This window comes from Cupressus sempervirens, chromosome 5, assembly GCF_028749045.1.
Source record: "Cupressus sempervirens isolate cs-2001-9-10 chromosome 5, ASM2874904v1, whole genome shotgun sequence".
In the NCBI taxonomy this organism is placed as follows: domain Eukaryota; kingdom Viridiplantae; phylum Streptophyta; class Pinopsida; order Cupressales; family Cupressaceae; genus Cupressus; species Cupressus sempervirens.
Window position 1 is genome coordinate 456,808,365 of NC_143122.1, and position 72,089 is coordinate 456,880,453.

The following is a 72,089-nucleotide window of genomic DNA, read 5'->3' on the forward strand; positions in this document are numbered from 1 at the left end:
CAGATTCAATCCGAGATTTGTTTCCTTTATATTTATGCTTTCTTCTTCTCTTTTGTAAGGGTTGGAAAATTAGGAAAGTTTTCTCGAGAATGAAGCTTTAGTAGAACTGGCCCTGGAATTGATGAACTCTGAATGGAAGATCTGGGATATGCTGGTTCCAGACCATGAAGTTGTTGCTTTGGCTGTGACACCCCTTCCCATCCCATCAACTTCTCATTCGCGCCATTTCTCTCTTGTATGACAGCATTTGTTCATTGAATAGTCTGGTTTATTAGGTTCTTTGTGGGTTCATGTCATGCATTTTTATGTATTATTTCAATGAAATCAATACAAGGAACACCAAGTGTTTAGTTTCAGTTTAAATCGTGTCTCCTTTCTTGGTTGAGCTGTGATGTTTTATGGTCTTTGACAGAGAACCTAGATCATAGTTGCAGTCCCTTAAGGTTGTATGTTGCTTCATTGTTGCTTGTAATTCAATGAATTATGTAAATCCTTCAGAGATTCAACAGGGTTGCAAGTTTATTGAGGAGGATATCAGGTAAGAATGAGATTTAGATTGAACATTAATATCCAATTTACAAGGTAAATGGATAGATCTGGAGTCTTGGCATGAGAATTGTGTTCTAGATATCCAAAGTGCATGAGGGAGATTCATGAATTGCCCAATGGATGAGGCATTGATTTGTCATAGGATCATAAGTTTGTTGTTCATGCCTGATTTTCGTCCACTTTCCCCACCCACATAAAACCAAATCAAATTCAAATCATCTTTACAATTTTATCTTGAAGAGTTAGAACAATTTAACCCTCACTCAGCTTATGAGATTCATAGATTTGCATTTAGCTACTATAGATCTATGTCATTTCATGAGTCATTAGGAGATATAAGGGGTTTGCATCTGCAGTAAATAGATTCAGGTATATGTTTTGCACTGGTACCATACATCAGAATCTTAAGGTTAACCCGCCTAAGTCTTGCAGAGCCTGAAGTGAAGAAGGGTCATGCCTTATAGTTGGCCCGGTGTCTGAAATGATGTGTTGAAGATGGGAGTTAGCTCCCCCTAGATATGTTTTGTTCTCAATGGGATAATTTAAAACCCTCCAGCGTTTTAAAACACCAACATGTGGATGTGTGAAATACTTTGGCAACGTGATTACATCCCATCACCCTTCACCCATACACTGTACATGTCCATCTACTTGCAACCATATGGATCCATCTTCTTGCACCACATGAAGTGTGACAACATGACCGTATGGCTCCCATGAACCACCATACAAAATAGTCTCTCCAAGCCAACATCACTGTAGACATCTAGGTCGTATGACCTCCAAGCCAACATCACTGTATGGTATCCAAAAAGTAGAAACTATTTCTTCACCCTCTAAGTTGTCCTTTTGTCTACTGTATGAACTTCTAGTGTCCACTGCACTGGCTTTACAAACTAAATTTTAACTGAGGGATTTGTCAAATACAAAACCTTTTCCTACAAAAGGGATCGAAGCGTTACAGTGCAATTTCCTTCGGATCGAGACCCCCTTTCAATCAAGTTCCCTCTCGAAACTAGGTCCCCTTCGAATCAAGTTCCCCTTCAGATCAAGTTTCCATTTGGACCAAGTTCCCCTTCAAATTGAGATCCCCTTCGAATCAAGATTCCCTTCAAACTGAGTTCCTCTTTGAATCAATTTCCCCTTTGGACTGAGATTCCCTTCGGATCAAGATCCCCTTCAGATTGAAATTTCCTCTAGACAGAGATTGCCTTTGGGTCGAGACTACTTTCAAGCTAAGTTTTCCTTCAGGACATTATAGTGGTATCAGAGCTAGTGATTCTGCTAGCCTATTGGGAGAATGGAGAGCTTTGACTTGGATTACACTATGGCTCAATTTCAAGTTGATTTGAGGGCACATCTATTAGTTGAATACTCCAAGAATACTTTTGTGTGCTAGCTATTGAATGGTCAAGTATAGGATGAAAAATACAAGGTGGTTGGCAAAATCATTTACTACAAAGACATAATCTACTTGGTACCTAAGACCAAGATGAAAGAAATGATTCAAGAAGAAGGTACTTGCACAAATATCATTGAACCAACACCCAACGATCAACTTTATGGAAATTTGGGTTCTACCAGTGACCCTTCGAATAAGCAAGTTCTATTGGTAGTTGTTCAACCTCTTGGTGATGCAGATTTGATCAAGGATTATTTGTAGGACCAATCTTTACAATTGGTTGATTATGAAGTTTATTCCCTAGTGGAAATCATGATGGATTACACATATGAATTTCAAATTTGGGATCTTGGAGACTCAAGATGAGACAATATTTATATTAGAGTGGCACATCAGATTCTTAATGACAGTGTGGTGCATGGGAGGTTTGATGATAATTCACTCTTTTCACCTGCATGTTTGGTTTGGGATCCTGGTGACTCGAGACATGACTATTTATATCAGAGTGGCACAGTGAAAGTTTGACAATAATGTTGTGTTGAGAAGGATTGATATCATTTCACTTGCCTCACCCACACATTTGAATTGAGACCTTGGAGCTATTGGTGTTTTGTCTGATGACGGATTGCTTGAGGGCAAGCAATCTTTGGGTAGTGAGGATTTGTAATGTCCCCAAATTTGAATGTAATAATTATATTAAATTAAGTAATTAACTGGTCCCAGAATTTAAATAATATAACAAAAGGACCTTTAATTAGTTAATATGGGGCCCAAGTTAATAATATTTGTATTTGTGGTTCTAATTGATTTAGTATATCTCAGACCCATTTTTATTTTTATTTTTATGTAGGTGTTGCCATTGTTTGTCTTTGTAAACCCTCGGGAGTTCCATTGAAGGGTATTTAAGCATGACACGTAGGTAGTATTTGTTATGCGATTTTGGATTATTTCTTTCTACTGCGAATTCTTGTTGGAGTTCTGGATTGTTTGCCATTTTGAAAGTGAAAGATCTTCCCTACTTAGATTTCCACTTTCGATGGGATTTAACCCTCACCTTATTTTGTTGTGTTCTACTTTTCTTTGGGTTTGGCACATCTAGAGCACAATCTTCTACAAACATACATGCTGTGTGTAATTATCTATACTGGCATTTTATCTATAATTTGGATCTGGAAAATTTGAAGTGCTTTTGTTATTTCTCTATGTACAGTCACCTACAATATAATTGTTACTGGTAGCAATTTATCTTTCTTCCATGGATGCATGAAATACTCTGACAAAGTGATTACATCCCATCACCCTTCACCCATACACTATATAGGTCCATCTACTTACAACCATACAGATCCATCTACTTGCATCGCATGGAGTTTGATAACATCACCGTACGGCTCCCACCAACCACTGTATGGAATAGTCTCTCTACCGTATGGCTAAGTCAAATCACTATATGATATCCAGGTCATACAACCTCTAGGCCAACATCATCGTATGGTATCCAAAATGTATAGACTATTTCTTCACCCTCTAATTTTCCCTTTTGTCTATTGTACAAACTTCTAGTGTCCACTGTGTAGGCTTTAAAAATTGACATTTAACTAATGGATTTGTTGAATCCAAAATCTTCACCTACAAACAAGATCAGAACATTATAGTACAATTACCTTAGGATTGAGATCCCCTTCCAATCAAGTTCCCTCTCAGAACTAGATCTCCTTCGGATCGAGTTTCCCTTCGGATTGAGTTCTCCTTCGGATTGAGTTTCCCTTTGGATTGAATTCCCCTTCGGATCAAGATCCCCTTCGGGTTGAGATTCCCTTCAGACCGAGTTTCCCTTTGGATCAATTTCCCTTTCAGACCAAGATTCCCTTCAGATCAACATCCCCTTCGGATGGAGGTCCCCTTTAGATTGATATTGCCTTTAGGTTGAGATCACTTTCAGGCTAAGTTCGCCTGTGGGACATTACAATCTCTTTGGTCAATATACATTCTGAGAAATGCAATCAAATTTGTGTATAATCTATATTCTTCTCAGTCTCTTTTTGATATCTTTCTTCTAATCTCTTAGGGTGTTCTATCACTCTAACTAATTACTTCAACCCATGAGTGAAATTTTCTCCTTGAGATTTGTAAAGATTTCTTGAGTTTGTAAGGACATGATTGTTTGTATGTAGGAGGTATGATTGCCTTGGTTTGGAGTCTACAAAGGATGTGCTTCTTTTTCCCTTCCCTAAATGTAATTATTTGTTTGTGTCTTGCTTGAATGGTCCTATGTTTTTCCTCCATGGTATTCCTAATATGATATTAATATTTCTTAATTCCAAGATGTGGAATTGAGCCAAGTAGGTGTAGTCTTCATGGTGTAATTTGAGGGGGAGCATTGTGGTATTACAAATCAAAATTTCTTGATTGGCCAACTTAATCTTAATGTTGTTGCATAAGAGTTTTGGTAGGTCATACTTTTGGATCCAAACTTGATTGATTAAGTTGTGAATACAACCTCTCTCCATTCTTACCTATATGCTTCTTCCCTTGATTTGTCCTTGTATTTGAAAAGTGTCTGGTGTAGTGCCCTCTATGGGTTAGTTAAAGTTCCTTCTTCATTTTGTCCCTTGGGTGGTTTACCTTCATAATCATTATCACTAGTTTAGTTTCCTCTTCTTCCCAAGGCCTTACCTCAATTTAATAGATATTCCCTTCCCCTTTGCATCAATTTCCTAGAACCCATAGTGCATTACAAGTTAGACATAGTTTCTACCTCCTAAGCTCTTGGATTTGCTTCTTCTTTTTTAAAGGAGTGGGGTTTTCTTTAGCAATTTGGGGATCTTAATGAGAAGTTTTCTTTTTAGTATACTTGAAGCCCATCTCCGTAGCCTTTTTTATAGATATTGTGGTCCCACAACACACACCCCATTTTAAGTCACAAAATGGGGACCCCCTAGTTTCAAAATCCTCTACAAGGCACCTAGTCCAACACTTTAGTCATTTAGGACCTTCTCTAGGTCTAGGTCAAGCCCCAGTCTTTGATTGGGCATGGTCGAGAAGATGACAAGGGAAAAAATATCAGTTTTGGGGGAGATTTTGCATGAGGTGTAAGTGTGCAGTTGTGCACCATTAGAGGTCCACACTTGCGCGCACTCTAGGGGTGCACACTTGGGCTAAGGTCTACAAATAGGCCCCCTCTCCCCTCCCCTCCACTCTTCATTTGTCTTCTACCTCCCTCTCTTTTGCACACCCTTACACCCTATTAGGTCCACAACTCTACTTGTTGAGGACCTTTGCACTCCAACCTCCAAGGTAAAACACTCTTGAAGGTGCACACATGTGTACACCAAAAATATAAACACCCCCTTTAGAAAGATTAAAAACTAAAACCCTTTAAGTGAAACTTGCACATGCACACGTGTGCAAGTGTGCTATGTGTGCAACTGCACACATTATCTTATAGTGCAAAAATGTAAGCACACTAGCACACATGCACAGGTGTGCTAGTGCACATTTCAGGTACTAAAGGGGGGTTTTTGTCAGTTTTAGTTAGTTTTTACTTAGTTTTTTTTTAGTCTAATTCTTGCCTAAGTCCCTTTGGGGTTTTTTGACATCTAAATACTAATATTTTTCTCCTTTGTGTAGATACAATGGCACCATCCTCTTTGTTCATGGAAGCAAAGATGACACCAAAACTAGTAGCATTCAAATACTAGGGAGCTCCTAAGAAATCTTGATTCCAAGACAAACACATAGAGATCCAGGACATAGAACTAGAACACATTGACTAGAATGCTTTCCTGACACAATGCAACAAATCGAAGGAAAGATCAATGATGGTATTGACTCTGATCTGGAGTGGGTTAGTGAATTTTGCTTCACACCCTACATTAGTTCACTAGTAGAAAAGTAGGTTAGTAGTTGATTTGCAAGTTTTAGTAGTAAATTTAGTCACATACTACCTATAGTTGATTTGCAGTTTTTAGTAGTATATTTAGTCACATATTACCTACTTTTCTACTAGTGGTTCAATCCTCCAAACTAATCATGACACTAGCTCAACACTCCATGCTAGATGAGAAGGACGTAAAGAGCATGACTAGAGGAATAGTCCTTGATCTTAGGCCAAGAAACATTGAGAAGGTTTTCCACCTCCCAAGGGCAAACCAATACCTCCAGATATCCTATGAAGGTGCTGACAAATGGTATAGAGAAAATGAGAAAGAGGCAAAGGTTATTATCACTACAGGCCTCAAGGAAGTGTTCAAACATATGGATCAAGAGGAATTCGAGCTAATAATGTTGCAAAAGAAGAACAAGCTATTGAGAGGATACTTGAATGATGTGGTGGTACCTATAGATACTTGGATAATCCTCAGATTGATCTTGGAGCCACATTGGAAAAGAAATAGGGAGGGCCACAAATGGATTCATTTTTGGATGCATGTCAGCAATGACATCACAATTTTGAGAAGAGAGTGAAAATAATATAGGGCAATTTGAACCTATTACACAACATCTAGACTAATGCTAACAATTTGGTTTCCATTATAAACCAAGATTTTGGGCTAATGGATGAAGTGTTTACCTGGGCTAATGATCTGCAAGCACTCAGATCTATAAAGGAGCAAAGGTATTGGATGTTGATGGCGATATACTCAGCAGAGGAGCTAGATAAACTAGATGATTGGATAGAAAAGATATCATTAGGAAATAAGGTCATGGAGGGATTGCATGAAGGAATCCAATAGATAAAGAATAAAGCTCAAGAGAAATTTTTGAAAGTGGATAAGTTCCATAACGTCGCTAGCTTTGAGATTTTTGAAGATGAATTGAAGACCAATATTTACACAATGCAAATAGTGGTTCAACAATTCAGAGATATACTTGAGAATGCTTCATTGGAAGATGATGTATGACAAGCATTTAAAACTAAAGAAGCATTGTTAGAACTAGACACCAAGCTTGAGGATTTTGTGGATATAAGAATAGAAGTAAACAATTACTGGCAAGTAGTTAAGAATAAGTATGATTCATTAGATTTACCAGAGGCTAGAGAAGTAGCATAGATAATAGAGAAGTTTAAAAACAAGCATCCAAACATCATTTTGGTATTAAGGGGAAGAAAACCCAAATGCTAGAAATTTAGTTTTGACACTTAGAAGATACTTTGGATTTTTGGATCCTATCACCAAGGTGCATAGATGCATAGGTGCACTTTTCTTAGAGGTGCATAGATGTACAGGTACACTCTTCTCAAAGGTGCACCGATAGTTTTGAAGAGAAGCAATTCATTGATAGTTAACCACTAGTTGTTATTTTGGAGCATTTCACACATTGGAAACACATTTTGACAGCAGTTCAACTCCCAGAAACACGTAGAGAAAGCGAAGCTTCCACTTTTAGAGCTCCAGAGGCTCCCATATCATCTTATGGCTTCTGTCTTCTTATCTTCTCATTCATTTATTCTTTTAAGTCATGTAAAGGCTCATGCACCCATTAATTGACATAAACAAAGGTGGAGAACTACTTAGCACCATTTAGAGAGTCAATTTGTATATAATTAGCTTTGTTTTATTAGTTTTTAGCATAAGTTTGCACTAAAAGAGCTCTCACTCCTAACACAAAGGGAGGAGATGATTTCTTTTAAATACATGGATGTGATATGTACTCTAATCCATTATTTTGATGCAATAATATATGTTATTGGTGCTCTCATTCTGAGTGTAGTTATTTTTGTTGGAGTGTGTTATTTTTGTGAATGCATGTTCATGAATAATAATGGATCCAATGGTTTTATTGTGTTGTTATGATTGTTTGATCTTTTAGTTCTGGTGTTTTCCTTGTGTTAACGAAATTCATTGTTGTGACGAATTGGAGAAAGGGTCATCTTTGTTCTTGCATAGCATTTTGTCTCATGTGAGCACACTTTCTATGGCCTCATGTGAAATGTGAAATATCTTTGAGTTATTATTGAAGTTTCAATCGATCATTGCATTAGTGGAGTTGAGGAAGTGTTGCTTCTAATTTCATTGGTTTCCTACCAAGATCATTTTGATAATTTAATTTGTAGATGTCTTGTTACTTTGGCTTATGTTCATTAGAAATTTTAGTAATTTTCTTAAATCTCTTGTTACTCTATCTTTGTTATTTTCTTTTTAAACACTTGGTTAAAGTAGGAATTTATATAGTTGCATTAATAAATTGTATTAATCATAAAATAGTGAATACACAAACATATCTCTCTTGTGGTTACATTTCAATGACAAGTGTGTAGATTGGTCAGTACCAACAAAAGCCTCCTTGTGAACATACACATTTATCTTCAATTGAGTTACCCAGCAGGTTGAAAAACAACCATCCAGAACCTTGGAGTTGGCTATTGATCAACTTTTGAAGAGAGAGATTTGGAAGTATTTATGTCATTCAACATCGTGCAAAATGACCACTCAACAATAGCCTCTTGTAGGGAGAGAAAATTTAATGCCTTCACCCATCCTCTTAAAGTATCTTGTAGCTCATCCTTCAAAAGTACATTGAATATTCTTTTGGAGATATCTATTAGTAGAATTTATATTCTTTGGAATTCGGTGATATAGTCCTCTATATTCCCTTGCTATTTGAAGTGGGTGAGTTCCTTGAAATTTCACTCAAGATCCTTATTATCAAATATTTCAATAAGCCTCTTGGCGAATTCAAGGTAGGAAGTGATCCTGGAGTGCCCAATTGTTATCATTTCATAGTGCCACTATTCATGTGTCACTCCATCTAAATGTAAGCATGTATATTTTATAGTTTCTTCCTTTTCCATAAGGTTTACTTGGAAATAAATGTCAAGCTTTTTCACCCATGCTCTTGCAGACATCTTTGTGGTCACATCAATATTTGGTATACTTAGCTTTCTCACTATCCTCTTCAATTTTGAAAACCCATCCTTACTTCCTCTCTGAGGCATGTATTTCATCCTTAACTCAAGATACTCCTTAAAGGACATCTTGTTATGCATGTCACCCACTCCCCAATCCTACTTGATTTGGTCTTGAATTAGGAAAAAAGATGTTTCTCCTCCTACTTGACCTTCTAGTGGTGTGAAGTTGGGTAACCCTAGTCTAGAACCTTGTCTTTTGCGAGTATTATTTTGTGATTGCTCCTCTTATGTGGTGCAATTTCTATGATTCTTAGGGGTGTGCATTAATGTGGACCGATTGAGAACATCAATTAGCTGTGTCAACTTGTTCTATAGTTCCCTTTCTTCATGAATCACTTGGTGTACTTTGTTTCTCATGTTCCCTTCTACCATGATTGCCTCTTTTTGTCCTTTCTTTCTTTTGCTATATAATTATAAAGGTTTCCTCATTCAGTGCTAGTTAGGATATTGAGTGACTTTGATACCAATTGCAATGTCCCCTTTCTAGATTATTTGGACACTACATGAATTAATAATTTGATCTTTATGTAATGTGTCATTGTATGAGTTTTTGAACGTAATGATAGTGAATTATAAACAGAAGTTAATGAATTATTAATGTGACTAGTAGCTCCAAATACTACAAAATGGAAATGCACTAATGAATAATAATGTGTTGGTAAATGGATTATGACAAAATGTATATATGATTAATGATTCCAAATGCCAAAAAGGAATATGATTAATAGTTCCAAATACTATTTTATAACTTCTTCTACTGCCATATGGTTTAGTTAGAAATAAGTGTCAATTTTTTGCACCCATGCTCTTGTAAACATCTTTGTAGTCCCATCAAAATATGGTATACTTAGCTTTCTCGCTTTCCTCTTTGATTTTGAAAATCCTACCTTACTTCCTCTTCAAATCTTCGAGGCATTTATGTCATCCTTATGTCGAGATACTCCTTAAAGAACATCTAGTTATGCATATCACCCACTTCCCAATCCTACTTGATTTGGTCTTGAATTAAGGAAATAGATGTTTCTCCTCCTACTTGACATTTTAGTGGTATAAAGTTGGGTAACCTTGGTCTAGAACCTTGTCTTTTAGAAGTGTTATTTTGTGATTTCTCGTCATGTGCGCTATAGTTTCTATGATTCTCAGCGGCATGGATTGGTGTGGACGAGTTTAGAACATCAATTAGTTGTGTCAACTTGTTCCACAATTCCATTTTTTCATGAGTCACTTGGTCTACTTTGTTTGTCATGTTCCCTTCTCCCATGATTGTCTCTTTTTGTCATTTCTTTCTTCTGCTATATGTTTATAAGGGTTTGCTCATTCACTATTGGTTAGGATACCTGGTGGCTTTGATACCAATTTTAATGTCTCCTTTCTAGATTATTTCAAAACTACATGAATTATTATTATTTTCTTTATACAATGTGCTTTTATGTGAGTTTACGAATGCAATGAGAGTGAATTATAAACACAAGTTAATGAATTATACATATGACTAGTAGCTCCAAATGCGAGAAAATGGAAATGAACTAATGAATAATAATGCACTGGTAAATGGATTATGAAGAAATGTATATATGATTAGTAAATCCAAATGCCAACAAGAAATATGGCTAATAGTTCCAAATACTATTTTTGTGCTTCTTCTTTTTCCATAGGGTTTAGTTGGAAATAAGTGTCAAGTTTTTGTGCCCATGCTCTTGTAAACATCTTTGTGGTCAAATATGGCATACTTAGCTTTCCCTCTTTCCTCTTTTTTTTTGAAAATATTTCCTCGCCTCCTCTTCAAATCTTTGAGGCATGTATTTCATCCTCAACTCGAGATACTCCATAAAGGACATCTTTTTATGCATATCACCAACTTTGCAATCCTACTTGATTTGGTCTTGAATTAGAGAAAAACATGGTTCTCCTCCTACTTGACATTCTAGTGTGTGAAGTTGGGTAACTCTGGTCTAGAACCATGTATTTTAGGAGTGGCATTTTGTGGTTGCTCCTCATGTGTGGTACAATCTCTATGATTCTTAGGGGTGTGGATTGAATTCCACCGATATAGAACATCAATTAGTTGTGTCAACTTGTTCTACAGTTTCCTTTCTTCATCAATCACTTAGTCTACTTTGTTTATCATGTTCCCTTTTCCCATGATTGTCTCTTTTTGTCCTTTCTTTCTTCTACTATATGTTTATAAGGGTTTTCTCATTCACTATTGGTTAGGATACCTTATGGCTTTGATACCAACTGTAATGTCCCCTTCTAGATGATTTTGACACTACATTAACTATTATTTTTTTCTTTATGCAATGTGTCACTATATAGTTTATGAATGCAATGATAGTGAATTATAAAGACAAGTAATTGAATTATAAATATGACTAGTAGCTCCAAATGTGAGAAAATGGAAATACACTAATGAATAATAATCTACTGGTAAATGGATTATGAAGGAATGTGTATATGATTGGTAATTCTAAATGCCAACAAGGAACATGGCTAATAGTTCCAAATACTATTTTACAACTTCTTCTTTTGCAATAGGGTTTAGTTGGAAATAAGTGTCGAGTTATGTGCCCATGCTCTTATAGACATCTTTGTGGTCCCATCAAAATATGTCATACTTAGCTTTCCCTCTTTCCTCTTTAATTATGAAAATCCTTCCCTACTTCCTCTTTGAATCTTCAAGGCATATATTGCATCCTTAAATCGAGAAGCTCCTTAAAGGACATCTCATTATGCATATCAACCACTTCCCAATCCTACTTGATTTGGTCTTTGAATTAGGGGAAAAGATAGTTCTCCTCCTACTTGACCTTTTGGTGGTGTGAAGTTGGGTAAGCATGGTCTAGAACGTTGTCTTTGGAGTAGTTTCTATGACTCTTAGGGGTGTGGATTAATTTGGAACATCAATTAGTTGTGTCAACTTGTTCTACAGTTCCCTTTCTTCCTGAATCACAAGGTCTACGTTGTTTCTCATGTTTCCTTCTCCCATGATTCTCTTTTTTACCTTTCTTTCTCTTGTTATATGTTTATAAGGTTTTCCTCATTCAGTGTTGGTTAGGATACCAAGTGGCTTTGATACCAATTGTAATCTCCCCTTTCTAGATCAATTGGACACTACATGAATTATTAATTTTTTCTTTATGCAATGTGCCACTAAATGAGTTTATGAATGCTATGATAGTGAATTATAAATATGACTAGTAGCTCCAAATACTACAAAATGGAAATGCACTAATGGATAATAGTGCACTAGTAAATGGATTATGAAGGAATGTATAAATGATTGGTAATTTCAATGCCAACAAGGAATGTGGCTAACAGTTCCAAATACTATTTTATAGCTTCTTCTTCTGCCATAGGGTTTAGTTGGAAATAAGTGTAAAGTTTTTGCGACAATGTTCTTGCAAACATCTTTGTGGTCCCATCAAAATATGGAATACTTAGCTTTTCCACTTTCCTCTTTAATTCTAAAAATCCTTCTGTACTTTCTCTTAGAATCTTCGAGGCATGTATTTCATCCTTAACTCAAGATACTCCTTAAAGGACATCTCATCATGCATATCATCCACTTCGCAATCCTACTTGATTTGGTCTTGAATTAGGGAAATAGATGGTTCTCCTCCTACTTGACATTTTGGTGGTATGAAGTTGGGTAACCTTGGTCTAGAACCTTGTCTTTTAGGAGTATTACTTTGTGATTGCTCCTCATGTGTGGTACAATTTCTATGATTCTTAGGGGTTTGGATTAATCTGGACCTATTAAGAACATCAACTAGTTGTGTCACCTTGTTCTACAATTCCCTTTCTTAATGAATCACTTGGTCTACTTTGTTTCTCATGTTCCCTTTTCCCATGATTGTCTCTTTTTGTCCTTTTTTTCTTCGACTTTATTTTTATAAGGGTTTGCTCATTTACTGTTGGTTGGGATACTTGTTAGTTTTGATACCAATTGTAATTTCCCCTTTTTAGATTATTTGAATACTACATGAATTATTAATTCGTTCTTAATGCAATGTGCCACTATATGAGTTTATGAATGCAAAATGATAGTGAATTATAAACACTAGTTAATGAATTATAAATATGACTAGTAGCTTCAAATACTACAAAATGAAAATGCACTAATGAATAATGAATAATAATGCAGTGGTAAAAGGACTATGAAGAAATGTATATATGATTGGTAATTCCAAATTGCAACAAGGAATATGGTTAATAGTTCCAAATACTATTACAATGCAATGATAATGTGATCATAATTATATCAACAGTACCAATGACTGGTATTCCAAATGCAATAATTACAGTTCAAAAATAATAATTTATTTCAGATATATATAATGGTTGTTTCTAATTTACCAATGTATATTATGCTCATTATCTTGTGAGCCATCTCTAATCTTCGAAGTAATATGTATTGCAAATTACAGGATAAACAATATCTGGAAGAGGTATGTCGTTTCAGATATTTTGATAGTAATATGCAATTAACTCTATACAGGAGCCATCTCTGCTATATCACTTTTATTATATGCTTTCTAGTGACAGTGTCTCCGCTTTACGATTATAAGCTTGCACCAGATCGGTTGTGATAGCAACCAACTATGCTCTTATTATCGAGCGGATTCCACAAAGGGAAATAAGTTTATAAAAACAATTCTTCTTCACATGCTTTCGAAAGTCGACCAACTTGGTATAAATATGTTCTGAAGAGGCACGATGGAAAGATGCCAATCTTCATTACCGGTAATTGCCATTACTAACTGATAACCAATACAATTATTATGAGTTATCGTATGTAATTTATTATTAAACATAATAATTGACATATGGCAATATTGATGGAAAATGGATAAAGCCATTGCTGGGAACAGAATTGTTATTTACCTATAATAATTACTTGCGATTATTCTGCATAATCAATTGATTTTATTCATAATAATCATGAAGTCATTATTTCTTATGACCAGCTCGGAGTTCCGTTGGCTGTATAATCAAAAAGTCCATGAGTCGGCAGTGACACCTGACCATGGAGAACAGTGATCTGGATCATGTCTTTCTCATCAATCTTATGATGCCGAGATATATATGAACATTATGATCTAGAGTGCCATGATACTTACTGCTGAATGCCATGGTCCTGAATGCTATGATGCTGAATTCTGTGGTGTTAATGCAGGATGGTATGAGTGCATGAATATGGTGACACACCTATATGGATGATTAGGCAGAATATGGTGGTGATCTACTAACTTATTTGAAATGAATCTAGCTATTATGCAATTGCAGGAAGAGTATATAGTATACAAGAAAAGGTATGTTTACTTTTCCTTGCCACTATTTACGTGTTAGTTATTTTTATCAAAATATTGGGATATCACATGTGTCGACCCTTAAAGAAATCTCCAAGTCCTTCAATTGCCCAAGAAAGTCGGACTAACACTTTGATTCTCTCCAAGCAAGTTCTGTCTGTGGCTACAGGAACCTACACAGTTAGCCATCATCAGTTAGCATTCCACACATCATATATAACATTTAGCCATTCAAATTCTTAACACTTGTCGTGTAATTCAAGCCTACACATATATTTATCAATGTCCATTAATAAACATGCCATAGTGCGTCATATGCATCTTTGGATTATAAAAAGAATTAAGTCTAGATCAAGTCTGCAGCATACTAAACAAAAAGAGTTTAACTAAAGATTGATAAAAGAAAAATCCTCTGCACATCATTCTCTTCCCCAATCTCACCCCCGCAAACTTAGTTCCTTGCTTGTCCCCAAGCAAACATATCTGGTTGGTTACTCATTAGTGCTAGTTCCCTGAAGTCACTATGTACTGTCATGCTTAAATTTGGGTTCTACCAGCGACCCTCTGAATAAGCAAGCTCTACCGGTAGTTGTTTCTGATGCAGCTCCAAATTTTAGCAAAATTTTAGTCCTAAGCACCATGGAAAAGACCGAATTTTTCAGATCTTACCCACCACTTATATTCAACCAGTATGTTTCACCAAAAGTAGTCAGGAGAATGTGGAAAAGGAAGGCTCATTTGTTCATGCAAACCATTGTGGAGATTGAAATTATTCACATGCACATATACAATGAAGATGGAGTGTCAATTGTTTTCAATTTACCCAAATGAATTGAAGAACACCATATGGCAGTAATGTACACCTTTTGTTGAAGGAATAAGGAGGATGTATATGGCAAGAGTGATACCCAGTGAACTTACAGTTGTTCTGAGATTTTTTTATTTTTTTAAATTCACTTACCTGTAAACTGGTGGTTGGAAACTGATTGATATAGTGTTGAAGATATGTAGGAGACATCTTTCAGCAAGTGTTGAGATAGTGACAGTTGTACATATAAAATGATCAATGCACAAATTTTCTGTTAATATATATGGTTATATGTCATTAGTCCTGTATACAATCTCAGAATTTCCACTCAGCAATAAGAAAGGGAGGGTAATAGTCAGAACACACCTGTAATGATTCTTGTAGGAGTTTACATCAGGCAATAGGAACTGGCAACGTCTAAGTACATGGTTGTAGCTACAATAACACAAAAACAGTACCGTTGGTGATAGCCAAGGATATGACACCTCTAATCAAGTATGAAGTGTATATGATAAAAGGTAGTGAGCTCTGAGTTTGATGTAATTATATGAAGTAGCCACTGAAGTAATTGATTAGCGATATTTGATGGTGGGCATATTTTCGATATCAGAAGTAGTATCAATTTATTCAGGAAGAATATTCATGCAATCTCCCAATGATTTTTTCAGATAATAGTAAAGACAGAAGCATTTATCATCATAACTGTTTCAATCGCCTTGTTTTATTCACAAATAACACAGATAACAACAGAATTGCCAAGCTATGTGGAGCAAAAGTTGTAAATAGATCAGAAGGATGAAACATTTCTAGAGGAGACATCAGAATGCTCATCAAATTATACAAGTACTGCAGCATTCCATCATGAGGGGGATACAAAAGATTTTCTATTCAGAAACATATATGAAAGACTCTTTCATCACATGGTATGCTCAAAATGTGGAGACGACACATTATGTTCTCACGTCACAGGATAACCAGCAAGCAGATGAGTAATATTAATAATATCCACACCCAACAAATATATCAGTGTATGCATTGAAGATGGTCATATAAACAGAAATTAAAAACCAATTCATATGAGTTGATATATACAGCCATGTATATGTATCCAGTGATTAAACAGGAGACTATATCGCATATGAAGAATCATTCATACGAAATGTACAGGTAGCAGTATTTGAGGAACAAAGGAATGCCAAAAACTCTGAAAATCAGCATCAGGGTGCAAGGATGGCTTGCTTGACTGATTCAGTAAACTCACCCATGAGTGGTATCACTGAAAACTCTGGGAGGATTGAAGTAGCACCAGAAACTGATGTAAAAGACGGTCAGGACAATTGTAATTATCTCAAGCCGGGCTCTATTAAAAGTACACCAAACTTGGGAATTTCTGCAGGAGCACTTGATACAGATTTTGGGCACTCAAACGAAAATTTGAAAACAAGTGAAGGGAACTCCTTTGAGATGAAATCATCTGGAGGGAAATCTGAAGGAACTTGTTGCTTGCCTAGTGAAGCAAAACCGATTGCTTGAGATGATATTGGGCATCAAAATTTTGAAAATGGACTCCATATAATCAAGTGCTTGGATTGGTCTCCTCATTGCAGTAGGAATGTTTTACATCATGCAAAGATGACAAATGAATAAGAAAGCCATTAACTGAAGCATATTTGCTCTCCTTAGCATTGGCGATTTCCACAGGCCCTTTTGGTAGTATTTCCCATCAATTTGACTTACAACGCTCTGAATATTTGTGGCAGGTGTTTGAACGGATGTGGAACCTACACAGAAGGAAAGGGCCAAGCGTCCAGGTCTCTACGAGTTTCACTATGCCAAAGAAATACTTCACCTTAGGAAAAACAATTTATTTTCTCGAGACTATGGTCTTGGCTGGAAATTTCACGACAAATTTGTGCATCGAGAGTTTAATAGTTCAGAAAATTAAACTATACAAAAACAATTGATTAATCTTCTTAAGAGCCCGGTAAAACACAAGGCATTTGAAAAGTTTAAAAGTAATTTGTTAAATATTCGAAGAGGTGCAAGGTTTAGAAAGGTAATTGATACCTTTTGATCAACTATAAATATGACATGTAAAATCAAACAAAGAACAATTTTCATATTGATATTCTAAACTTTTATGATGCACTATGATAGATTGTTGGAGTTGATGAAAGCCAACTCCGAAGACGCCCAAGATCACCTGCATGCGAGAACCTGTCAAAGAGAAGCCAAGGAGAGAAAGAGCATGGAGCAAAGGAAAAACCCTAAACGGACATGAAAGCAAATATGCAAACACAATAAGAAAATGTATTTACAATATGCACAATGGAGAGAGCCCGCTTATTAAGAGCTCATGGAAGCTTGTAGAACAAGCTGGAAGGTGGTAGAAGATAAGCTTGACAACTCAACACACATCCACAAAAAGTGGAAAAGCTAGAAGGGAACAAACTCTTGTGTTGTCAACAACTAACCACTACATGCATTAAATTCAAAATATTAAATAAATGCATTAACCTAAGTAAGCTTAAGTAATAGAATAAATAATTAATAAATAATTAATTATTTACTCTAACACCCCCCTTAAGTGCAACTTAGGGAAATGTCTTAAGCTCACAAAACTAAGATGAATGCAGAATGGGTCCCGGCAACGAGGCCATGTTAGGTACCCATGAATAATGCAACAAAATGCAACCTCTGTAAACGGGGAAAGAGAGAAAACCACATGGGAAAAACCCTCCCCCAAAAAGAGGTAACCTAGTGAAGATCTGAAGAAGCCTCCAACTAGAGAAATGTCCCCTAAAACAGGAACAAGGAGTAATCATGAAGAAGCATCACTAAAGCATGAAGAAGCCGCAAATCTGTTAAACTACCGATCTGAAGAACCTCCATGGAAGAAGAAGGCACGAACCAAGCATGTCTATATGGTAGATGATCCATCTCACCGAAATGCATAGGTAGCCAGCCACTGCAATCGCCTTGTACATAGGATCAACCACTGAATACATAATTCACACTATTGAACCATCGAACCACGGATGCATTAGAACAACAGCATAACCCCCCCTTAATGCGAACGGGGTGTGATGACAGGCAACTGAGAAGGTGGGCCAAAGTCTCCTGTAGACGAACCAAGAACAACGAAAGAGGGAAAGAGGTACAAAACACCCATAAAGACACGGTCAAACTGACTCTACATGGGGCTAATGTCGTGGAAGGGACACTCACTTGACAAAGGGAGAATGCCTAAAACATCAAACAACAATCCCCCCCATGGTGTTTTATAAAAATAGTGCAGGTACAACTGACTCAAAAACAACGTTCATGACCCCCAGAATGCAAGAGTGGCACTTTCATAGTTTACATACTCGGCGAGTACTCCCCGAGTCTCTGAGTACTCGCATTTTTTTCGCCCTGCGAGCAACTCGCGTGTTAACTCACGCGTCATTGTCGGCTGTTAACTCGCAGTGAAATCGCAAGCAACACTGGTTTTAACTCGCCGAAAACGCGGCTAAAACGCAGTTACCATTTTCGTCGTTTTTAAACAGGGAAACAAGTGAAAAAATTGCAATTTTTTTGATGTTTCCGTGTCTGCATTCTTTCCATTTTTTGTTGTTTCGCGGCTTTAAAAACCCTACGTGTGCAGTGTAAAACATCGAACTTCTAAAAACGTCTTTGTTACCAACAAACCAGGTTTGCAGTAGATTTCTTCTTAGCGGAATTTTTATGCTCTGTCCTATTACGTTCGCGTCGTCTGCTTCTCGCATTTTCATTGTTTCAGATAAACGCTTCAATATATTTTTAAATGTTGAATCGTATGAGCGTTTCAGATTAAATGAATATATTATAGGGTTTTACAGTAACGCTTTTCAATCGTATGATGCGTTTCATTTTTAGGTTTTATAATATGTCATTTCAGATAAAGACATCAATAGTTGCGTGTCAGATTTGATAATGTTCAATTCGGTATAGTTTTAATAGGTTTTATAATATTTCATTTCAGATAAAGACTTCTGTAGTGCGTTTCAGATTTTTTAATTTTCAATTTGGTTTAGTTTTTAATTTAAAACTTATACGTTGATATTGTCGTGCTCTTTAATCAATAGTTTAGAATTTAATATAGTTTATATTTAAATGTTTTTAATATAGTTTACAATTGGAATATGATAATGTTCGTATTATCACAATTCATTATTATTTTAATGTTATCATTCAGATTTTATTGTTATTAACGTATTGATATTATTTTTTTTAACATTATTGTTCAAATCCCATTGTAAATAGTTTAAAATTGCTTATATTATTTTAAATATTTTAATATTTAAATTTAAAGTATGAATAGTATCAAATTTCAATTATTTATTTATTTTCTTGAATAGTTTTAAAACAATTATTATTGTTATTATATTTAATGTAATTAAATAATAATTATTATAATTTTTTTTGCTACATTAACAATTTTAAAGTTCAAGAATCTAGATTCTAAATAATATAAATTTCTAATTATTATTTTTATTTATAAATTGTCAAAATTTTAATATATAATTTTTTTAATAATTATAATATTTAGAAATTAATGTTGGAGAAATTTAAAATAGTTAATATATAATTTAAGAGTTTATAAACTTATAATATGTATATATTATTAATTTATTATTTTAAAATCAATACAATAACATGTCTTTTAATTATTGAGAAAATATTTTATATATTTATTAGTGAAAATTTAAATTTCACTCATTCATTAGATTTTCATTTAATAAAGTTTTACTTTTTGATAAGTATTAATTATGAATTTTTTTATTAATTTGGGTTTTATACTAATAAATAGAATCTAGATATTATAATTTATAAATGTACTAAAAAAGTATTTATAGTTTTAGCTCAATACTAACGTAATATTTTTTTGTCTCTATTAATGTTGTAGGTTGATTTATAATTTTAATGGCATCTGGCTCTGCATCTACTTCAAACTCAGTTGGTGCAAGTCAACCTGCTAGAAGGACACCCCCTGGTAGTCGTGATGCCACATGGAAACATGGCATAATGGGGCCTGTAGGGGGGACTGTTATTTGTACCTGGTGTATGAAGAAGCATAGTGGAGGCATCAATCGCCTCAAATACCATCTTGCAGGCATTCCTTGTCGTGATGCAAAGCCATGTAAGAAGTGTCCCGAGGAGGTCAAACGAGAGATGATAGCCCTCCTTGCAGCACTAGATGAAAAGAAATTGGAGAGGGCAAGGCAACAGGCAGCTATACAAGAAGCAATTGCTCCTAATTTGTCACATTCAACAATAACTGAGGTGGATGTGCAACACATTGTTGGCTCTACTCGTGGTCCATGCACGCGTGGCCAATCATCCTCCTCCATTCCAAGCAAATTCAATTTTGTGCCTAGAAATGAACCAGGATCAGAACCTTCATTGGAAGCTACTGGTGGAATAGGGAGGTGCACAAGGAAGCAGAGAAGGCTTGTGCAAACTTTTGGTATTAAAACAACATTCCCTTCAATGTGGCAAGGAGTCCATATTGGGAGAGTTTGGTGACAGCATTGACAATTGCGGGCAAAGGGTTCAAAGCCCCTACTCCAAGAGATTTAAGTGGTAGGTTGCTCCAAGATGCTATTGTAGATGCAAAAGAAATTGTTGTTGCTGAAAAGAAGCAATGGCAAAAATATGGATGCTCAATTCTCTCAGATGGTTGGACGGATGGGAGAAACTGCACTCTTATCAATTTTATAGTGGTTTCAAATGGAGTGATGGTTTTTCTAAAGTCAATTGATGCCTCTAACATAATAAAGAATGCAGAAAATTTGAGCTTGATGTTGGAGGAGGTTGTTTTAGAGGTGGGGATAGAAAATGTTGTCCAAGTTGTTACTGACAATGCAGCAGCATATGTGGCAGCTGGAAGGTTGCTTCAAGAGAGACATACAACACTTTTTTGGACCCCTTGTGCAGCTCATTGCCTTGACCTTCTTTTGGAGGACATAGGCAAAATTGATTGGGTGAAACCAACTGTCGAAGAAGCACGAGATATAACAAAATATATATATAATCACCCATGGGTTCTTCAATTGATGCGAGAGCACACCAAGGGAAAAGAACTTGTGCGATCAGGAGCTACAAGGTTTGCAACAAATTTCTTAACATTGCAAAGCATTACTAGTTTATTAAGTCCCTTGAAGCAAATGTTTGTGAGTCAGTCATGGGTGGAGTCAACTTACTCAAAGAAAGCTAATGGAGAAAAGATTGTAAAAATCATTTTTGATGTTGATTTTGCAACTAGAGCATTGGAGATTGTCAAGGTAACTTCAACTTAATTTATTTTACAAATTGAATCCTTTATTTTTTATTTTAAATTTTAGATGTTGCTTATGTCATTACAAGTTGTAATTTGATTTATTTTTCTACTGTATACTTTGTAGGTCACTGAGCCAGTGGTGAGGGTCTTGCGCTTGGTGGATGGTGAGAAAAATGTGATGGGATATCTTTATGAGGCAATGGATAGGGCCAAAGAGGCCATCCAACACTATTACAAGGGAGACGCAAATAGGTTTGCCCCTATTTGGGACATCATTGATCGCAGGTGGAATAACCAACTCCACCAACCCATTCATGCAGCGGGGTACTTTCTCAACCCCAAGTTCTACTTCTTTGAGTCTAATAGCTTCATAGATGCTAATGGCGAGGTTATGGAGGGTTTGTTCACATGTATTGAGAGGATGGCACCTACAAGTGCAAGAAGAGACCTCATCCTTTTAGAGTTGCAGAATTATAAGGTAGCTAGAGGGCAATTGTTTTCTTCCAAAATGTGTATACGAGGAAGAGAAATCCAAACACCAAGTGAGAAAAAATGAGGTCCCATATCTTGCAATTTATGAATTACAATTATCAGTAGAATATTGTTTAATTACACACAAAAATTAATATATCTTTTGTGCAGGTTCTTGGTGGGAAGATTTTGGTGGAAATACGCCAAATTTGCAAAGATTAGCTCTCCAAATTTTGTCTCAACCTTGTAGCGCTTCTGGCTGTGAGCGTAATTGGAGCCTGTTTGATGCCATTCACACAAAGAAGCGTAATAAGTTGACACAAAAATGCCTCAATGATCTTATTTTTGTGCAATATAACCTTCGGCTCCGCACAAGAAAAGTGAGGAAGCAGCCAGATGAACTCATTGATTTGGATGACATTGATCCCTATAGTGATTGGACAATCCAAGATGAGGCCTCCTTATTTACAGAGGATGAGATTGCTGATTTTGAGAGGCAAGCTATGGAGGATTTGCCTGCAGCAGAAGTAGGGGAGTTTGGACTAGATGAGATTGATCTGGTGGAGGAGGAGCCACTACCGTCTACCAACATGGTGGAGCTGCATGCACAATCTTCTACACCAAGAAGGGAACCAGATTTGACTGCGAGGACCATGCCTCTACCTCTCATTTTTTCTCTAGGGCAAGGAAGAGAAAGATGTAATAATTTTTAATCTCTTAAGTTTCCTAAATATGAAATTTATGATGGTGATTTTCAAATACAACAATCATCATAAATTCATAATGATAATAGTTAACTTATAGTTAGTAGCTTGTTGTATTCATTTTTCCACTATTTGGCTTAGTATGATAAAGCCGTTTTGTAATCCATATGCTTTGGAGTCTTGGACAATCAAATCTAATAAAAAAACACTCCCTTATGGTTTTCAGACTTGTTTGATACATTTTGCAATCAGATTTTGCAAAAAAAAGAAGTGATTTTATAAAAAAATTTAGTACTTTTATAGTTGCCGAGTTTTTGCCGAGTCACAAATAATGGGCTTGTCGAGTACTCTTCGAGTCCGAGTATGCGATCTATGGGCACTTTATCTCAGTGCCATACATAAAAGTGCTTCAAAATGATAGCTACAATGATCAAAACTAAAACAAACTGCAACAAAACAAAGTACAGCTCAAAACAAAGGAAACCATGCCAGGAAAACGATCCTCGGGCTTAAAACACTCAATATATCCACCATATAGCAAAAATGTCAAAACTATGATAGAAAGAGCATGAGCCAAAAACTCAAGAAAAGGACCACATTTCTAAAAAGTACACAGAACCAACTTTTCAAAAGTATAAAATTTTCAAAAAACTGACATGGGACGCAAAAGATATGCTTGCCGGAGTCAAAAATAGGACTTCGGACTTCAACTAAAAAAAAGGCAATAGAAATGCATCAAAACTTAAAAATACCTGCACCAATGTCTCCATTTCGGAACCAGCTTTCCGGCGCTTCTTTCGGATCGAAAAAATACCTCCGTATGCTCAAGTTATGGCCAAAAAACCAACAGTAGCTCCAAAACAGAATCAGGAGATGTGCAAGCAAGGCTAATGTAGGATGAGGTCATGCTGACGTCAGTAATCCCTTGGAAAAAATTTGACAACCATGTCAGCCGTCATGCAAAAAAGGAGGCCACGTGGCTACCACGTGGCAATGCCATGTGGACGCCACGTGACAAGATGCTAATGTGGTAGGGGCCACGTGGCAAAGCGCCATGTGGCAGCCCTTCCATGTGTCACGTGAACGGCAGGGTTGAGTTGGCAGTGAAAAATCCACTCAGCACGTTGACAGGATAGGCGGAGCTGAGCTACCCACGGGCTGAGTGGAGGCTATAGATCCGGGCGGAGCGGCGAACGGAAGTGGCACCGCCGGTGGAGGATTCAGGTTGCACCACCGAAGAAGAGGCGCTGCTGGGGACAGGCGGAGCGTAGGAGGAGGTTGCCCCGTGGCGAGGCGCCGGTGGTGTGCGGGCGGCCCCGCGGTGGCGTGCAAGTGCTGCTGCGGTGGCGCGGCCTGAATTAAAATTTTATTTTTTTTTTAAAGCGCGAATCGTCCATATGACCATATGGAAGGGCTTGCGAGCAAAAAAAATTTGCCTCCCGAAGCTCTGTCTCCAAAAACAAAAAGTTTTATATGAATCCTAACTGTAAACGGCCTTTCGGATCCAATGGTGATGTCCATTTGGGTTGAAAGTGCTCCGAAAAATTGCTGATTCCCTGATTTGAAGAAAAAATGCACAAACAAACTAGGGTTTGTGACTTCAAATCACGGCTTAAAAAATCCTTCAACCAAGCAGTAGCAGGAAGGCTCTGATACCATGTTGGAGTTGATGAAAGCCAACTCCGAAAACGCCCAAGATCACCTGCATGCGAGAATCTGTCAAAGAGAAGCCAAAGAGAGGAAGAGCATGGAGCAAAGGAAAAACCCTAAACGGACATGAAAGCAAATATGCAAACACAATAAGAAAATGTATTTACAATATGCACAATGCCTTATGAAAATACAATGAGAGAGCCCGCTTATAAAGAGCTCATGGAAGCTTGTAGAAGATAAGCTTGACAACTCAGCACACATCCACAAAAAGTGGAAAAGCTAGAAGGGAACAAACTCCCGTGCTGTCAACAACTAACCACTACATGCATTAAATACAAAATATTAAATAAATGCATTAACCTAAGTAAGCTTAAGTAATAGAATAAATAATTAATTATTTACTCTAACATAGATTATATTCTTTTATTGGCAGAGAAATGAAGTTTTGATCAAAGCTCGTGGATTGAATTATGGAGCAAATTTGTATGTGATTCTGGAATTGAAATGGAGTAAATAGATCATCAGTAAGGAGTGTCTTTATTGTGATTTTATTTTCAGCATAATTATTTATTTTAAATTTTGGAGTTATAAATAATTATTAAGTTGTGTCCTTTATAAATGTTTAAAAAAAAAAAATTATTTCTATAAATATTTTAATATTCAGATAAGTGGACTGGGTCATTATTGCATTTTAAATTTGATAAACATAAATATTGTAAAATATTTAATTATTTTCGTATTTATGTCTAGGTTGTCTCTGCAAGAGTTAAAGTGCATCTTAGACTGGTTTAAAATTGCGTTTGTATAATTGAACCGTTGCGTCTGGATTATTAATCTGTTTATAGTTTAAATATATTGAACTTTATAAAGTTATATGTTTCAACTTATAATATTGACTCTGATTGCCCATTTAATCAAGCACTGGTCTTTATATTGCTCTTAATTCATAGTTCATATGCTGGCAATTGTTTCATTTCTTTCCATTGAGGAATTAATATATTCAATTGTTGCATTTATTCTTTATTTAAAAAATTATCACATTTATACAGTCATTTACTTTTAATTCATAATTTTCAAGTTAAAATTTTTTTATAATTCTTTCCATTACGAAGACTTCCATTGCATTCACATTCTAATTGATTTGCTATAAGCATCTTGGATATAAGGTTGTTGTCCAAGATCAGGTACACCCACCTTGGTTTTGCAGAGCAGGAAGCGCAGGGGATTTGGATTGCATTGATCGATCTTGTCAAGTTGGCCTTGACCGGTTGGATATCCCAGCATCAAGCAGGCAAGGATCATAGGATTCCAATCTGCAGTTTTGGAAACCAACAGATGGGCGACTCTACTGGGGAGAGTTGTAAAATAAACCCTAAGAGTTTCTTATTACGAACTAGTAAGAGTTAGATTCTATTTAATTTCTTAAAACACTTTGATAAGTTTTTTACAGTGCATTTATTTTTCTTGAAGATTTCAAACTCTCGTAATTATTTTATAAATCTTGAATTGCTTTATAAGGATTTGATCTTGTAGAAGCATTCTATATTTTTCTTTAAGCTTTTTCTATAGATTTGATCTTTGGTGAGTTATACTCTATTGGAAGGAAGAACTCAGATTCTTGAAGATTATTAATTCCCTCCATTTGGAGGTGGCGCTCTATTGTATTTTGATTGGTACTTTAACAAAAGGAGTGCCCAAATCATCAGTGACTCTGCTGAGGGAGAGATCTCAAAAAGAATTGGTAGATGGTCTTTCAAATGCATCAATCATTTGAAAGAAAGCCTTTTGTTCCAGATGGCATCAGGCAATTGGATTTCAGCAAGTTTGATTATGAACCTAGCAAGTTATCTCCAAACCTTTCACAATTGGTACTAAGGTTCCATGGAGAATGGGATGAATCAGCAATTCGACATTCGGGTGCATTCTACACATTTATAGAAGATTATGAGATTTATGCAGAAGATCAAGTGATAAAGTTGTTTGTCAGAACATTGAAGGACAATGCAAAACAAGCATATGAACCATTACCCACACAATGCATCTCATCTTGGAAACAATTTGAATGATGGTTCCTATTTGAATTCGATGATGCACACCATGAAGAAGAGATGTGTTATGAACAATATGAAGACCAAAGCTACAACATGGAAGAGAATCTTGACATGTCTCTACTTGATGCCTTTTTCAATATAGAAAGATATGAAGGGGAGACTTCAGCACAATTGTTTTTGAGGGTGATGAACACTTATCATGAGATTCCGTCGAACTTCAAACTTCCTTACATGGAATTTCTAAAAAAAATTGTTAGGTTGAGAATCTCGCCAAAGGATCTTGACGTAAAGATTCTTCTTCAGATATGGGATCAAGCTATTAAAGATGAAGCAAAGGATGCCAAAGTAATACAAGAACATAATAATGTTTCAGATTCAAATGTAGAAGAAATTGAAGAAGAATCTGATCATGATGAGACCGGTAAGGAATTATATTGTGAAGCAAATGGAAATGATGAAGAGGATTCTCTTAGTGTGGATGAGATTTCGATCTTGTTAGATATGGAATATCAAAAGTATGTTGAAAAGGGCGGCAAAAATTTTCTTCTTGTACACAAAGAAAATCAAATGAAGGAGAAACAAATTGATGTGTCCTATGAAACATTTAATGAACAAGAAAATCTATTCATCTCAACAAATCCATATCACTTTCATGAGGAGGAAAGCAATGAACCAGAAGGATCATAAACTCCTTAGAAAGATGATATATTTGTTGAAGATGTGCATTGTGGTCTAAGTGTAGAAACAGATCAATTTGGACACAATTTCAAAGAATTTTCAGATCCCATATATGGTGAATTAACACAAGAGAATGAAGAAATTAGTTCTTATATAGATTTCAAAGAAAACGTGAACATCTGTGAAGAAGAAAATGCATCCAAGAATGATCTCAAAATCATCTTAGACACCCTATGCAATGAAATAATGGGGAATCCAAACATAATATTTTGTGAAAGTGAAGTAGGACAGCATGAAGAAGTTTCAGATGAAGGTTCTCATGAGGATATTCCTAAGCTTGCCTTCTTGAGTCCATTGTTTAAAGAAGAGTTTTTAGATCAAATATATCAGCACTATGATAATATGCCTAAGGATGATTCTGAAAATAATGAAAATCATAGCATATGTGGAGCAATATATTCAGAGGAAGAGCCATTTTCCAACCCATTTTATGATCAATATTTGCATTTAGAATGTGAGGATGAGATGCAATCAAATAAGGAGGACGTGTTGCAAGTTAGTCCTGAAAATTTTTCAAGTATCTCAATTAATCAGATTCTTGACAAAACGGAAGTAATAATGTTTGAATGCGGGTTATATTCAAAATCTTCTTGTGAAAAGAATTGTTCGGTATGTGGGGCAGATTGTGTGCATAAGGAAAATCAGACAAAGGTGACTTATTCTAATGAAAGTATGACTGATTACATACTTATGAACCTTCCATTCAGCAAGGGTCACAACACACTTAATGACTTCTCAACAGCAAAACAAAAGTCAAATACCAAGGATTGCATTCATGAAGCAAGGATAGTAAGTATTTGATCTAGGTGGATCCAAAAACGCCTAAAATTTTCACAGTCCTAGAATCTCTTAAATTTAGCATCACTATGAAGCAAAGAAACGTGAATCGGAATCGGATCGGAATCGGCAAGGCCGAATCGAATCGTGAATCGGCAATGAATCGGCAATGAATCGGCGATGAATCAGCAAATTTGAAAAAACCCTTTAAATTTAAAGATTTTAACAATTTAAAACTTATTTCATGCACCCTTTATTGAATATAACTTAAGCACACTATAACATCATCAAATAGAAGTTAAAACTTAACATACATAAACATGAAACATAAAATCCATCACATACATAACTATGTTATCTAAAATGTAAATTGTAGGCTAGCTGAAGTAAATAGAAATCAAATGATCATAATGATTTAAATCATAGAATGTATGTAAGATGATCCATAAGACATCAAATCATAAATTTATGTAAGAATCTAAGATGAAGATCCATGAAAGTTTGAAACTTTGAAACATATGTCTATCAATGATTCAGTATCAATATCTGTAAACAAAATATAATAACAAGGCTCCAGCTCAAGCCTCAGGCTCATAGTCATCATTATCCTCAACATCATCCTCAAGCTTGGCTACAGCCTCAGCCTCAGCCTCTGAGTATCCAGTTTGCCTAGTAGCAAGGCGTCTAATGTAGGTCCTAGAGGACTGTCGAGCCATATCTCCCGCATATAAGATGGGCTCACGAATGTCGCTAGGGCCTGTGTCTGTGCGTGCACGTGTGCGTCTACCAATGCCTGAAGAACGTGCTCTAGCTGCCTCAGCCTCTATATCCACCTGGTCAATCCACGCATGGTCTTCCTCAGTGAAGACTGGATCTACAACCTCTGTGAGCCACTCTGATTCTGGATCAATCTCCTCCAGAATGATCGGAGAGGAGTCAGTGCCCAAAATCTGTCTGATCCTAAGACGGAGGTTGTAATGAACGAAGACAAGATCATTCAACCTCTGCACTGTCAACCTGTTTCTCCTCTTCGAGTGGATGTGCTCGAACATGGACCAACTGCGCTCACATCCAGAAGCGCTGCTTGGCTGACTTAGAATACGAATGGCAATTTTTTGAAGTTTTGGGGTTGTGGCCCCAAACATTTGCCACCATCTATCTGAAATAAGGGAAAATAAAAATAATTAGTCTCATTTACAAATTACAAATTACAAGTTAACTCTAAAATTACATAATCAACTTTAAGTTTAGAATCTAGATTCATGAACATTGAATATATTATTTAATTTTTACCTAGCTGTATTGTTTCCCGAGCATCTATGGCTACCCTGCTAGAGAAAAGTGGCCCTTCTTTATTATTGAACTTATCAAGCTCAATAATTGCAGCACTGCTATCCTCATCAGTACTCAACCTCTGGATCACTGTATATAATCCGGTGAGAACCTCCTCATCTGCCTTGAAGTCAGGACGGAAACGAAATGCCGAATTCAAAAAGTAAGCTGGTGCATGGATGGGTCTGTGGAGCTGATTCTGCCATCTCCTATCAATGATGTCCCAAATAGGGGCATACTTCTCCTGCACTCCTGCATACTGAGCTCTAATGGCCTCCTTGGCCCTATCCATGCCCTCATATATGTAGTCCATAGAGGGTTTCTCCCCATCAGCAGTTCGTAGGAGAGATACAAGAGGCTCAGTGGCCTACATATAAAGTAAAACAAAAATTTGAGTCAAAACTTAAACATAGAATAATTCAATAATATAAGGTAAACTAAATCATTAAACAATTAGCATAGTAAACTGTAAAATATTAAATGTTAAATTGCAATAAAATTACCTTAAGTATTTCTCTAGCAGGTTTCCAAAAACCATCATCATCAAATATGCAATCCACCACATCTATCCCTGCAGTGGTCGTAGCATAGGAAGATGAAATCCACTCCCGCCCAACAAACATGCTCCTCAAATCATCCCTTGATGTCAACAAGGACTGCAAGGTGATGAAATTCGAGGCAAACCTCGTGATCCCTGGACGAGCTAACTCTTTGTCTCCTGTGTACTTCCTCATTGTGCTAAGGACAAATGAATGATTATAAATAAACTTACATATGTTTTTTGCCCTTTCCACACATGACTTGACCCACTCAAGTTTGCCAATTTCCTCCAACATGAGGTCAAGGCAGTGTGCTGCACAAGGGGACCAAAATATGGTGGGGTGCCTCTCCATCAAAAGTTTGCCTACAACAATTTTAAGATAATTAGAAATTCAAATTTCAAACATGTTAGAACTTAGGAAACTTAGAAATTCTAAGTTAGAATTAGAAAAAGTTCAAAATTCAAATAAATTTATTTTCAAAACTTAAAAAGTTAAAAGTTTACCTGCAGCAACATAACTTGCTGCATTATCCGTCACCACTTGCACCACATGTTGTTCCCCCACCTCTGCTATAACTTCCTCAATAACCTCAAATAAGTATGTGGCATTTTTTACATGAGCAGAAGCATCAATGGATTTGAGGAACATGGTATATCCTACAAGTAACAAAACAACGAATTATAATTACTATTAGCAATCAACAAATCAAAATTTGAAATAGTCAATCACGATTCAAAATTATGTATGTAGGAAAGTAGAATGATCAATCACCTCCACAGGATACAAGAAAATTGAGGAGTGTTCTTCCCCTCCTATCTGTCCAACCATCAGTCATGATGGTGCAACCCTTTTCGATCCACTCCTTTCGGTTGTCCTCAAGCTCATGCCTCATATCCTCAACCATTTCCTCCAGGAGGTATCCACTCAACTCAGCCTCAGTTGGGGCTTTAAACCCCAGACCACAAATGGTAACTGCATCTATCATGTTCTGCCAATAAGGAGTCCTGTCACAAATAGATAATGATATTGATTAGAAATTTAGATGTCAAAAACTAAAATCATAAAACAAGTAGATATAATTAAAGTTTTACTTTTACTTTTAACTTTAACTTTGAAGATAACAAAGAAAAAAGAATCAATTACCTGGCTGCAATAAATGGAATGTTGCAAAAGTACCAGAATTTGCAAATCTCTTTTCTGGCAGCATCATGAATCTCCTTGTTCAAACCCATGCCCTCAAGCGTGGGTTGGGAGCCAGGAGTAGTGCGGGGCACAAAGTAACTATCCATTCTGCTTTTCCGCACTCTAGGCCGCAATAGGTTGGTGTTGGACTCTGTCTCAGTATGAGACTGACTACCACTAACACTCACATGAGCACTAGCACTAGGATGAAAAGGAGGCCTAGAAGAACCCTCTCCAACACAACCTACGAATGCGGAAGCTGATGCAGATGCACTTGCAGATGTAGATGTGGTTGCGGATGTGGGAGCATGGGAGCCAATACCTCTTAACCCTTCAAGTTGCATTTTCTTAGTCAACTTGTCTTGTTCAATTTTTTCTAATGCCACTAAACAAGAGCGTTTTGCCTCAGCGGTTTGTTGAGTGCAAACTGTGACATCATGGCCAAGTATGCCAGCAATGTGGTATTTCAATCTATAGATACCTCCCGAATTTATTTTTTCTTTGCAAAATATACATTTTGTTTGATATTTGGTTCTCCCAGGAAACTCTTCATTATATTTCCAGCATTCATCTTTTTTACCCATTGTGGAAATTGGAAAATGAAAGCAAAGGGCTGCTGCAATAAAAAAATTCATGTAAAAAATCAAAGTTTGCAACTAATAAACAAAAATTACAAAACAACAAACCCTAGTTTGCAATTTAGTAAAACTAAAAATAAAAAACATTCAAGATTTGCAAATGAACACTAAAAAAATTTAACAAAAAATGCATACTACACTAACATGCAAAAAAAAACCAACACTTAACTCTTGCAAATGAGTTGAGGAGTGTTGATATTGACTCCTTAATGCTCCCAATGCAATTTATGGCCTCCCCAAATGGACGTCTGATCTCTTTGGTGCTCTTCCTTCTTGCCGGTTGGAAACCTATGGATTCTCTTTTCTCTTCTTCTCTCTCACTCTTCCTCTCTTCTACTCATACTAAGCAAATAGAAGGCTCTTTAGGGTTATAACAAAGAGGAAAGTCAACTTAGAAAGAAAATAAAACATGTGTTTTTTTTAAAAAATTGAACTTTCTATCCTTGCTGCCGCGACCGATTTCTGGAGATTCACGATGGCGATTTTGGCGATTTTTGCCATGAATCGCCGATTTTGGCGATTCAGGCGATTCACAAGAAAAAATCGCCACCAGCGATTTCCGATTCCAAAAAAATCGGGAGCCATGAATCTTATCGCGATTTCGGCGATTTCATGGCGATTTTTGGAACTATGCTATGAAGAGCTAAAAAAAAAGGCGGTCAAAATTCAAAGTCATCAAAAGTGGTCAAAGAAAGAGCTTGTCGAGAGCTTTCTAACGCATTTTGAATAGACCAAATCCAAGTCCGTATGTGGAAGTTATGACCAATCAAAGTTTTGGTCAAAATGATGATGTGGCATCACCAAAATGTGGCACTTGGTAGAACACATGGCACATGACATGGCAAGATTATTGAGTTAGCATAAATATGGATTAAACCATAACTAGTAAAGGAAAAAAAAAATGGTTTAAAATAATAAATTAAGGAGAATTTAGTGGGATTTAATTCCTTAACCCATGCCTTAAAATCCTCTTGCCTTACCATTCCTTATGATAAAAGGAAAATCCCTCCATATACATAAAGCTTCAAACAAGATTTTATTCCCCTAAACATAAAGTTTTATAAGCCCATTTTATTAGGAGAATATTAAGGGCTATTAAATCTCCTTCCCCTATTAATAAAGGGACAAAAACCCTTATTTAATACAAAGATAAATTCTCAAATGTAAAAGCACGGATAACCTCCATAAAAGGCTAAATAAAATATTGTTTTCAAAAAAAAATTGGGAGGTTCACGTTAAATGAGATTTATTGTATTTGTAAAGGGGAGATTTTTTCAGGATTTTATATGTAAAAATGGAGAGATAAGGTGATTTTGTAAAGTCAATCGGTTTTATACCAATTTGAGCAATTTTCTTGTATAAAAGGGGTAGTGTAGGATGGGAAATTCATTGACATGGAAGTAATTTTTTTTGGAGATCTTTGTATACACCAAAAATTGTAAAGGAGAGAGACTGTGAGAGAAATCTTGTGAAGGCTTGGAGCTTGGAATTTGTAACAAGGCAATTTTGCTTGGCAAGTTTAATAAAGCGGTCCCCAGATTGGGAAGTGGACCCAGAGACGTAGTCCTAATTAGACGAACTCCGATATCAAATTGTTTGTGTCTCTTGCGTCTCTTCTATCTCTTTCTTATTTCTCTCATTTATTTTTTTGGTTATGTTCTTTATTTTATGTTATTAAACAAATTGTTAATTTTAAGTGTTTAAAGCATAAATCTTCTTGTAATTTCAACAGTTTAAGATACATAACCACGCATTTACTACAAGGATCGGGAATTAAATCTGTAATTTGGATTAAGTTAAAAAATTGTAAATCCTTGTTTACAGATCAAGTTTGGTATCAGAGCCTGTTTTTGCAGAGAAATTGCAGGTGGTGAATGTTAACCAAGTTGAAGTTGAAACAAGGAGAAGGTGAACTTGAAGAGTTCAATATAGAAATTGGTAAAAGAAGGACTTTTCCTTGATCAGAAATGGAATCTGAACAACATGTTCTTGAGTTTGATGCAAAAGCGTTCCAAAGATCTTTTGTGGAATTAAAGACTTTGGTCAACATTCTTCTCCAAGAGAGACATGAACGACAGTTGAGGAAAGCGAATAAAGCTAAGAAGAAGGAGGAAGCAAAATCCTCATCAGAAGATGCGAAAGGTAAAGGAGTAGGAGGTGGTAGTGACCCCCCTAAACCTCCATCCCCATCTTCATCATCTTCTTTGTCTTCTTCATCTTTTTTGTTTACTTATTCTTCAAAGAAACCTGACAAAGTTAATGTGCCTTTGTTAAAACTAGATGTTAAGTTTGATTTGCTTGTATATAGTGGTGAATTTGATGCAGAGAAATTGGATAATTGGCTTAAGCAGATTGAAGTGTATTGCAGGGTTCAGAAGATTTTGGATGATTCTTCCATAATCCAGCTAGCTACTCTCAGAATGGGAGGTACCGCATTAGTCTAGTGGGAGAGTAAAATCCAAGATGATCTTGCTACACATGGTAAAATCATTTCATCTTGGTATGAATTTACTTCTACTTTGAAGAAATAGTTTTATCTATTGGGTTATATGCAACAAGCCATTATGGATTGGCAAAATCTAAGGCAAGGTAAAGGACAGTCAGTACAAGAGTATACACAAGTGTTTAGGAAGAAGGCATTAACTCTTGGAATTCCTCTTTACACGCAAGATACTTTATTAAAGTATATAGGTGGAATGCATTCGTATTTGAAGCATACGATATTGATGTTTAGTCTTTCTAACTTTGATGAAGTATATATTCAAGCAACTCATATTGAAGCAGGTGGAGGAAACACAAGTTTCAATTCAAAGAAGGAATTTGTTCCTTCAGAAGGACACAAGAAGGGCTACTCACTATTTGAAAAGGAAATCCTTTATCAAAGTTAAATATTTGATAATGAAATAATATGTTTGAGGGGCATAGATTGAAATATATAAATAGAAGGTCTATTATATATGTCAAAGTATACATTTAATATATATTGTATTTGAAGGATCTATTTTTTATGTTAAATTATATTGAGTAAGATGGGTGGATAATACTATTGACAATTCATGGTTGAATATATAAGAACTATTGTGTTATCCTTGGAGTTGGATAGGGAGTGTGCGCAGGAGGAGTAAATCGGTCGCGTTGGGGTGCGAAAATCCCAATATGGATTAAAAGATTTGAGGGAGCCCCAAGCTGAGCATGTCCAAACTTAGAGCTGCAATAAATCTTCCATCCATGTTAAAATTAAACATGTTCCTAGTGGGTAGGGTGTGTGCACAAGGGGAGGAATAAATCGGTCGCGTTGGGGCGCAAAAATCCCAATATGAATTAAAAGATCTAAGGGAGCCCCAAGCTGAGCGTGTCCAAACTCAAAACCACAGTAAATCTTCCATCCACGTCAAAAATTAAGTATGTTCCTAGTGGGTAGGGAGTGTGCATAGGGGGAGGAGTAAATCGGTCGTGTTGGGGCATGAGAATCCCAATATGGATTAAAAATCTGAGGGAGCCCCAAGCTGAGCGTGTCCAAACTCAAAGCCACAGTAAATCTTCCATCCACTATGGAATGATATACCCTATTATAAGTTATAAAGTTTGGAGTAATTGGATGTGTGAGGCATATTGGGGAACCTTGTCCTAAGTGCGCATAAAGTTTGGAGTAATTGTGTTGGAGTTAAAGCCATTTTGGTGGCTGCTAGTAACATGTTCCTGATTTACTGATAGGTTTTGGAGATTGTATTCCTGAGCTTTGATTCGAGGGAGTTGGCATGTACGCTCTTAGGTTTGAATCATTAGATGGCACGTGGACCTATGCCTAAGGCCGCATTATGTTATGTTGTCATATGAGTTAGTTATGCATTGTAAACTTGGGGCTTGTCCTAAGTATGTATTTAATTTAGTCTATCGGGCCGACTTGTGGCTTGAGTGTTTATTTAATGTGAGTATTTATTTAATGTAACTTGCTACGATGACCTGTGGCTTGATTTAGTATAAGTAGAGGATCTTGTGATGTCTAGAGTCATTCAATGGGAGCATGGAGAAGATGGATTAGTTGAGAGGAGCGAACTTTAGCAGAGCTAATAGCTAAGGGTGAGCTTGGAAAAACAAGAAGATTGCTTGGTGGCTTGCAAGCACAAGTTTAGATTCTTCTTGAGGATTCTACTAGATTGTGGGTCTAGGATAGCTAGGAGTTGGATCTCATGAGGTCTTACAGAACTGCTATTGTAATTGCTGATTTATTTGGCCATAATCCGGAAGGCCTTACAACCGGGCATGTTGGATGTAAATCTTATGATTCTATTATGAGAATTGACATTGTTTTCAATCAAAATCTCTATGTTAACGTTATTTTCCACTGTGTGGTTATTTGCTAGGGACTGAGACATCTCTTTTGGGGATTCTCCTGCCTTGTACTACATTAGGGACGCTATCATGAGATTGATCAAGGGATGATTTCTTGGATCTTTCTGCCTATTTGAAATAATCAATACCCTAGTCTCAATCCATGAATCCTTTATGGGCTTCAATTGATCATCAATCCCCTTGACCTCTTTATCCAACAAGGTGGTTCACACTCTCTCATAACCGTGGCTCTTATACCCTCTTTGAGCTTCATTGACAATTTTCAACATCTTTTTCAATATTGAGAGCGAACAACACTAAAAGGTAGCCATTTGCAAACAAGCATCTTGCCACATCAATGTTAGCAATTTCCTAACTCTCATTTTGAAAAGCAGTATCCAATGGTCCTTTTCTTTTGTGTGTAAGGGGTGCTTCACTTTTAGTATCAAGGCTAGTTGAGGTGGTATAGAAGGGGTGATCTTCTATCACAACATTTGTAGAGGTGTTGCATTCCCTTTGCTTTTTTTTATTACTTTTACTGCCAATGGTTGTGTTGCATCATGCTCTACAATATATTTTAATACTAATGCATTTGCTATATGTGCAATTTTTTCTAGGGCATTTCATGACTCCTCTTTCAAGTATTCCACACAAATGGCCTACCACACAATAATATGAACTATTTCTTTCTACATCACAAGCCCAACATTCCCAATGGAATGCCACCTTCTGAAAGGAGTCTTAACAATATCAACATGTTTCTAGAAAGGAGAATCAGAAAGGGGTTATATTCTTTGTTCAGTATTTCCTATGGAAGAAGAGGTAGATGTCATTGTAGTTCCTTTTTCTGTGGCAAGAAATTGTATAAATATTCAATCTAAAAGTAAAAGAATGAAAAATTCAAAAGAAAATAACTAGATTCTATGGACAATGAAAGACAAATGAAAAATAAAATAATAACTTTAATAAAAACCAAAGCAAATGGAACAAAAACTTAACTTTTCCACTCATTGTAAGCTTGCAAAGGTGTAGGAACAAGGCACAAACACTTGAAGAAGATCCACAAATCAATCTTCCAACTCCTTGCACAACTAAACTCTTGCTCAACCACCTATTTCGTCTAGCTCAAGACAAAATAGCCTATTTGCACACTACAAATGGGAGGTAGAAGTCAACATAAACCTTTCAAATTCACTTTTTAGGGTTGTGGATGTCAAAAAATTATTAAATTTGCAACAAAAATAAAAAATTGCCACCATCCATAGGCCCCAGTTTGTGTGAGTTCCATGTCTGTTCGCTAGATTTGGAGGTGGTCCAACCAGTCTGTGGTCTGGTTCAAACCAAACCTGTGTGGCATGGACCTTGCCGAAACCCATAGACTGACTGGACCAGTACAACAGACCAGTTTGAACCATGGCTGGTCCGACGTCCAGTTTGGATGAACTTGACATCATAGGATTTAGCCTCTGGTGGAATTGCTTGAAAAAGAGACGAGGAAAGTTAGTTGCCTCGGAGTCATTCAAAGAAAAGTGAAGGCAAAAGGTATTTTGGTTGTCTCTTAGACGAGGTAGGTTACACCTATTGCCAACTACCTAGAAATCTATATGAGACCCTGATAATGTGGGTGCCACCACTTCAAAGTAAGGAAAAATTGCCTGATTTAAGAATTTTTTTTAACACGATTAGCAGATAGCCGTTTTTAGGTGGTGCTGATATTTTTGGTAGGTATATCAACATTTGTTGCCTAGCAGATAATAATCCCTTTCTAATTGCACTCATGATTATGAGATTGATGCAGATTTAGCAGTATATTCTGCAGCTCTAAGTAGACATGCCAACTTACTGAACAAGGAAGGAGAAAACAGACAAGAAAAATGAATGACCGTTTGAAGAAGTGAGGGGATGATTAGAGCATCTACTATGAATATTAACAGACTACAGGAACAATTAAACTGTTTGAATGGAGGTGGTCTGCAAATCTTTATCCAATCTAACTCGCTTCTGTACAAAAACAAAAATTCCAAGCATGGGTTACTTGGCTAACAACACTAATATTTATCTAAATCCACAATTAGATGAAAATTTCCAATCCATATTCATATAATATTATGAATCAGGTTTAAATAAATTATAAAGATATAAGTTGAATATTAACAGACTGCAGGAACAATTAAACTGTCTGAATGGAGGTGGTCTGCAAATCTTTGTCCAATCTAACTCACTACTGTACAAAAACAAAAATTCCAAGCCATGGGTTACTTGGCTAACAACACTAATAATTATCTAAATCCACAATTAGATGAAATTTTCCAATCCATATTCATATAATATTACGAATCAGGCTTAAATAAATTATAAAGATAGAAGTTAAAGCCCAGTGAGCTTGTTACTGCTCATCTCTCAAATGAATTGTAATGGGCACCCTGGAAATGCCCAAGAACTGAACCAACAGCTGATAAAGATTCTGATGTTTTTGCATTGATTTTAAAACCATCTAACATGAACAAGAAGGAATTTATGCAAACTGAAGATTGAACCACTGCTGAAATAATATTAGTTCTCAAACTTATAAAATTAAATACATAGCAAACTCACTAATTACTCCGGCATCATAAAATCAAATACATAACAAACTCTTCAACTCACTAATTACACCCAATCTGCCTGTAGCTGGAAATGCGTCCAAGCTGCCTGTTAATGAGTTGATAGCAATGAATTCCAATGGCCAAACCCCAAGGGAATGCCGTTTAGAATGTCACAAGAGAGGATAGATGTCCTCTCATGCCAAGACCAGATCTGTAATTCACACATCCAAGTTCTTATCAAATGCAATTTAGAATAATCGGATGCTAAACAATGAAGCTTCCACCTCTATTTATACTTTTCCTTCACCCTTCTAGAAGGAAATAAAATATTTAATTAATTGCATTCTCTAGAAGATTCCCCCTTTCCAATAATGCACTCTCTAGAAGATTCTCCCTTGGAATATAATAATTAATTGTGTTTCTAGAAAATTAAATTACTAGAGGCTTCCCCCTTTCCAATAATTAATGCACTTTCTAGAAGCTTCTCCCTTGCAATACAATAATTAATTGTGCTTCTAAAAAATTAAATTAATTAAATATAAAGTCATCTTTTAATTTTAATTTATTTAATGACTTTATAATAAATTAATTTAATCAATTTCTTATTTCTCCACTTAGCCTTTGGAGAACGTAAAGGCTAAGAACTCCACCGAGTTGCTAAAAAGATGGGGACATTACATGAATGATCTGAATTACCATAATTGAACACCAGAATTTAGCTGTTAATGCACAAAAGATCTGTTTAGATGCCCATAAACAATACAAATCCACCTCAATGAAATATATTATTTGCATATATGATTTCCTACATAAAATTCAGGCCTAAATAGTCTAGCTAACAAAGGAACAAGAGAAATGAACAAATCTAGACAAAAAATCCATATAAAAGAGCAACTGTAAGAGGACATACTGATCAATACATTCTCACCCCATTGTACCCAAGCAAACATTTGTTTGATCCCACTTTTAGTCCCTTCTCACACATTGTCTCATGGCTTAGCAGCTTTCCATATCGTACTATTACTTATTGTTTCTCTATTTGCTCTGCCTCCTTGTCCAAGTTGTCAGTTCATTTCACATGAACTTCCTGAAATACTGTTCAATGACATGATCCTGTAGCACTATAAAACCTTTAATAAAATAGTAAAAACCCATAATTTATTTCAGAAGTGATGCATATTATACAATATCATTTCATCAAGGCAAAAGTCTGATCTAGATATCGTAATACACAAACGAAACTTCAAAAACAGAGAACAACCTGATTCCTTTATGCTGTTGCTTATCTGACACCATGTGCTTCACCGGAAGGAAAATCCTGGGCTATAACTTGCTTCACTTATCATCACCAATAATCTCCACAGGAGCATAGCCCAAGTTTGTAATGATGGAAACGGTTTGCATCTCTCACAATAATTTCCCGTCCAGCAACTTTGGAGATAAATTTGATTGCAGTGTGGCAGTCATTACAAACTCTAAGGTTCTTGACAATTCTAATAGTTGTTCCAGGGAATGTGTTTAACAAACCGAATGCAATTGCCAATTTCTCACTGTGGTGACAAAGGAGTAATTCCTTTTCCTCCTCCTCCACATCATTTAATGCATACCCCATATCTGTATTATACCCTGCAGCTTTCATTTCCCAAGACAATTTCTCCAGCTTTGCATAGACCTCCTCTGTTTGCGGGTGTGATCTGTCTCCCACACAAAAAACATGTACCATTTTATGGACTTCAATCCAACTACAACCAGGGTTCTTTTTAATACCTCTATCTTTCATTAAATTCCTTACCTTTCGAAAGGAACCCCAGCTTCCCAATTCTGCATAAATGTTTGACAGAAGCACATAAGGCGCATCATTTTCAGCATCCAACTCAAACAAGAGTGTTGCCACAAATTCTCCTAGCTTGATATTCTTATGTGATCTACATGCACCAAGCAAACACTTCCATGCAACTGTATCATGTCTTATTGGCATTTTAATAATGAAGTTAAGGGCTTCCTCAAGGTAGCCAGCACGGCCCAGAAGGTCAATCACGCATACATAATGATCAATTGTAGGCACAATGCAATAAGAGTGACTCATCAAATTGAAGTATCTACAGCCTTCATTGATTATACCTGCATGACTGCATGCAAATAAGACACTAACAAAGCTTACATGGTTGGGACGGGATCCAGAAAGCTCCATTAGTTCAAAGAGTTTAAGGGCATCCTTGCCATAGCCATGCATTGCATATCCTGCAATCATTGCATTCCATGAGACTTTGCCTGGGTGATCCATTTTGCCAAACAATTCCCGTGCCTTTTGTATGCTCCCACATTTTGCATACATGCCTATAAGGGCATTCACAACCATATCTGCCAAAAATCCACTTTTGATTATTTTTTGATGTATCTCCATACCCTGTTCCAAAGTTCCAAGTTTGGCACAAGATGGCAGGATGCTGGTAAATGTTGAAGAGTCTGGAGTTAGACTTGCCAATTGCAATTTCTTATAGCTCTCCAAGGCTTTATCAGTAAGCCCATTTTGTGCAAATCCAGTAATAATTGCATTCCACGAGACCACATCTTGCTGAGACATCTTGTCAAACAAATTGCAGGCTTTTTGTATGCTTCCACATTTTGCATACATGCCTATCAAAGCATTTGAGACTACATCTGACAAAATACCACTTTCAATTATTTTTTGATGGATCTCCATACCGTAACCTAAGGCTTCCAGTTTGACACAAGTTGGGAGGATACTTGCATAAGTTGAAGAGTCTGACTTTACGCCTGCCAATTGCATTTGCTTAAAAGTCTCCAACGCTTTTTCCACAAGCCCATTTTGTGTATATCCAGCAATGATTGCAGTCCAAGAGACCACATTTTGTTGAGCCATTTCTTTGAAAAGCTTTAAAGCCTTGTCAAGAAAGTTATTTTGTGCATATCCTGCTGTCTTCACGTTGCTAAAGACTACATCTTCTTGTTGTTCCTCCCGAATACTCCCACATTTTGCGTACATATCTACCAGAGCAGTTACAACAATAACATCTGACAAATATCCCATTTCGATTACTTTTCTATGGATTTCCATACCGAGTTCCAAGTCTCCAAATTTAGCACAAGCTGGAAGGATGCTGGCAAAGGTTGATGAATTTGGCTTTATACCGGCTAATTGCATTTGTTTAAAAGTCTCGAAGGATTTTACATCAAGCCCATTTTGTGCGTATCCAGCAATGATTGCAGTCCATGAGATCACATTTCGTTGAGGCATTTCATCAAAAAGCGATAAAGCCTCATCCAAAATACCAAGTTGTAAATATCCAGCGATGATAGCATTCCATGAGACGACATCTCGTTTAAGCATTGAGTTAAACAAATCGCGGGCCTTCCGTATGCTTCCACATTTTGCATACATGTCTATAAGAGCAGTGGCAACTTTAAGATCGGACCAAAATCCAAATTCTATTATTTTTTGATGGCTTTCCATACCTTGTTTCACAGCTCCATTTTTGGCACACACTGGGAGGATGCTGAGAAAGGTTGATGAATTTGGCTTTACACCTGCCGATTGCATTTGATTAAAAATCTCCAGTGCATCTTCCACAAATCCATATCGTGCACATCCAGCAATAATTGCAGTCCATGAGACAATATTTTGTTGGGGCATTTCTTTGAGAAGTCTTAAAGCTTCGTCCAGAACACCATTTTGGGAATATCCCGCAATCATTGTATTCCAGGAGACCTCATTTTTGTGAGGCACTTTGTCAAACAATTCCCGTGCTTTCTGAATTTCCCCGCATTTTGCATGCATGTCTATCAGAGAATTCATCACAGTAATTTCCGACTGAAACCCGCATCTTACGGTTTTTCCATGAACCTGCAAACCATGTTTTATGGATAACACGCTGGCACATAATGGGAGAATTGTGGAGAAGGTGAACTGATTAGGTTGGACACCTGTATGTTGCATTTGTTGCAACAGTGTGAATGCCTGCACTGGAAGTTTATGCCTATGGTAAGCTGCAATTATCATATTCCATGAGCAAACGTCTGTTTCAGTCATTTGGTAGAAAATGCTACAAGCATCCAGCAAACTCCCGCACTTATCGTACATGTTGAGAAGAGTATTTTGTAGGAACGTACGTGTGGCAAATGTAAATCCGCCATCGTTATCATCGATGTGAGATTGGATCTGCTTAGCTTCTGAAGGTGAATTCTTCGCAATGCAGGTGTGCAATAGGTGCGTAATGGATTCTGTGGGAGGGCTGCTTGTGTTTGTAGTTAGCAGAATGTTTAGCGTCCTCAAATTGAGCTTGAGATTGGCCAGGGATGGCATTGTATTGCCATTCATTCTCAAGCAAAGTGGAACAGAATCATGATCTTTCTCTGTTTCTGGTTTCTTAAAGATACGTAGACTGTTCTTTATGTTCAAAGAGAAGTTAAAATAGCGTCATGTATCTTATAGATAAAATCTATAAAGAATATGTGGACAGAAATCTTAAGTATTATTTTTATATAAATTATTAGGAAAAATAAATTAGTTGGCATATGTTATTTAATAAGTAGGAGATAATTTCTACAGCAGTTCATATTGTCATATTGCTATCAGGATTTTAACTGTGTGATTTTGAGTCAAACTCATTGACCTATATTTTATGAGTAGTGATTCAACATGAATCCATCTCGCATGAGAATAAATGGAACACTTAGCACTCATTAGATCTAGGTGATGCTCACAGGGGTGAAGCACTGGGACTTTCCGGGAGGTTAAGGTCACCCATCCCAGTACTACTCCAGCCTGAGCGCACTTAACTACGGAGTTTCCTCCATGGTTAAACTCAAAGCTTGCAACCCCATTTGCAAAACCTTCACCAAGTGTTGTGTCTTATGAACCATTCATTAGAAAGCCCCTTAAACTCATCAATTGATAAGTAGGAGATAATTTCCACAACAGGTCATATTGTGATATTGCTATCAGGATTTAACTGTGTGATTTTGAGTCAAACTCATTGACCCATGTTTTATGAGTAGTGATTCAACATGAATCCATCTCTCATGAGAATAAATGGAACACTTAACACTCATTGGATCTAGGTGATGCTCACAGGGGTGAAGCACGCTCAGGCTGGAGTAGTATTGGGATGGGTGACCTCTCGGGAAGTCTCGGTGCTTCACCCCAGTGAGCATCACCTAGATCCAATGAGTGCTAAGTGTTCCATTTATTCTCATGAAAGATGAATTCATGTTGAATCACTACTCATAAAACATGGGTCAATGGGTTTGACTCAAAATCACACAGTTAAATCCTGATAGCAATATCACAATATGACCTGCTGTGGAAATTATCTCCTACTTATCAATTGATGAGCTTAAGGGGCTTTCTAATGAATGGTTCATAAGGCACAACACTTGGTGAAGGTTTTGCAAATGGGGTTGCAAGCTTTGAGTTTAACCATGGAGGAAACTCCATAGTTAAGTGCGCTCAGGCTGGAGTAGTACTAGGATGGGTGACCTCTCGGGAAGTCTTGGTGCTTCACCCTTGTGAGCATCACCTATATCGAATGAGTGCTAAGTGTTCCATTTATTCTCATGAGAGATGGATTTATGTTGAATCACTACTCATAAAACATGGGTCAATGATTTTGACTCAAAATCACATAGTTAAATCCTGATAGTAATATCACAATATGTTATTTATTCTATTGGTTTGGTATAATTTATTAATGGAAATATATTAATGGTTATATTATTTATTTTTTATACATTAAAGTAATATTTTAAAATTCAAAAAATATATATAAATTGAATGGGCATGGGTTTAAAGAAATTGTTGTATTTGAGTTTCTATGTATACAGATAGGTGAGGTGTATAGGAGTGGTTGTGATTAGTTTATACTTCTTAATATAATAAATTCTGATGGTGATTGGTCATTGTAATGGCTTAAATTTGCACACTTGTGTAAATTATCATTTAGCATTACCCTCACCATGGTTTAAGACTCAAAATCCATGTCATCTACTTGCACTCACTCATTGTGCCTTCTTAACATTTGCTTCAAAATCTTGGCCATGTGGTCTGTCAAGTACCAAATGTGTGTACATTGTAAAGACATTTGCACAGCACACGCTTATCTATGAATCTATAGATGTGCAGAGTGACATTGAGGTGTTACACATTGCCACCTATGGAATGTAACACCTGAATCCACTTCCCACTAATGCAGGGATTTGAATTTGGCCATTATAATCTCATTTTGGGCCTTCATTGGGTCTCTCTCAACAATAAGGGCATTCTTATCAACACATACAACTTTTTCACTTCATTTTTGGAGGCTTTCCATTGTGTTCTTAAGTTCTTTATTGCATTACCAATAATTGGCCTCATCATCTTTGTCACTAGACCTCCATCTCTTCAAGGGTAGTCTCTCCACTCCATATCATTTCTATTCTTGAAAGTATATGATTCTTTTAATCTCTTTTCTAGCATATCCACTATTGATTTATGTTATCAAATATGGTTATCTATCGTCATTTATGTCGTGTCTATCTGACTATTGTGGAGGTGGAAACACCAAAGTAAGGATCTGACTAAGGTTGGTCTCCAAACAAACAACCCCAATATTTCCCTTTATTTTTGTGTTTGTAGGTTCATGGAGGTGCAAGTATGAAATGTCAACTTTATTGACTCCCAATTATTCTTGTGAGATCATACCTTTCTTTCCTTGTGATTTTCATAGCATAAATCATACTTTGTTGTCATATGTAATCAACAACATAGCAATATATAGCATCTTCCCCCACTCAACCCTCTCACGAGGCTCAATGTGCTTTGACTTCTTTCTCTTTTTCATCAGGAGCTCAAAGCAAGTGCATACCACATAGGAAGCCTCCTCACCAACCTTGGGCCACATAACCTATAGAAGTGTCTTTTGTTCGTGCATCCACATCCACTATGGATAGAGGAAAGACATACATGCTTCCAAAGCTTAATGTGTAACTACCTTTTCCCATTCCCATTATTGCAAACATATTTTCCCCTATTATTTATGGAAAGGGAAAGAGGTCTCCTAAGACCGTGACATCTCCTTTGACACCTTCTCCATAGCCTTTGAGTGCATCCTTTATTCCTCCCACTTCTTGTAGGGAAAAAAGAGATGAAGATTGCCCATGATTGAACCTACATTGCCTACATTAGCTCCACCTCCTACTTCATTGACATGGTTATATCCTTTGTCGATGATGATATCGATGACCATCCCCATGTTAGAGTAATAAAATATTTTCTTATTAATTAAATCATATTGATTTAATTATTAAGTCATTATTACCTTTAGTTTACTTAAGCTAAACTTTGGACATATAATAATTAATTCTTTTATTAATTATTATCATGCAACCTAGGTTTTACATGTTAGGGTTTTGATCTTCATTTATAAGGATTGATCTCTTTGTAATTTATTCATTCAATGTTGATAATAACAATTTCTCTTTTTGCTCATCAAGAATGTTTCATCTATGGATCTAGGAATTCCGGCCTCTATAATTTTTGCTCCTCTCTTTCTATGGCAGGTGTTTGCATGTAGGTGATTCTTCAGAGCTGTGAGGTTGATCTTTCATCAACTTTAACATGGTATCAGAGCTCTAGATCTTCATGCCCCTATCCTATTTATGAGAAGTTTGGCTTGGCTTTCACATCTATGTTTTTTTCTTTTAGAGGGTTTCATTTATCATAATGGTTTTTTTTTGGATTTGGGGGTCACTAATTTTCAGGTCATTTTGAGCCCAAACGGACATCACCATTGAGCTCAAAATGCCCCAAAACCCCTATTTTTTATATAAAATTTGTCCAATTTTGAAACACATGGAATCTAAGACAAAAATATTGCTCCTGGATTGGGCACATTTCCTAAGGTGGTGATCTGATGATTTTTTGGCATGAAAATTGGGATTTTTGTCACACAAATCAAGGTTTTCTAGCACAAAATTTGATTTTTTTTTCATGAAAATCAAGATTTTTGGCACAAAAATTGAGGCACTTTAGTATGGAAATTAATGTGGTTTTGGACAAATCATAAGGTGATTTTTGGTACTTGTTGCCATGCTTCCCGAGGCATTTTGACATAGATCTTGAGGCAGTATTTTTTTGCCCTTCTAGTGCTTTTTTGACCTACCTATGGTTTTTTGGTTGTAACTTGCTCATTTGGACTCCGCTTTTTGCAAATAAGATATTGCCAAAAAGATGGTGCTAAGCCTGATCTAGTGGTGCTAGTTATTTTCATTTTTGGTGCTCTTTTAACAATTGTTTTGGCTATCAAAGCCAAGAGTTCTATTTTGCACTCAGGGAGACATATCTTAAGACATTCTATTTTCCAAATTCTACTCTAGGCACATCCCATTCCTTTTTTTGCTATTTTGCAGTCTAGTGGATATCTTGGTTGTTTTAGGTCCAAAGATCAATTTTGTTGCTTCAAATGTTTTTTCATGGGTTGTACTATCTTCTGTATTAGCCTTATGTCTCTTTTGATCTTTGTTGGCATCCTTTTGTAGTATTTCACAAACACATTGAGATAAAGTGCCACTCTATTACATTTCGAGATCTTTTACATCTTTGTATTTTTTTGTACTTGCACTACATTATAAAGTGCCTTGGGGGGTTTTCATGTTGGCCATATTTGTCATCTTCATTTGTCAAGTGAGTATTCCTTCCATGACATTAACCTCATGATGTGCCGATGACACGTGCCATTATAGGTGTTTATAATTCTTTTGCACTCTTGATGTTCCTGGTTCTTCTTTCTGTAGGAGATATTGCATTTAGTTCCAGTGTTCATGTCTTATCTCTTAGCATTATAGAGGGATTATGTTGGTTCTATTCCTTTCTTGGTTTGATGGAGTGAGCTATGTATTCAATATTTCATCCTATGTACTAGGCGATTATAGTGGTTGGATACCTATGCATTTTGGTGAGATGGATCATTTACCATATATACATTATTTCATTCCTATTTTTGGAGGCCATGAAGATACCTTCCATCTTTGATTGATCAGCTCTTCAAACTTAGTCTTCTCTACCTAGTCATAATCTATATAGTGGAGGTTCTTCAGATCAACAGTTTGACAATGTTTGTAGCTTCATGTTTCAACGGTGTTCTTCATGATCATCCTTTTGTTCCTATCTTCTGGAACATTCTTTCTACCTCTTTTTTGAGTAGGGTTTTTCCCATGTGGTTTTCTCTATTTCTTTTCTTTTTAGAGATTTGGTTGTGCTTGGGTACTTCATCAAGCCTTGTTATCAGGACCCAATTCTTCTTTTAGTAGTAGTTTCTAGGTTTTTGGTTGCTCCCTAAGTTTAGCTTAAGGGGAGGTGTTAGAGTAATAAAGTGTTTTCTTATTAATTTAATCATATTTATTTAATTATTAAGTCATAATTATCTCTAGTTTACTTAAGCTAAACTTTGGGCATATAATAATTAATTATTATCATGCAACCTAGGTTTTACATGTTAGGTTTTTGATCTCCTTTTATAAGGATTGATTTCTTTGTAATTTATTTATTCACTTTTGATAACAGCAATTTCTCTTTTTGTTCATCAAGAATGTCTCATCTATGGATCTGGGAATTCCAACCTCCATAGCTTTTGCTCCTCTCTTTTTGTGACAGGTGTTTGCATACAGGTGATTCTTGGGAGCTGTGGGGTTGATCTTTCATGAACTTCAACAACCCATGGAGCAAGAGTTAGGCTTCTCAAGTGAGTTCACATATACATTATAACCAACTTGCACATGAGCATAAACATCATTGACACTAGAGGGGTTTGGCACATGATTTCACCAAAAAAGCAAAGAGAATGTCTTCCAAACTTGTGTTTGTTACTAGTCCAACATCTACCTCTAGCTTTACTCTTGCTTTAGTTGTAACTCCTCCAATGGCTACCTTAGCCATGCTTCCCCTTATGTTGGGAATAACCATCAAGTCATGTGCCAAATGGGTCTAGGTCTTCATTTCCCCTTTGTGGGAGCCATATTTGATCACCACTTTATCAAATATCACACTATTCCCTAAGTCGCTAAATATGTTGCCCACCCAAGTTATATTTAGTTCAATCATTTCCACCCATCTTGTGTCTTATCCAACTCAAAACCACCATACCATATTTCTTGATGTCTTGAAGGTTGCTACAATTAATCAGATGTCTTCTTATCCATCTTTCAATAGAAATTTAAAACTAGGCCCTATATCAAACTTTAGCCATTGTAAACATGTTTTAACAAATCCTCTTTCTATTTTTTTCCTCATAATGGAGAAAGCTCCAACCTCTCCCAAGTTTGTCTACGCTCCTTTTGTAGAGGTCAATAAGGAATCTTCTTCATCTGCACCTTCTCATGGGTCCCCTTCAATCTATGAGGCTTACATTTTTGACTTATTAGAGGATATTCTAGTATGCATGATGATCTTCACACCATCCCCCTCACTCATCATAGTTTAGTTATTAGATGATAATGTTGAGATTGCATCATCCTTGGTTGTTTCTATTGTCAAGGCGAAGATAATCAATTAGGAATCTCCTAGAGATGTTATCCAACACAACTAGTATTGTTTTAGAAGTTGGCACACAACTTGAAATATATGTTTACAAGTCTAGACAGTATTTTGGTCACAAGAGATTTTTTGCAACCAGATTTTATTTCCATGATCAAAATTCATATATTATAAAGAAGTTAAAGAATGTGAAGATGAAGTTTATATTAATAATATGAAATTTAATCTTAGCTAAATTTTTACAATGATCAAATTCAAAATTTATCAATCAACTTTTAATAAATCGATGATTAAATAATTGTATGCTTCAATTCAAAAGTTGTGATCAAAACAATGAATGCCAATCTATCAACTATTTGAAAGAGAAAATTATTAACTAACTTTTAAACAATGTAATCAAATGTATGGAAATAAATAGAAGAAACACAACAAGCACCACACAAAGACACCAAGAATTTTACATGGAAAACCCAAGAAGGTAAAATCCACTATGAGGATCAATTCACTATATATATATATAGATTTTTTTTTGGCTCATTTACAAGGAAGTTCACTACTCCTTGAATGTCATTTTAGGCAAAGGAACACTATCATAGATAAAGATACATAATACTTGCAAACTGAAGATCAATTCTTTAAAGAAATATATAATAAAAATGCAATGAAATATGTAATTTAAATTTATGTCGAAGAATCATTTGACAAATGTTGATAGTATATTTCTCTCTATAGCCCAAACATCCTGTCATACCAATGTTGCACACTTTACAATCATTTGATCCAATACTAGTATATTTTTCATGTTATTGAATACTATATCAATACACACCTTCACAACTAATATATTTTTCTTATATATCATCTCCAACATCCTAAAATATTAGTTAGATTGACACTAGTAGGACCTAATAAATAGAACATCCAAAACAACATAAGTCAACCTAAAGTGCATTCAATTTTAACAAAGAATAAGTTGCGAACTAAGCAAGACCTAATCAAAACCCTAAATGTGTCATACTCTATCCTCTAATGCAAAATAAATAGGATAGGATCAATCATAATTGGAGTAACATACCTAGTTGGCCCAATTATTAACATCATTGTCATAATTTCTAACTAATTATCTTCGTACCACTAGAGAGAAACAAAACATCATGCATACCACCATAATAGGTATGTAGACAAACACACACAAAATAAAGGCATGTCCTCTTACTAAGATGAAATATGTGATAGTTAGTTCTAATTTATTTACATACTAAATTAAATATGTATCAAAATCTTTAGTAATTTTGGATTATATTTTAGTACTAAAAGAATTAGGAAATAGAAGAATTAATTAAGGAATATAAGAGTTACTCTTCAAAAGGAACAAAAGATGGAACATGACTACAACTATGGAAAGCATTTATGAATCAATGATAATAACTAAATATTATATTTTCATTCTATTAGCACCAAAGGTCTTAATATATTTAATATATAAGAACTATATCAATTATATTCTACAAAATCTCTTTTAATATTTGGCTTAAGTAGAGAAGGTAATAATGTTTTTTTATTAAAGAGACATGGTTGTTGGCAGGTCCATGAAACCTATTGCAATAATAAGATCCTTAGCACTACAACACAATATACAATGAACTTAGCAAAGAAGACAAACCTCCAAAGCCAAGTTCAATGGGTTTTTGAAATGAACCCAAAAACTAGAAAGTTTTCAAAAGGATCCCAAACCGTCAATTATTATCTAGAGGATGCTAAACCTTCCAAGCCTACCAAAGAAACAACACATTTGAAATAAATACTTAAAAAACCTTTTAAGCCTCCATTCCAAGCCTAACATAGAAGCACTTCCAAAAAGAATCTAGCCAATCACTGTAGCCCACCATGAATGAATGAAAAGAAGGAAAGTATTGCTAGGTAACTAAGAGTGGGGGGGGGGGGGGGGAGGTGGGGGAGTGAATCAAGTATGTCCATGTTATCTCCTAGTCCCTTCAAAAAAATTCATCACCATAAAAGCAACATAAATATCCACAATATAACTTTGTAGATCCAATCACTCAATAGACATATCCAACATAAAACTTAACTCATACATCAACTTCTTTCCAAATTGTTATCAAACTATTCCTTGAATTACCAAATGTCAGTAAATTTTTAGTTATTACCTAATGATAAATTAGTTATTAACAACTTGCAATAAATTATAAAAACTTGTAAAACAACTTGCAACATAAATAACATTCACACACTTTTGACACCAATATTTAACGTGGAAACCTTGTTAAGGAAAAAAAACACCTAGGATCGACAACCCAAAATTTTTACTCTTCTGAAGTGATCTTTGTTAGGAGATTGCATTATTAAAGGTTACACACACTTTGTTTAAGTGACCTTGTTAGATTATTTAACCAAAAGATCATCTATACCTTATCACTCGCCGTATAGGACTAAAAAGAGTTGCCTAATTTAAAGGATTTGCAAACACCACTAATTGATGTTACCATATAGGCTTTCATAGACTTGTTAGGTCCTCTGGGTGCTTCCAAGATTTTTTGCTACAATAGTTAATTATTAATAGTATAAACTGATTTTTTAAGAATAAAAACTACCTTTTCTTGTTTAGATCTCTATTCTTTCTCTTTCTTAATCTTTTACTCACTCGACTGATTTTGTCTTCCTTCTCTTGTTTGTGCTTGGATTACTTGGATCAACACTTCTTTCTTCTCCTTCAACAACTTCACTCTTCACAACATCCTTCAATCATATCTCTCTCAACTCCATCAACTCTCAAACAACATCAAAATTAAATCATCACCCACTTCAAACCAGTAGCTCAAAACTGTCTTGTTCTCCTCCTTAGGTATATTTATCACCTATTCCATATCCTTCCATCTTTTGTCACCTAATAAAAATCATTGATCTTAGGTTTACAATAGAATTCCTTCATACAATAAATTTAAACACACAGATTGTGGGTTTTAGTTATTAATTTGTCTTTTGACTATGATATCGACTTGGGTGATTACCTGCATAGGGTCTTTCTAAGAGATCAATTTATTGACATTGGAGAGAAGAATATGGTAGAGAAATGGAAGATAATTGAACCAACTAGCTACAAGGAGTGGAAGAAGAAAAAGGAGGTATGGGAAATCCTAAAGTGTGGGAATTTCACCAATTTTATAGAAATGATCAAAGAGAATAACCCTATTATCACTCAACAATTCATCAAGACTTGGAGGTATGGTTCTATCCTTTTGGAAACCAAATAATGGAGGTGTCGAAAGAGATTATTGCGGAAGCCATGAAGCTGGATATGGAGGGCATCAATTTCTATTGTGATAGGAAGCTTTCGGACAGGGTGATTGATGAATTTGTGGATTTTGTTAAAGAATGTAATTGACTGGTGAAAATCAGTAACTCTTACTTTAACCCTACCTCTATCTCATAGCCTTGGAGATTTGTGTTGTTTGTGATCACAAAATACCTTACTTTGGATGGTTATTTCATGAAGCTTTATGGTTATCATTTTATGTTAGCTAACCATTTCAGGCATGGTATAAGGATCAATTTTCCCTTCTATCTTTGACAATCGTTGGGTAATTCCATTTGGACAATTCAAAATGACCCAGATGGTGAACGTGTGTGTCATGAGGGTTTAATGGTACTCATAATGAATTTATTGAAATAAAAAAGGTAGACAAACCCAGGCATAGTTTGAAGGTAGTTGAGTATGATACAGAGGGCAATGTCTTGGAGAAAGGCTATGATATGGACACTAAGGATGAAGTGGAGGGAAGGAATATGAGTATTAAAGGGGGTATTCGGTGCAACTCTTAGAAGAAGAATAAGAAAGCTAAGGGGAGTGATCGTGACTGAGATAGTGACTTAAATGAGGGACTGAGGAGAGGCTCTTAGAAGAAAGGAAGTGGAGGAAAGGTTTCGAGTAATAGGGGCCATAACAAGGATAGGGTTTCGGTTCTCTTAGATGATGAATTTCTTATTCACAGAATGGAAAGGAAAAGAAAAACAATGATGGCTCAGGAGGAGGGGGTTGAGAATTTTTTCAAGAATATGGCTTTGGACAAAGAGGATTATGGTGGGCAGGAACAACCCCCTGATCATAACAAGGACGAGGGGGAGATGGGTTTTATAAAAGGGATTATGGGTAATCTTGGGACCATTCTAAAGGAATTTGGGAACCTAAAACAACAAATACAGATTATTTTTAAGGAATTTGAGCAGCTTAGCAAGATGGCCAGAGGGGAACGCACTTCAGGTCAACATATTGACTGGCTTTCTAAAGTAATAGGTAATGTTGAAGAGGAAAAAATCTAATGAAAAAGGTCCAAATGGTTGAAGCCAAAAATAGGGTTTTGGAGAAGGCTAATAGTGATACTTAGAAGAGGATGGACAACCTAGAGACCAGAATGGGTAATATTGAAAAGATGATTAAGAAGATGGCTGATCATAAGAGCAACATTTTAAATACAGTGGCAGATCATTTTAGCAGTCTTCTAAAAAAGTTTGAGCAGGATAAAGGGCATGATTCCCCTGCTGTGATTGAGAACTAGGGACCAAGTAAGCGCACATAGGCTCATTCCAAGAAGGGCAAGTATGGGAACAGATGGAGGAAATGAAGGCTACTGCAAAGAACATGCACATTCTAGCAGATCAAGCTACTGACCTACTGAAGATTATGTAGTTGTTTGGGTGCTATTTTTTGTTGTTTTTTCAACTTTGCTTATGGTTGGCCTCTTTATTATATGTTTGTCTCTGTTCTCTATGAGGCTTGTTATTTTGTAAACTTTTTTATTTAGACTTTATGTGTTTCATTTAAGACTTCTATGTTGCTAGTTCTTATGTTTTACTTTTAAGACTTCTTGATACTTTGTTAAAGGTTTTGGGTCCTTTAAAACTTGTTTTTACCTAATCAAAACACATAGAAGATACAACTTTACATAGAAATTTGTGTCAATCCTTATCCTTCTTCAATTTCCTTCATCATATCCTTCTTGGTTTTGCTCCATTGTAGATCTTGCAACAAAATTTGATTCTTGCTTTATACCTTCTTGAACTTTCCAAATTTCCATCAAAAGTCGGCCTTAGATTCTAATTTCTCAAACTTGTTCATCTGGTTGTCACTTGGTAAATATTATATTTACTCAGGAAACATATAACTTAGGTAATACTAACTTGCTCAGGCAACAATGTGTTCTTCCTCCTTTTTACCAATCACTCGGGCAATACTGCAGTCACTTGGCAAATACAATCTCCCTTCATTAACCTTGTGGCTCGATTAAGCTTGTGATCTTCAATACATTACAATAACATATGATTGTAAAAAAATCAAACCAATTATATTACATAATCATTATCCATCTCATTTAAATACCCATTGAATCCCTTACATATCATCTCAGACTTCAACATACTTTCTTCAAATCCTCTTCATCAAGCAAATGACATGGTACTTTCTTAAGTTAGCATAATGTCTAGCCAATTAATACTTTGACTTTAATGAAAATATATCAACTAATATGACTCTTTTACATACATTCATAGCATCATCACCTAAAATAATCCCTCTATCAATTAAAATATTAGTTGGGGCTAACAAGTACAACAAAACCCTCACCACATGCCCTCCATGGAGAGAAACTCACTTATCCACCCAACAAGTTCCCACAAACCAGGAGTTTGAACAAATACTTGTCCAATAGTCTTATCCCAAGTAAGGTAGTAGAAGCCATCCATAATCCAATAGTAACATTTAGAACTTCACTTGACATCCACAACTCAAACATGATTATCACTGAACCCCAAAACCCATTCTCATCTTTTAAGGCCCCTTCCCTTATCCACAACCTACAATGGAAAGAATGAAAAGTCCTCAAAACATAGCAAGGAGTCATGAATCCTTTCAAAAAATTCAAACTAAGGACAAAGATTAGAGAGTTCCACCCATTTTCTAGAAATTCTCAACTTGATTCAAGGATCACCATAACCTTAATGATATAGCCAGAGATAATAAACAAAGGGAAAATATACAACCAATACTAAAAACAAAACCAAGAAGTGTAAGAAGACACCTCTATGACCAATAAACCAGATGCTTCTTCAACAAGTTATGGAGCTAAATAGGGAAAAAAAGAGGTCACAACCTTAACTTCATTCAAAATAGCCCCACACTCACAACTTGTAAAGAGTGGGAACAAACCAAGGAAGAGACATGGCACAAACATAATTGCTTATCTTCAATTACATCACCAAACATTTGCAACCCACCCATATTTCATTTTGGGCCAAGACCAAACCAAATAACAAAAGGTATTGTCGTCTCAATAAACCCTCCCATGCCACTATAACGATACGCAATGATAATGAGATCCCAAAATAAAATGAGGGACATAGTCACCCATCTAACCATTTGAGTCAGTTTCCTACTCTACACACAAATATCAAATAGAAGTATTGTCTAGTCTATGATGGGGGTGATAAACCTCACAAAACACTTCTTCTCCATCCCTTCTCTGGAAATAGTCTAGAGAAAATTAAGAAGACAAGCTACACCTAGAAACATCCCATAGCAATAAAAAATAAGACACTATAATCATTTAGTCCAACATTTGGGCTAGGAAACATTAAGAAGAGAAAAGTCCCCTCCCATGAAACCATCATAATCCCAATTTTATGCAATGGTTCCCACACCAAAGCCAAAAATTGATAGATAATAGAGAACTTCTAGAAGGTGATTCTATCCAAACAAGAACTTGGTAACCGTCATCTTCCTCATAATCTCCTTCCTCATCAACGCTCTAAAAAACCCAATTTCCTCCTCTTCTACTTCTTCCTCCACTAAAGCTCTCCATTTATAATCATTTGAATTTTATGGTAATTGTGTAATCATGTAGTTAGGAGATTTTTTACTACAGGAGGTATTGTTGTTACCACAAAGGAGCTAGTACAAATCCAAGCAATGGATATTTTTCCCAAGACAGGGTAAGCATCAACATTTCATAAGCCTTCATGATATGGATTTGGACCTATAAAATTTGAGGGAATCCATTACAACGATGACATCTAAGAAACTTGGATGACATCTACTCCTTTCTTCATTGAGTGAAAATAGTAATAAGGTTGGATATCAATGTTAATGAATGTAAATATAACTTAAATTTAATAAGATAAATAACTAATGTTATTAGAGATTATTATAATCCAAAGGTCCTAATCAAGAGATTTAAGATAAATTAAGTAAAGTATAGACAGGGGATATTAAAAATGGTATCAAACTAATGATCATGTCATCTTATAGAGTAAATCAAAATTAATGAATCATTTTAGTCAACAAAAGAGATATGGTTGTTATCTACATGTAATGTTGATGCCTGAAAAAAGGATCGAATAAGAGATTCAAAAAATAATATATTTATAAACTAAAAGTATGTCTAATGTATTCATATTGCCCCAATAATTAAGAAGGAAGGTTGGTGTAGTTCAAGGAATGGAAGTCTAAATCCCAAGATGATAGTTCCTAGAACAAGGTAGGGATCAATGACCCTGAGCACTTTGCAAGCATAGTCCTATGATGGGAAAGGGATTGGATCTATAAACCTTGAGAGAATCTATCAAGTGGTATGTAAGTGCCTTGGATTGTATTCAAAATTCCTCTCCCCTTAGAATAAAGTGATTTTAGATCAAGACTTAGAAATAAGAAATGTACATAGCATATGAAATTAAATTACTTAATATGAAATATGGAACAAAAAATTTAAAATTAGTACTAATTAAATTAAAGGGTTGTGTATATTATGTGCATACTTCATATTTTCTTGCATCAATGTGTGTGTTTTGTATCTTCCATGTGTATATTTTGGGTATTTCTACATTAGTGTATATACTTCACGTATTCGTGCATTAGTTTGTTTGCTTTGTGTCTACTTTATGTCTTCACATATTTGTGCATATGTCTTTAAGTGTATACTCTATCTAAAAATATTATTTTAACATTTAATTATTAAGTCATAAGTAGAAAATATATTGTTTCTTGAGGAGAATAACATTTGGAAAGGGTGGAATGTCACGAGACATAATCAATATATGTACAGATATATTATTTTCTAATATGTATATATAATTGAACAATGCCATCTTAAATGGGTGTCATTTATATTGATCGATATACAATTAATATAAAACTTAGAAATAATGATATAATATATTATTAGACTAATTAAACCAATCAATCAATAATCTATATGTATTAGAATAATAATTAATTAATAATTAAATATCTCTTATATGGCTCTTACTTATATTTAGTTGATCAACAAATGATTAAATTCCTTATATTCATAATTGATATAGTTTCCTAAGAAATAAATAATAAATAATAAAGTCTTCTACATTGTAAAAAAGGGAAAGTTATAATTTACAAATATCATTGATGAAGAAATATAATTAATATTAATGCAACCAATAAAGAGTTTTACAATAATCAAATACAAATTATAACTACTAATACTATAATCCAAATGACATGAATGATCATTTTTACATTAATCCAATAAAATAGTTTATCATACTCAAAAGGAAATATATTGATTTAACACTTGCCAATTTCTTCAATCACTGTATAATGAGTTTGAGTAACAAAAATATAAAGTCCACATAACATCCATACCATTGAAACAAGCACCAAGTTGACTACATCATGTAGTTCCAAAACAAATTCGAGTGGACCAATGCATATCATAAGTCTAGACTAATATACTACCATCCAATAAGCCTCTCCCTTATATTTCTCTAACTAGAGTGACATGGCATGGTTTCTCTCAAATATATCTCAACATACATCATCTGAACTGATATAGTTGCAAATCTTATTATATTTCAATGTCTATTTATTTCAAAATTATCCCTATAATATGGAGATTCCTGAAATATAAATATGTATGTATATATATGTACTCCTTTAACTACAAATGAAAAAATGTTACTACAAAACTATTTAACAAAACAAAAACACTCGACTATACTTTAGTTAGATTCTTGGAAGCTAGGATACCTTAAGATTTTAGCTTGAGATCTACCAAATTTTCAATCCAAGAGGCCTCTTTTGAGATGAGAATTCAGTTTTGACATTCAAATGGCAATTATAAGTCCCTAGTTGCATCGATATCATCTAAAACCTTCATTTTTTTCCTCTTGCATGTTCTTCTTCTCCCAAACTAATATAGATGTTATAATGTAAGATTGAGGTTATTATTATTGTTGTAGTTAATGGTTGACATTGATATCAACATATATGTTTCATAGATGTGGGTTAGTTTTTTTTATATGTTTCAATAGATGTATTCACTGGATGGTGTACTTTAAATATCTATCTTTATCTATGTTGGTGGTGGTCTTATTGTCATTAATATCAACATATTTGTTGCATAGATGTGGGTTAGTTTTTTGATGTTTGATAGATGTGTTCACTAGATGATGTGCTTTAAATATTTATCTTTACCTATGTTAGTGGAGATCTCATTTAGCTTACAACCTCATGTGGATAGTTTGTTTAGGCTTAGCCATATTTGGTAAGTGTTAATTGTGCTTCAACCCAAGCATTTGCATTGTAACATATAGATTGTATCCATTGTTACCAAAGATATTGGTGATTGTGTAAGATGCTATTATGAGTGGGGCATGTTGTATTGAGTGAGGTGGTTCACATTTCATTTCTTATGATCACAAGAATGCTTATGGCCTATTTCAAATTGGATTAGGCTAGCCTTATTGTTGGCATGAGATTCTCTAAGAGAGAAATGCTTTGTTTTGATATATGCTTGTACACGAGTAATATGTAGAGTGATTGTGAATCTAAAAAGGGAAGCTTTTTTTGTTGATGTATATGTGTAGTTGGTGAAATTGGTATAAGACTTTTATGCCATTTTTATTATTATTGAGATTAAGTGATAGTAACTTCAGTGGTATTTTAAATTAATATTTCTTATATTCTAGTTGTAAGCATATTTGTATTGGAAGTGAGCCTATTTGTACAAAAAGTTAGCCTGTTAATATTTTTGGTTAGTTATCTCAACTAGCAGTGGTGAATTAGTAGTGAGGAAACTAAGAGTTATCCCTTGTGAAAATCACTTGAACCAATGTCACCTTAACTATTGCTCATTTCATGAAAATTAACTTCTCTTTGGTTTTTTTCATCTTGGGATTTCACATAAGTTCTAATATTCATGATGTTGATGGTTTGTACTTTTTATTCTCTCTCCTACATAGCACTTACTTTGATGCATTGGATCAGATATCTTGTTGTTTATCATTTCATAAATGTTTATTACACTTTCTTTGTATACACATTACATCTTATTACATTAAATAGAAAAGACAACAAAAAGATCTTATAATTTGTATTTCCTCTTAGGTGTGAATCTTGCCTTAGCAACCCTACATCTATTTGGATAGTGTTGATATATTTTTTTTATCTAAAAGAAATCTATGTTTTGGGATCTCCTTGTACTTATTTTCCAAGTGCATAGTCTGAAAGTAGTGATCCACTATCAATAACCATTTTCACCTATATAGAAGAAATTTAAGGAATTTCAATTTTTCCAAGAAACTTTAGTATATCAAGAACAAGTTGAAGTGTTGAATCATGTTCAATTTAAATATATATTTGTGGAGAAAATAATGTTGGAAGATAAATTAGATGCATTAAACACCAAAGGCTATTTAAGAAGGTATAGATCAAATTGACTTCTTAATGCAAAAATATTATGAGGATATTTTAGCCAAAGAGGAAATATATTAGCACCAAAAAATGTGATAAAACTAGTTGACAAATGGGGATCATAATACCAGTTTTATCCATAACTTGGTCAAGAGACAAAATTTAACTAATAAAATATCCTCAATAAAAAATGAAAATGGACAACAAATTGTTCAGTCAGATGCAATCAATAGGGATGTAGTAGCCTTTTATTCAACACTTTTATTTTTTAGGTGATGGATTACCTACAAAGGATTATGATGGTGTTTTGGGAGTGATCCCACCCAATAACTAAATCACATAATAAAATTCTTATGAAACTAGTTTAGTTGGAGGAGGTCATATTGGAAAGTGACCGATAAGTGAATAGTTAGATGTTGCTGTTGATGAAAACATATCTCATTTTCATGATTTATTTAGTTAAAAATTATTATTTTTATGGTACAAATGTGAAAAATTTGTAAGTACAAGAAGACGATGCAAGATACAATAAAATAATTTTGATCAGTGATGCGAGAAAAGTTATCATATGAGGCCACATTTTTTGGATTATGACATATATAGCATTTATGAGCTATTGGTATGTCTACTTGTGTTGATATTAAGTACACCCTATTTTATGATCATGCAAAAAAAATATGTTCAATATGATAGAGTTTCAGGACAGTTTATGAGATCGGGTATTTTGTCTTAGAAAAGTGAATTATCTTGTCAATTCAATTGCTTAGAAATAGTGGAAAAATATTTAAGGACTTGACTCTTGGATAGTGTGGTCTAATTTTTTATTATGGTAATCTAATCCACATTTTTTGAAGAGTTAGTGAAGTTGACTAAATTAATAAATTATAAGAGTACAAAGGAAAAATCTTTTGTCATACGAGTGTGTGTGTGGACATAGTATAATGGTAAATTTATGTAATGTTTGGTACTTGATGTTTAATTACAAATCAAAGAAGATGTGAGCTTCAAAATAAATAATTAGGCATTGTGATGATATGCAATAGTTCTTTTTTTTACGTAATACATTTATTGTATTTGGATGATGAGTCCAAAAGGTGGATATGACCTTAATTCTTGAGTAGTGTTCTCTCTTTTTGTTGTTAACTCCTAACAGAGCTAAAGACCTCTAACAATGTATTTTATCCTAACATGAACTCATATACTAAACTTTGTGTAATGACTTCTAATAGTTTCATATCTCCTAATAGAGATACTTTCATATTAGTGCATAATCATGTGGGTTCAATACTCATCGAGGTTGTCCCTTGGTTGTCATTTCCTTAAGAAACAATCATGGTGTTATGAATACTTATTTCATGTATGCTTTAATTTTATAAATTGAACTTTATGGTTGCATATGGTTAATTACTAAATTGTTGAATTAGTTTAAAATTGTTGTAACACTGATTGACACCCCAACCCCTGCCGACGATACAATGCTGCTTGATCCTAACAATTGGTATTAGAGCCTAGTATCTAAGAAAAATTCTCATAACGTGAGGAGGATCATTATGGATGAAAGCATCTTATAAAGGATTTTTGAATCAACAATTGAGGACTTAAATAGAGATAATGGAAATTAAGAAATATTAAAATTGAAGCTTTAAGATGTAGAATATTACATTAAAAAACTCAAGTAATAGACTAACATTTCAAGGATTAAGAGGACAAAATTATTTGAGAAGATGAATGAGCCCAAGATAGTTGAGATGGAACCTTATTTAGATATGATTTATAAACTTTAAAAGAAAGAAGAATCACTTCAATGTGAATTTGATATTACCACTCTTCAGATGGCCAAAGAGATTAAAGATGGGATAGACCAAAGGGATAAACTTGAACAAGATATAAAGATGACAAAAAATGAATGTCATGATTTGAATACTCATCTTAGACAAGTGAAAATGGAACTTAAAGACTCAAGAGAAAATTATTAGGGCCTCGAAAAGTACACTAACATTGTCAAGGGTGAACTTGTTGAGGAGAAGTTACATCTTGAGAAACTCTATTCAAGCACTGACAAACTTGATGAAAAATTATAATAAAAGAAACCTAAAGGTGACCTGAATGGACTTGGTTATTAAAATGTTGAAATATCGAAGGAAGCCAAGGAAAGAACAATTTTTAATCTTATTTAGACACCTATACAGAATGATACACCTAGAGAGTAGATCGAGAATATTAAAGGAAGAAGTTATGCATGCAACAAGTATAGAGACATGAAGAAAGATTGAAAAGGTAATACTAATACTAAGCCTTTTACTATTTATTTTTTCAATTGTTACCTTTAAGGGCATAAGTCACACAAATGTAAAGCTAAATCAAATCAGATGATAAATGAGAGATCTAATCCTAGATCTAATGCTAGAAGACCTATTGAAAATAATAATGTTATACATTCTAGAATTAGATGTTAAAATTGAAACAACTTTGGACATATTGAAAGAGATTGTAAGTGAAAAGTGAATATGATGAGGATACAACCCAAGACAAAATGAACACAAGAGGAAAAGGGGAATATTATTATCAAAAGTGATCTTCTATTACATTTAGTACAATGAAAATAGACCAAAGACATGCCCTATGGGCTTAGTTGTTTGATCCTGATGAAAAAAAAATCCTCCTCCAGTACCTTCTCCCGAACTCCACCAAAAACTGCCTTTACAATGCTAGAAATGTCCTTAAGTAACCAAAATTAGGTTAAGGGTTAGAAATACATTTTAGAATATGCCATTTGGAATCCACCACCAAAAAAAAAGGTTCTATAAAACATGTTAGAAGTCAGTTTAAAATTAGAAGAATACATAAACAGTAGTCCAACTTTCGGGAGGCATAACTTTTGATGCGAGACTTTGATTGACAAACCGTTTATGTTTCCAGAAAGCTCTCCAAGTGCTCTATAGCCCTATGGACCAAATTTTCTTATCCCCCATTTTTTTGGGCATGTAGGAGACCATTTAGTACCTCAAATGTGACTTCGAAGTGCTCTTAAGGGGTCTCTAGGCAACATAAAACTACAATAACTTTCAAACCGCAAAGCCTTTTGACCTAATTCTTTTTCTGGAGTGCTTTAAATTACAATTATAATCATTCCTGAAACTCGTCATAATTATGGCTCAATTAAAAAATAACCTATTTTCTACATTGGCACATATCCCAAGGTGCTCAAAAACTCTAACCCAGAAAACCAATAATGGAACTATGAGAGTTGGAATCTTTATTTGACCCAAATGGGTATCCAAAAATGAAAACACATTAAATATAAACTAAAAATAAGCATATTTTTGGGTGATACAGGATTTGCCCTTACACCGCTAGATGCTCCTACATCAGATACCCAAGGTAGATTGAAAAGTGACCCTATCACTTTAAATCTAGTAGAGGAAAACCTAAATGGGAAACCTCCATTGTAGATATCCAAGTTGAATCTTCTATTGGTTGTCCTAATTGTTTTTGGTGCTCCAACCCATGTGACTATCCATAATTTTTTCAATCTCTTCCTTTGCAGAAGTAGGAATTGGACATGGCTCCAAAATCAACTCCTCATTTGCACCATCATCATGATATTTTGTTAAGTCTACAATATTGAAAATAGGAGAAATGTGAATCCCATCTGGCAACTCCACCTCATATGTATTCCTTGAATCATGTTTCTTCAAAATTTTGTAGGGGCTGAATTTCTTCATCATCAACTTGTTATAAGTACCCATTGGAAATCATTCCTTCCTCAAATATACCATAACCTGATCTCCAACTTGGAACTCCTTATGTCTCCTCTTTTGATCTGCCCTAGCATTATACTATAGGTTCATCTTGGTAATATGTGCTTGCACCTCCTCATGTAGGTTCTTGACATGTTCAACAAAGTCTTCTACCTCAACACTTGTCCTCTCCCCTTGCTCCATCTTCCTCAGCTTTGGTGCAACCCTTGAACTACTCCAATACACAATTTGGAATGGTGATCTACTAGTACTCCTATTCACAAAATTATTGGAAGCAAATTCTACTTGTGGTAGAATCAAATCCCATCCCTTGGGCTTGTCTCCTACTAAACACCTCAGCAAATTACCCAAACTCCCACTACTACATCTGAGGCCACTTTTCGACCATTATTGGTCAAAATTTTGACTTACATTTCGACCAATCCTCGACCAACGTCGACCAAGTCATTGGTCAGGATTTTTTCGGTCGAAAGTTCGACCAGCATTCTAGTTGGTCAAAATTTTGACCAATAGGTTGGTCAAAAAAGCCTTCATAATTGAAGTGCAAGTTTGCCTAGAGTTGGTCAAAATTTTGACCATTGAAGTTTTGCATTTCGACCAATATAAGTAGAAAGTTCGACCAACGATGGTAGAAAGTTTTAGCCATGAAAGCTGAAAAGTTTGACCAATGAAGGTAGAAATTTTGACCAATATATGTAGAAATTTTGACCAATAAAGGTCAAAAAGTTTGACCACCAAAGGTGGGAACGTTGACAAGGAAAGGTAGAAATTTTGACCAATGATGGTAAAAAAGTTTGACCAAAGAGGGTGGACAATGTTGACCAATAAAGGTAGAAATTTTTGACCATTGAAGGTAGGAAACATTGACCAAGAAGGTAGAGCTTTCGACCAATGAAGGTCGAGAATTTTGACATCTGAAGGTAGAAATTTTGACCAATGAAGGTAGAAATTTCTACCAACGCCTGGGTGTAAATTTTTTTTCAGGCATTCTATAAAACAGTTCACATGCTTTCCCTATGATATGACATTTTGCATGCATCTTGCAGTTTCTCATCCGGTTGATGATGGATTACGAAGAGTGATCTGAAACGATGACGCTAAAAAACATCACAATCAAATCCAAAATGAACTTGCATTACAAATGGATTGTGGAAATCTGGTATTGTTGATTTATGCAAAATGTCATATCATAGGGAAAGCATGTGAACTGTTTTATAGAATGCCTAAAAAATATCGACAATAACTAATCAAATTATCGTAATCACCAACAGTAACTAATATGCTTCTTCATTAATATGTCTGATACAATAACCAAACTTGGCAACTATGCACAACAACTTATACGCTAAAAGGAAATCATTTAGGAGATAAAAAATTTGAACAACCATATGTTAAGATTCTACAATAAAACATCACTTGCCTAAGTCTGACAATTGAGATTAAGTTCATCATCCTCTCTACAGTATGTTCTAATGGCCTACACATCCACAAAAGTTCCAGCATCTCAAATTTGTAGAATAAGAATTGTTTCGTAGCGAATGGAAATGAATATGGGTGATAGGGAAGAGAATTCAAATATAGAGGCTAGGTATACTTTATTTTCTAAGTATACTAACTTCTGCTAATTCTACTAACTGCTACTGATAATGGGGCTCCAGGACTGCCACTCCTTGTCCATTCTTGCATTGTATTATTCTTAATGAGAAGGGTTCAAAAAAGAAGACATTTCATCCAGGCAGACCAAAAGGTCAAAGGAATAACCTCCAACTCGAGCACCTAAAACAACACAAAAAAAACTGAAGTAACATAACAAAGTAGAAAGTCTACATGTAAAACTGAGAAAATAGAAGCTAGCAACAAGTATGGAAGGAAGGGTTGGGTACTCCTAAAGCAATATCTCCATGTAGATAAAAATGTTCCTAGTCTAAAACTCATGGACATGTAACAAAGATTTTGGAACTATTATCCCTTGCTTAGCCACCTCAAAAGCATGCATACAAGTGGCTTTGTCAACTGGCCTTTTCCTTCACTTGATCGTACACTCTTTGTATTCTTTTCCTTTTATGTTCTTGGCTATTTAGATATCTATGATAGCTTGAACTTCTTTTCTCTTTAGGGGCAGTTACCATACCCAACTTTTCTTGTAACCTTTTGAAGCTGCTCCTTCTTTTCACAATTTTGTTCTTGCTAACAATAATATGAATCAATATAATGATAATTGGTGATATATCCATACCAACAAAAAGGACCAAACTAAAGTAATACATTGAAGTAGAAAATCTACACCTAAAACTGAGCAAATAGAAGCTAGCAAGAAGTAAGGAAGGATTGGATACTCCTAAATCAGCCTCTCCATGTAGATAAAATATGTCCGTGTCTCTAAATCTCATGGACATGTTAGAAAGATTTTGAAACAGTTGCTTAGCCACCTTAAAAGCAGGCATACAATTGGTTTTGTCAGCTGCATTATTGCTTCACTTGATTAAATGCTCTTTGATTTCCTTTCCTTCTATCTTCTGACTATTTGGATATCTATGATAGATTGAACTTAATCTTCTCTCTTCGGGGGGAAATGTTGTACCCCACTTTCCTCCTAATCCTGTAAAGCTTCAACTTGTTTTTACAATTTGGTCTTGCTAAGAATGATATGAATCAGTATAATGATAATTGGCGATTTATCCATACATAGGCATTGGCTCCTTTTCTTTAAGATCCTGCATGGTCCAGTCTTCTTCCTCTTCAACTTGTTATAATTTCCTTGTGGAAACCTCTCTCGACTTAAATGGGCCAATACTAGTCCCCCAACTTGAAATTCTCGCTTTCTTCTTCTTTGACCAGCACGCCTCTAATATTTTGTTCTATTGTTCTCCATATTTTTCTTCACTTCTTGTTCCAATTTATGGACACACTAGTTTGAGGCTGAACATTTCCTATATATCTAAATCAATGGTATATCTTAAGGTGTCCTTTTCACTGATTCAAATTGTGTTCTGCTGAATTTTATGATAAAATTTCCATAGAAGCTTGTGAGGACATGGAAACTTCTTTACCTGAATGTACTCTTTGGGATTGGCCAACTGCAGCTGCTTCCAACTGTCTTTGGTCTTGAAAGCAGTTTTTCATTCTCTGATCTGAAACTGACAATACCCATTCTTTAGATCAATTTTTGTGAAGTATTGCACCCCATTCAAACAATCCATATGAGGTTAGTGAAAGTGATACTTTATCATGATCTTATTCATGGCTTGAGAATCTGTACACGCATACCATTCTCTGTCATTCTTTGGTAGTTATTACCGCTGGTATAGCTTTCTTTTAGCAAATATCTGATGAATACTACTTCTCCTCTTCTCCTTCTCTTTTACCTTGCTCACTCTCCATTGGCTTCATTCTATATGTTGCCTTTGACAAGTTTGCACGTAGAATCAAGTCCATGCAATGGCTAATGCTTTTACCAAGTGGTAACCCTTTTAGCATTTCATGTGAATCTCTTCTTCGATACATTCAAACTTCCATGATAGCATCTATGGTTGGTTTCTAATAAGAGACATGGCTCTTATGAAGGGTTAATTCATCTATTCTCCTCCTTGCGCATTAGGTTGTTTTGCTACCACTTCATATCTACTCACATTATCAACTGCTACACTTTTCCTTTGCACTGTTTCCAATCCCTATAACCTTGCCACTGTTGCTCTCAACAACTTTGCTTAGCATCATGGTGACTTATCTCATAACCTCTACAATTAGATGACTAACATCACCCACAATAAATTCTTTATGGGCTTTCCAAGACTATACTTACAATACCCCAAGATCCCACCTTGCTTTGATACCATATAATGCAGTACTGATTCATGAACCCAGTTAACAAGCAACTCCTTACAAAAGCTGAACCAAAATGGCAACACGAACATAACAGAGAAATCTAGAATTATACTATGATAGTACAACTCTTTCTTATATCAATGTTCTAGTACCCACTATCCTGTCTAAGTGCTTAGCTTGAGACATTTTGCTTACAAAACGACATTCTAGATTTCCAATGCTTCTAGCAGGTTAAAGCCAAATTAATCACTTGTCCCTTGCAAACAAAGACAAAAGACAAATGCTTAGTTCTGGTGATCCATGTCGGACCCAATTGGTGGAGGAACATCCATGCCCACAAATCCGCTTAGGCACCTAGCAACAACACCTTCACCAACTTTCAGAATATATGCTTCCTGCAACACCCACATGCAATGGATTAAAATATTTCTTAAAATAGTGAAAATTAAATATGATACAATACATCCATTTAGAAAAATGAAACATATACTATGAAAATTAAATAGAGATCCTAGTGCACTTTTCAGTTGTCTTAGCATTGAGACATCTATTGACAATGAGTATGTGACAGGGTCATATAATTTCAATCTTATTTCTAAGAGTAAAAATGCAAGGGAATGTTAACTTCCAATTTATGGATAGAAGGACAACCTATCAATAGAGTTCTAGGATAGATTTGGAGAACAATATACAAATATGATTTATGCTTGGGTGTTAATTTGTGCTGTTTACACACAGGTTTGACAATCTCCATTGTTCTTCTAGCATTTAAAGCAATGCAGGAATGTGCATCCCCTCTCTTATGGTGTTTTATTTTTAATTGTGAAATTAGTGATCTGTATGCTGGAACCAACTATGATACATGGTAGGAAATTGTCTATTAAAGTATTGTTGATGTTCATTGTTATTGTTATTTGGCCAATGGAATCGACAAGGTTGACATGGACAACTTCTATTCTAGGTTGATTGCTGGGAATTTGTTGGTTGCTAGTCCATAAACAACTAGAACTTCACCTCCAAATGCAAGCTCATTGTTTGCAAAAATCCAATACTGTACATAACTTCACTTTCAAATGCTAGCTTGTTGCCTACAAAGATCAAATATTGAATTACATGTTGCCTTATTGAGGGGAGGCTGCAAGAGGAAAACATGTAGCAAAAAAAGTATAGCTTGTTAGAATTTGTTAGGAAATGGTTACGTGAATTTGCATGTGTCAAAACTAGAGTCATTAAGATCAGACAATGTTGCATCTAGCATCTTAGAGAGGCAAAAATTGATACAGGGATACATGTGATAGAAAATTTCATGTGGGCAGAAAGACCTATTAAAGGCAGCAAACAAATAAGAAAATGTTCTGAAACTATCTATGCTCAATACTTCTATATCTTCCATTTGTCATTACCTGCACCAATGTTTCACATACTATAACATTGCAGGAGTTATAGGTCAACAAGTTCCAATTGTTTGGATGACTTTAATTTCCTTAGCTAGATTTTTGGCTTAGCACTACAATACCTTTTCCATGAAATATATTCGAAAATTCCCATATAACGGGTAAAGTAATGTAAAGTAATAATTCAATGTAGCATATGCTTCATTTTGAACTTTAGATGAAGACCAATGGGTTGTGTCTTCTTATCTACTACAACATAATGGGTTTATTCAAGTTGTAAGGCTTATGTTAAAAAGATGAATCTCGAATGGTGCTACATTAATGTAATTCAATCCTTTTAGACTTTTTATTGAAATATAGTTTTAGCTAACTATCTTAAATATCTATTATGTTGATCAACTAATTTTTTTTTGGCAATCTATAGCTGGGTTTAGGATAAATGGAGAGAGCAAAAGAATCATATCATCATAAGTATTACATCCCCATTAGCTAATAAAAGAAATACAATAGCATGGTCAATGTCTATTTAAGAAAGCATGGGCCACAATATGGTTAGGAGAAGAACTTAGGAGAGATTGCCTGGAAACTGAGGCAGAGAAAACAATTGGGAAGGAGAGAATGGCATGGAGAGAAGAGAACCTCAGTTTTCTGTCAAAGTCCACAAGAGGAGACTCATAATAAGAGGAAAGGAGACTGCAGATAATTGCAGAGAAAAATATGTTAGGAGAGCACAAAGAATGGGGGAAAGAAAAGGAAAAGGAGGAAATTCTAGAGTAGTTTTATAGGCATATAGACCTCAAAATGTAAGTGATTGGGGTAGATGATGATTGGGGTAGATGATGTTGAGGGAAGTTTGAAAACAAGTAATTTTGTTTGGAGAAGAAAAATCCAAAGAAAGGTGGAGGGATTGAATGTCATGTGAGACGGAACACAAGGGCAAACAGAATGGATAAATGACACATTTTGGGGAGAAAAAGAAGAGAGGAATCACCATAGAAGGGAGAATGTGGGCAGATTTTACAGATATTTACATATCTAAAGCAGAAGCAACAGTCACATCAGTAATGGATGGAAGCAAGTATAGTTTCTGGGAAGGAAGGTAATCACCAAATGAATGTAGAAGCTAGGAAAAAGAACAAGAGAAGAAATTTAGATGGCAAGTCAAGGAAGCATACCAATAGCTGTTATAGCTAACTTCACACACCCACAGATCCTAAATAGTACATCGAGTTTCAATGATTTATTTTTTGTTGTCTCCATAAGCAACTGAACTGCTTATGGCCATTATTCTAGCTTTTGGGTAGTAACGATGCAGAATGTGGGATTTGGTAAGCATCAAAGGTTCAAAAAGTTGTCATTTCAAAGTGTCACCCAATACATAGCCCCTTGGTGCCATTACCAACAGATACCCATAGTGAAATAAAATATCAATTGTCTAAAAAGAATTTATATGCTTCTTTTATTTTGGTGAATATTAGTTAATTTATACATGATGGAGTGAGCCCAAGGAACCCTCAACCAACATAAAATAGAGCACCAAGAAGCATGCTATTTTGATAATTGTCCTAATGAACATGGTTTGATACTGAATCTCAAGAAAAAATACAAGGGGTTGAACTTAATTGGTTAAAATATTGGGTTTTCATTGTAGAAACCCAAGTTCAATTCCCCACAAGGGCATCTAAAGTGGAATTCTAAGTTATGTTGGTTTCTAATGTGGAGGTGGGTTTTTAAATAAAAGTGGGTTTCTAAGTAGTACTCCTTGTTCTTTCAATTGGTATCAGAGTATAGCTTTTAGATATATTATAGGCAATTTTTTGAAGGTTGGAAGTTGAAGATTCATAATGCACAGAGAAGATAATGTGGCAAAGGAGATTAGAGAATTTAAAGAGAGATACACTAAGCTGAAGGAGATGACACAAAGGAAGGCACTATTCAGGACAAGTTGTAAATGCAAATCAAGGTATGTAATGTGGTAATAGATTCAATATAAACCATTTTGACACTTTTCCCCTTTATTAGGCTATTCTCTTCTTTCGATCAGCAGACCCTATTTTCTTGATTTTTCTCTTAAAATTTCCAAAACACCAACAAAATAAGCAGGCTTCTTCCAGCCACTTCTGAGGCAATCTGGACTGAGGCATTACTCAAAATTCATGCTAAGACTATAGGCCACTCCTATGCTTCGAATAGAGTGTTGAAATTGGTGATATCAAAATGTATTTCACAAATTCATGTTATGGGCAGCAGTAGTCGTGGATCATTTTAGACCTACCACATGCGAAGTGACCATTTTATGTTAGTTTGAGCTTCACTTGGTTTCAAGAATACTATAATATTCTCTACTTAACAAGGCCAACCACATGAAGGTGGAAGCTCGTCTAGCCTCACCCCCCTCCCCCTAACAGCAATCTAAAGTACCCATTATCATCTAATTACATACTTCATTGATTCATTCATCCATTTGTGAACCATAACATTCAATCAATACAATCACATAACATTCATTAATATGATATAAAATTCATTAATACACAATACTAATCAAGACTTCATTAAGACATAACAATATTCATTAACATAAGATAAAAATTAGTATTAATACGCATCATTCATACATAATTACTTAAAACAAAGTTCTTTCATTATCCAACAAGGTTTATGAAAGAAGATTTTTAAAACATCATTTCTTCTTTTTATTTTTATGAGCCCTCTTAAGAAAAATGCTCATAGGAGCATCCATATCTACATCATTCTCCTCCTGTTCTAGCACGTGTAATGTCAAATTACGATGGCTCCTTCTCTTTGCAAGAGCAGGAGGCTGCTGCACTAAAGGGGGCTCTGTTGCAAGAACAAGTGAATGGGATAAATTGGCATACTCTTTTTCTTTTTTTAGTTGTTACCAGTCTATAATTAAGTACTAGTACAACATAACATGCATTTTTCTTACCTGACAATGCCACATCATGTACATTAACATTTTGATCTGCCGCCACGTCAACATGTTGAACACTTGGAACATGTTCCACTCCTTTGACATGATGTTCAACATGCTCTGAAATATTCAGAAAAATATTATCATGAGTGATGGATTCATTTTGAGCACTGCACATGAAATATGAGTCAATAAATTTGACTCAAATACTACACAGTTAAATCATGATAGCAATATCACAATATTTACTCTATGAGATTTGTTAGAACAAATGATTTATCAAAGTACAGAGTTGGAAATCATTATCAACTACTGATCAAAAGCTTAAAGATCCCTATTTTAAAATAATGAATATGTTTCAACAAGTAGAGATAATCTTTAAAGTAGTGTTAGAGAAATAAGAACAAAACTATGTGAATGATCCAAATCATATAATAAATTGCCTTGCCAATCTATAAACTTGGTTCTCATTGCTCAAGAATACCCTAAATACATAATACAAGAAATGTAAACTACTATGATTTAATAAACAACAAATAGCCAAGAGAAAAGTCTCAGCTCAAACAAACAAAATCTCATGTACACTACAATGGAATTGAGCAGCAACACAGAGACACCTTCTAG

General features: G+C 35.3%; 2 protein-coding genes and 1 pseudogene across 8 annotated transcripts; 1 reads left to right on the forward strand and 2 right to left on the reverse strand.

Annotated features, from left to right (window-relative positions):
* Window positions 1-13,767: 13,767 nt before the first annotated feature.
* LOC149556748 (pentatricopeptide repeat-containing protein At3g26782, mitochondrial pseudogene) lies at window positions 13,768-42,695 on the reverse strand (annotated as a pseudogene). Of its 6 annotated transcripts, XR_016364773.1 has the most exons (4): window positions 39,549-42,695; window positions 39,198-39,400; window positions 38,349-38,498; window positions 13,768-14,346 (listed from the first exon to the last, which is right to left on the reverse strand). The product of XR_016364773.1 is annotated as a pentatricopeptide repeat-containing protein At3g26782, mitochondrial pseudogene, transcript variant X1 (transcript). The 6 variants fall into 6 exon arrangements; XR_016364777.1 differs by lacking the exon at window positions 39,198-39,400; XR_016364776.1 differs by lacking the exon at window positions 38,349-38,498 and having other exon boundaries at window positions 39,216-39,400.
* LOC149556749 (uncharacterized) lies at window positions 19,926-23,814 on the forward strand. The gene is made up of 5 exons (XM_089829975.1): window positions 19,926-20,431; window positions 20,503-21,286; window positions 21,407-21,680; window positions 21,925-22,452; window positions 23,633-23,814. Exons 1-5 carry the CDS (start codon window positions 19,926-19,928, stop codon window positions 23,812-23,814), a joined length of 2,274 nt encoding a protein of 757 aa, XP_089686101.1.
* On the reverse strand, window positions 28,088-31,511 carry LOC149556750 (uncharacterized). The gene is made up of 6 exons (XM_089785914.1): window positions 30,694-31,511; window positions 30,322-30,554; window positions 30,054-30,206; window positions 29,512-29,912; window positions 28,970-29,375; window positions 28,088-28,835 (listed from the first exon to the last, which is right to left on the reverse strand). Exons 1-6 carry the CDS (start codon window positions 31,365-31,367, stop codon window positions 28,255-28,257), a joined length of 2,448 nt encoding a protein of 815 aa, XP_089642040.1. The 5' UTR covers window positions 31,368-31,511; the 3' UTR covers window positions 28,088-28,254.
* Window positions 42,696-72,089: the final 29,394 nt, after the last annotated feature.

Bases quoted from the DNA above. Each gene is read 5' to 3' on its own strand.
- LOC149556750 (XM_089785914.1), bottom strand. From the start codon at position 31,367: ATGAATTTTTTTATTGCAGCAGCCCTTTGCTTTCATTTTCCAATTTCC. The intron at 30,207-30,321 runs GTGATTGATCAT...TGTTACTTGTAG, and splicing joins TTTTCTTGTATCCTGTGGAG to GATATACCATGTTCCTCAAA. The intron at 29,376-29,511 runs GTAATTTTATTG...CTTTATATGTAG, and splicing joins CTGCTAGAGAAATACTTAAG to GCCACTGAGCCTCTTGTATC.
- LOC149556749 (XM_089829975.1), top strand. From the start codon at position 19,926: ATGGCATCTGGCTCTGCATCTACTTCAAACTCAGTTGGTGCAAGTCAA. The intron at 21,681-21,924 runs GTTTGTTCACAT...TCTTTTGTGCAG, and splicing joins TAATGGCGAGGTTATGGAGG to GTTCTTGGTGGGAAGATTTT. The intron at 22,453-23,632 runs GTAATAATTTTT...TGGAGGCTATAG, and splicing joins AGGGCAAGGAAGAGAAAGAT to ATCCGGGCGGAGCGGCGAAC.